This window comes from Vombatus ursinus, unplaced genomic scaffold, assembly GCF_900497805.2.
Source record: "Vombatus ursinus unplaced genomic scaffold, bare-nosed wombat genome assembly UNPS02014932.1, whole genome shotgun sequence".
In the NCBI taxonomy this organism is placed as follows: domain Eukaryota; kingdom Metazoa; phylum Chordata; class Mammalia; order Diprotodontia; family Vombatidae; genus Vombatus; species Vombatus ursinus.
In genome coordinates this window covers 15,292,342-15,357,506 of record NW_020954710.1, presented here as the reverse complement: position 1 = coordinate 15,357,506, position 65,165 = coordinate 15,292,342, and the positions used below count along the sequence as shown (strand labels likewise).

The window sequence follows — 65,165 nt, the reverse complement described above, 5'->3', positions numbered from 1 at the left end:
CTGCTCTCTCCAGAAGGCCTCTTCTCTCACTGGGAAATTCTCCCAGAACTTCCATTTTGGGGAAAGGCCCAAACCAGCCATCCCCTAACTTCCAGACTTAGTCACTGGGATCCTCACATCTCCTCTTCCCTTTCCCCAACCTTTCTTCTCAGTTCCTTTTTATGGGTTTTCTTCCTCCTTGAAGGCAGGGGACTATCTTTCTTTTTGCTTTCTTTTTAAATTTTCATCTCCAGAGCTTAGCAAGGGGCCTGGCACACAGTCAGCACTTAATAAATGTTTGCTGACTACCTACGTTTGACTGCCTACTATGTGCCAAGCACCATGCTAAGTGCTGGAGATAGGAAAAAAAAAAAAAAGGCAAGAGACAGTCACTTCTCTTGAGGAGCTCACAATCTAATAATGTTTAATAAGGGACAGAATCAAAATTCGAACCCAGACCCTCTGACTTCAAAGCCACTGCATCACCCTGCCATCCTCAACTGGTCTAGCCTCTTCATTTTGACAGATGGGGAAACTGAGGCCCAGAAAACAGAAATGACTTGCCCCAAATCACACTTAATCAAGTTGCAGAGTGGATAGAGCACCAGCCCTGGATTCAGGAGGACCTGAGTTCAAATCTGAGCCCTCAAACACATAACACTTACTAGCTCTGTGACCTTGGGCAAGTCACTTAACCCCATTGCCTACCAAAAATAAAATAAAATTTTAAAAAATTAAGTAGCAGACTCAGAATTAGAACTCAGGTCCTCTGGCTTCAAATACAATGTGGACTCCACTGCACCACATTGCTTTAGTTAATCCAAATGCTGTGCTGATACCCAGGGGCCTTAAGGAGAGGGTCTGGTACTTGGACAAGGATTCACAAGAGGAAAAGGCACAGGCAGGATGAGCTTGGAAGAAGTCCCCCCAGTGGGGAGACCGAGGAGCCCCTCAAGTGGGACCACGTTAGAGTTTAAAAGGTAGGAGTAGATTGTGGCCAATAAGTTATGCTTGCTGCCTCAGTTTTACTCAAAACAAGGAAAGGGAAGAATGCTCATTTAAAAAACCAACCAACCAATGCATACTTTCTGTCCATTAGAAGCACACACAGAGCTCAGAGGGGTGGGGAAGAGTTCATGGCGCCTGAACCTTGGGGTGGTGCTGCCCTCTGGCGTAGAGTAAGTGTATTTGAATCCCAAGACTCTTCCTTGCCCATTGATGAGACCACTGAGTGGGGTGCTTCCTTCTTTCAATTTCTTACTGAATTACAGATGGTAGGGAAGGTCATTCCTGCCTTTCCCCTCCTTCCCCGTCCTCACTCTCCCAACCCACAACAAATGAGGAAAGAAAGGACATCTTCTGCACTCCAACTTGACTACCACCATCCCACCACTGGTTTTATCTCAGTGATCTTGGACAAGTCCCTTAACCTCCCTGTGCCTCAGTTTTCTCATCTTACAAAATGAGGGGATTGGCCTAGATGACCCCTAGGGTTCCTTCTAGCTCTAAAGCATCTGATTTTAGACCCTATGATTCTCTACCTCTCTGGGAAGGCTAAGCCCCCCCCACACACACCTTGCCTCACCCCTCACTCCATCTACATAACAGGCCTTGACATCGGCTAGGAGGGAAGGAACTCTGGCTCACACACAGATACAATTTGGCCATCCTAATCCCCAGAATCACAGGATTTACAGGGTAAACAATGAGACCAGAGGATGAGGCAGCTTTGGCAGAGGTGTCCCTGAAGGGGAGGCAAGGCAAAGGGTGATGTCACCCTGTCCTCCTTTCCCCCATCTCAATCTTATACACCTCCTCCTCTGACCTCATTTCTTTATCTTCTCTCTTCCCTCTCTCTGGAAAGTGCGCTGGAATTAGAGTCCCTAGGACCCGGGTTCAAATCCCTCTGAGCCTCAGTTTCCTGAGGATTAGACTAGATGACTCCCTTTCTTGGGGTATGAGTCTATCATCCTAAGTCACTTCCCCTCTCTGGGCCTCAGTTTTCCCATCTGTAAAACAAACGAGCTGGACCAGACAGCCTCTGAGGTCTTTCCCAGTTCTAGGCCTGCCAGAAGCACACATTCACCACACCAGGGACATCCAGGTGGCCAAGGGCAGAGCTCCACCCACACCAGGATTTGCTTTGGTGTCTCTATGGGATGTGTGACAAGGTGGTAGGCTAATACCTATTTTCACATTTGGCAAACAAACACCCTACCTAAATCTGGAAAGGTTTTATTCCCCCCCACACACACTTAAGCCATTAACTTTTCAATGTTTTCATCTCATTCTCTGCTGGAAATAAAGAAAACACCCTCTGGCCTAAGGAAAAATAATGTGGCTAGTCTGTTAGCCCCAAGTCTCCAGCTCCAGCCAGAGCTGATAATTAGGGGGAGCCCATGTCCAAAGCAAACAGCTCCCTTTTTATTCTCCTGGAGAGCTGGCTGCTTAGCCTCTCCTGTTCTGCACACTTACTTAATTGCTACTGAGATTAGGGAAGATAGTCACATACAGTTTGGAGGCATTTTTTAAAAACTTCCTGGCCTAACCTTTTTTTTTTTTTTTAAGTCAAGCCGGGAGAAAGCATTTGGAGGCCTCTCTGAAGTTTTGAAACGTTCCTCATTAACAGGAGAGCAGTTGAGTTAATTACTGCTCACTAGGCACTTTTCAGAGGTTCAGATGAAAGGGGATGGGGTTAGCTGGGATGGGGAGGATAGCGATGCAGATTCTTGCCAGTTCCTTCTACCCCATAGAGAGAGAAGCCTGAGCCCAGCTGAACGTCTGACTATTGATGGAGAGGGAGAAGAGCCTTCTGATAAGGCAAGCATCTCACCCCAGACCTAAAACATCGGACTTATCTGGGCTTGCTTAGGAGAGCTGGAATTCTCTTTCAGTGGGTAAGCTGCTAGGCTCCCTCCTGGAGAGACCCTGAAATGAAGGTGGCAATTTAGGAAACTACTGCCACCCCATCCCTCTTAGAAGACTAGCTTCCTTCAAAGCTTAGTTCAAAGGTTGCCCTCCTTTCTCCCCTAAGTTCAAACCCAGCCTCAGACACTTACTAGTTGTGTGACCTTGGGCAAGTCACTACTGCTGTCTGCCTCAGTTTCCTCAACCATGAAAGAGGGATAATAATAGCACCTACCTTCCAGGTTGTTGTGAAAATCAAATGAAATATTTGTAAAATGCTTGGCTCAGTGCCTGGCACACAGTAGGCACTTAATAAATCCTTGTTTTCTTTCTTTCCTCCCTTCCCCAAATGAATATATATGTATAAATGTATGTATGTATGTGTGTATATATATATTTCTGGAGAGGCCACATGCCTAGTGGATAGAGAGCTAAGTGACGGGGATACAAGGAAAGGCAAAAATCACAAAAACAATCCCTTCCCTCAAGAAGGTTAGATTCGAATGGAAGAGACATGTATATAACTAGGTCCATACAAGAAATGTACAAGTGGGAGGAAGGTAATGGACTAAGCCATCCGGGAAGTCACAAAGATTTAGGCTAAAGTCCAACCTTTGACAGGCCGGCTGTGTGAGTGACCCCTGGGCATGTCACAAGCTCTTAGGGCTCTAAGTAACCCACTAGGATGACAACTGGCAGAGAGGGCTAACCTGCACTGATGGAGGGAGTTTTCTCAGCCAGGAGTTCCCTATGTACATGAGATCACAGACTCAGGTTCTATCTGTGTGTTTCTATATATTGTTCTAGGTACATGTCATTTCCCTACTCCCAATATCGTGTAAACCCCTTGAGGGCAAGCATTGCTCCCCCATTTTTGTTTCTGTATCCCAAGAGCTTAGTACAGTGCCTGGCATATGGCTTGATGTCCTTTGCTGGTGGAAAGAAAGCTTAACTTGGAGCCCCAGGCCCCAGAATCCAATCCTGCCTTCGTTGCTTGCTGCCTGGGTGACCCTGAACAAATCATTCAATTCTCTGGCTCCCGGTTTCCTCACTGGCAAAATGAGGGTGTTGGACCAGAACATGTCTGAGGTCCCCTTCGAGCTCCACTTCCCAAAGATCCTGATTCCCAAGCTCTGCATTTGGAGTCAGAGAACCTGGGTTCTCATCCCATCTCTGTCACTTATTTCTGAGGTAATTTGGAGCAAATCACTCGAACAGCTCCTCCTCCCATCCCCAGGCCTCAGTTTCCTCATTGGTAGAATGAAGGCATTGGACCAGATGACCTCTAAAACTCTTCCCAGCTCTAGTTTTGTAATCTCATGATTGTTATAATATTTTTTTGTTGTTGTTTTTTGCTAGGCAATGGAGTTAAGTGACTTGCCCAGGGTCACACAGCTAGTAAGTGTCAAGTATCTGAGGTCAGATTTGAACTCAGGTCCTCCTGACTCCAGGGTTGGTACACTATCCATTGCTTCACCTAGCTGTCCCTGTAATCCCATGATTTAGGAGTGTGGGGAGGGGGGAGTGTCTTTGCTCACATTCCCAGGCAGCATCCAGTCTAAGTAGAGAGATAACAATAGTGAGAAGGTCCCTCTAGAAAGGAATATCGTGGAAGCATTGACTTTTACGACTGAAAGGACCTCAAAATCACTTCAATGAAACCAGCCCTTTTCATTTTCTAGAAGAGGAAGGGATAATTCAGGATAATGAAGGAAGCGTGGGTGCTTAGCAGAAAGCCTTGCACCCAGCAGGCACTCCAAATATGATTGACTAGGAGGATGGAAGCAGCAGGACCACCGGCCTCACGGCCAGCCTGGCCACCCACCTTGGGGCAACCTTGGGGGAGTGCCGTCCTCTCTTTGATTTCCTCCTTATCCATCACCAAGGGCCGCCTGTCATTTGTCATGCTCCCCAATTGGGATTCCCATCGGCCCATGGAAGGACCAAAGGATACAGGGCTGGAAGAGACCCAGAGGCAGTGCAGGAGAGGGGAAAGAGCTCTCAAAGCAAAAGACGGGGGCAGCTGGGGGATGCAGTGGTTAGAGCACAGGACTTGGAATCAGGAAGTCCTGAGTCCACATCTGGCCTTTGACACTTACAAATTGTGCCACCCTGAGCAAGTTACTCAGCCTCTGTCTGCCTCAGTTTCTTAACTGTAAAATGGTGGTGATAATAACAGCACCCACCTCTCAGTGTTGCTGTGAGGATCAAAAGAGATGATATTTGTAAACAGCTTTGCAAGTCTTCGAGCACTACTTAAATGCTAACTGTTATTAAATCCCACCTAGCTGGCTGGCCTTGGTCGAACCAATTAACCTCCATGGGCCTTAGCTTCTTGGTCTGCAAAATTGGTGGAGGGTGGACCAGCTGGCTTCTAAAGTCCCTTATGGTTTTATAATCCTAGGACTTCCAAGTCCAAGCCTTCATTTTACAGATGAGGAAACTGAGACCCTGGAGGCTAAGTGACTGCCCAAAGTCACAGGTGACTGGGGAGATACTAGGGAGACCTCATGGGAATGGAGTGTGGCCTGTGTCTGCAGAGCCTCTCAGCTACATCAGAAGAGGCAGCCTCCTACAAGGAAGTCTCATCACCAGATCCTAAACCCCTCAGAGGTCCTCAGAGAGCCAGTATGTGGGGGGGGGGGGGGGGAGGTGCGTGTGTGCACGCTCGTGTGCAAGTGCGTGTGGGGGGGTGTGCGTGTGTATGTGTGCACGTGTGCATGTATGTGGATGCCTGTGTGTGTGTGTGTGTGTGTGTGTGTGTGTGTGTGTGTGTCCTTCAAGGTCAGGTTCAAATCCTACTTTCCCCGGGAAGTCTTCCTTGACTATTTCAGACCACACACACCACTCCCTTCTCTAGACTTCTATTATACTTATGGTCTTTGACCCACACAGAATCATGGTAAGGATCAAATTGAAATATAATTGAGAAATATTAACAAAATAAATGAAAATACAGGGGAATATAGATAATGTTAATTTGTGGTTTTCTAAGTCAATAGGATGCCCACAGCGATCAGCTCCTTTTAAACGAAGACCACCCCAAATCTTTTTCAGATGAACTGATGTCTAGCTGTGCCTTCCCTCCCTATCTTGGACTTGGGAAGTTGATTTTCTTTTAACTGAAGTGTGACAGTTTATACTTCATCCCTGCTAAATTTCATCTTGTCAAGATATTTTTGGATCTAAACTCTGTCACGTCGGCTATCACTCTTCAGCTTAAAGTCATCGGAAAATATAAAAAGGATGCCATGTAGGCCTTTATCCAAGTTACTGATTAAAATTCAATAGTGCTATATCCAGTAGCCTGTGGTCTTTAACTCTGCACTAGAAGCTTTCCGTTCCAAGCTGACACAGAACCATTTGTTAGAGGCCTCGATGTAGCTGACCATTCAGCCAATTACAAACTCATCTAACTGTTCTGCTGTCTGATCTCTCCATCTTTTCCACAAGAATAGCACAAAAGACTTGGCCAAATGCTTTATACTAGAATCCAGGCAAACTTTATCTATTATATTTCCCTTTGAACTACCAATTGAGTAACCCCATCAAAAAAGGAAATGAGGCTAGCTTGGCATGACAGTTCTTGATGAAGTCACGCCAAGGGACACATCCTGAAGCATGGAACAAGTTACAGATACAGTCGTGGTGCCAGAAATCTCTACACAAGTTGACTCAGAGACCCAGATTAAAAGTCAGGAGACACAAAGTCTACTCTGGGCTCTGTGGTCAATTTGGGCAAATCCCTTCTTCTCTCTGGGCCTCAGTTTCCTCTTCTATAAACCAAGGAGGTTGGATGTGATTGTCTCCAAGGTCTTTCCCAGCTCTAAAGACCTATGACTCTCTGAGTCTATCAGACACAGAGAAAGAGAGAAAGTCAGGAACACCCTTCCCCCAAGGAGAATAGCCCCCAAAGCTGAGTCACCTTTGAAAAGTCAGTTCTACCCACTGAGTTCTGTGGGAAGAAAATATTCTCCAGTCAAATGGGAAATGATCTTGACAAGCAGGGTGATTCAATTCAGATAAGACAACCAATCGAGCAGTCTCACACAGCAGAGAGAGAGGTTGCAGGATTTTATATTTATTGAGTGTCAACATTGTGCTTGGCGATCAGGGGAAGCCAAGCACCAGGGTTGGCTTGGCTGGCTTCTATTCCCTTTTTCATTCCTTGTCCTTATTTAATACCAGCCTGCCAGGGCTGGTTTGTGGGCCTGGCTCTCCAGCTACCAGCGGCTCCAAGTGACAGATATCAAAATTATGGACACATTAATTCTTGAAAGACTGAATCACGATGCCTGGAAATGAAGATAAGCATCCAAACTTTCCAGCTGGGAATTTCAATATTCTTCCACAGGAAGATAAGAGAAATAATCATTTCACTAGGCAACCCCGGTGAATGAGACAGCAGAGCTCAATTTTAATGCCGAATAAAGACGTTGGACTTAGTTGGCCGAGGATAGGCGGTGATCCTGCCACCTGCTGGTTGGAACCAAAATGACAACATAATAAAATCACGGGCACACCTTTTTGTTTGCAGAAATGAGAGTTAGAAAGTAGGGCCATTGGTTTGAAATTGGGAGCAACCTGGGGAGTTATTTAGACCAGACTGGCCTTTTTAATATATGGGGAAACTGAGGCCCAGAGACTCCAAGGAGTAACAATAATTAATAACCATAGCTAGATTTATATAGCTCTTTAAGTTTGAAGAGTACTTTGCAAAGCACAAATATCTCATTTTATCATCAAAACAATAATAAGCTACCACCCCACAGGGTGCAGCAGCAGACAATGAGGGCAAGAGCCAGTTGAAGCAGACTCTGGCCTTTTTGAAAATTCCAAGACTTCCTGACATGCAACCAATAAAAAAAGGCTCCTCCCAACCAGCATCAGTTATAAACTGTCTACACACACTCCTCATTCCTCCAAGGCACTTCCCATACATACCCTCACGATCGTCTGGTTGTGCGAGGCAGCTTCCTAGCATCCTCCACATGGAGACCCCTCTGAGGCACTCTATGCCTCATGTACCAAACCCCCATAACACTATGATCTTCAGAGCCACCTGACTCTTTTCTCTCCCTCTATCACCCACCTGAGGCAGCTAGAGCACAAGTTCTGGAGCCAGGAAGACCTGAGTTCAAAGCCAGCCTCAGATACTTAGAGACCCTGGGAAAGTCACTTCAGCTGTTTGCCTTAATTTCTTCATCTGTAAAATCGGAATAATAGCACCTACCTCCCAGGATTGTTGTGAGGAGCAAATGAGACCATATGTATAAAAGGCTTGTTAACACGGTGCCAAACACATAGTAAGTACTACATAAATGTTTGCTATCATTATCACCCCTAACATGCAATCAGTACTGTTCATTCAACTTCTTACTGGACCTAAACCCTTTCCTCTAATCACGCACCTTGACTAGTAAAATAGCTTCCTTTTGGTTGTTGTTCATACTCTGCTTTTTTAAAAAATATTTTTGTCTTTCTTTACAATTCTTTTTACTGCTTACACCATTTAAAAATTTTCCTTTTCCCAGCTGGTTTCTCTTCCAGTTAGTTCTTCTCTTTCTAATCTAGCCGCCACGGCTGCCAAGATGATCTTCCTAAGACCTAGATCTGGCCACGTCTCTTTCCTGATCAAAAATTTTCTGGAGTTCATTATCACATATTGAGTAAAATACTGACTCCTAGTCTGGCATTTAAGAATGTTGATAGAAAAAAATTCTCTGGTCTCCAGGATCTTACATTCTAATGGCCAACAACATGAAAAATATAATGAGAAGACTGGCTGATGGGGACTCAATGAAGGATTAACACAGTGGGGTCTGGTATTCCTGTTACAGAAATACTATGTGCATGAAAGGTATTCACACTATATGTGGAAATTAACATCAGTGGTGGGAGACTTGGGAAGAAGACCTGGGAAACCCAGGAAAGGTCTCCTGAAAATGGTGGGATTTGGCGTAAATAAGTGTGTATATGAGACACATAAAGTAGATGGAAAGTTACATTAAAGGGGGAGGTACCAGAAGCTAAGGGGATTGGGAAAGAAAGGTCTCTTGAGTCTTGAGGAAAACCAGGGAATGTGGTGGGCAGCCAGTACAAGGGTATGGAGACAGAGGATGGACCGTCGGGTCTGAGGATCAGTGAGGAAAGGAGGTGGGTACCGGGACATCAAAGAGTGCACAGGTGGGGATAAAATGAAAGAAGATTGGAAAAACAATACCACCTCCTTTGGGTCCTCTCCTCACTGCACCCCTTAATCTCTACATCCAATTATACTTACTTTCTATGACTAGGACCTTTAAAAGATGTTTGTTGAATCTCAATGGCTCACCAAATATGAGAAAAGTCAATTGCTACATATAAAAAAAAAAAGAAAGAAAGCTACTGTTTCCCGCTAGGAAGGTCTCTTATTTTGTTTTAATATGTTTTGTTTAAAAAAAAAAAAAAAGGACAAACTTGAGGCCTGGACTCACTTCTCACCTCATTTTTCCTATGAGAAACACTATCACTTGTCATATTCCCAACCCCTCAGAAGAGAAAGGGAAGGGGGAAAAAGTCTCTAAAAATCTCTGCTCTTATGAGACTCCCAGACTTTGCTGCTACTGCCAGATGAGGTGAGACTGCCACAGGCCTGGCAGGCAGGTCAGATGGGGATTCATATGACATCAGCAATGTTAGTCTTTGTCTAGAGGCGACAGTAACAGCCTGTCTTCATACCCACCCAGGTGCAGTAAATGCCCTTTCTTAATAAGTCAAACATATCCACTTAGAATATTCCAATATTTTCCCACTCATGACAGTGATCTGAATGAGGTGGATTTGAAGGAGACTTGATCAGTTTCCCCCACACATTTCGACTCGTACATTTGGCCACAAAGACTCCTTCAAATGTGGCAGATCGGCATCTGCCCTGGGAAGTAGTGGTGAGAAAGAGGAGAAAGCCCCACACATTAGATCTGTGTCCAAATAAGATGTATTCAAGGATATTCTGTATTGCTGATGGAGCCCTTAGGATGGGCTGGAGACAGAGCTGCTACAAATTTCCAAGTCCGCCCCCATATTAAGGTAGGTAGGGTAGGCAGCTCCTTAAATCACTTCCCCTCTCTAAAACTATGAATTTCACAGTATGTGCCAGTTTGTGTTATTAGAATTGAGTTTCTTCTACCAATTTAATCACAAATCCAGGCCCCCGCACACAAAAAGAGAAAATACATGTGTATTCCAAGAAGCCTGAAGAAACGCAGTAAAAAGATCACAAACAGCATTTATTCCTGATTTAACAATATTTATTATGGCAGCTGGTGGCACAGTGGGTAAAGCTGGGCCTGGAGCTAGGAAGACCCAATTCAAATTTAGCCAAAGACAGCAGAAGCTTAACCTTTGTCTACCTAGGTTTTCTAAACTGTAGAAGAGAGGTAATAAAAGCACCTACCTCCAAGAGTTGTAGTCACGCACAAAGAAGATATTCCACAAGTACTTAGCCCAGTGCCTGGCACATAGTAGGCACTATATAAACGCTAGCTATTGTTATTCTTCACCCACTGTGAGCACAGCATTGTATTAGAGAAGATGCAAAGAAGCACAGTCCCCGCCCTCAGTGAGCTTACAATCTAAGGAGGGTAGTGATGGGGATGCACCGTCATGCTCACATGTTAACTATACCTTCAGAGTGAGGTAATTGCAAAGGAGAGATGCCAGAAGGGTTTCCTACAAGGAGCAGAACTTCGCCTGGCCTGGGGGAAACGGAGGGGCGCACAACAGGGAAACAGAACGACCCCGTTTCCAATCCTTTGGTGCTTTGTAATGCTGGCTGAAACAGTAATGAGTAGTTTCAGAGCGTTGTAGAGTTTGCAAAGAACTATGTGACATGAAGAGGAGCCTTGCTAACCATCCAGTCTGTCAAATGCCGCCCAACCTTGCAATGGGACACTTTGTGAGCCCCTTCTCATGCTTGCAGGGGTTCGAGCATAGGCTGAATGAATGACCGCACGCCAGGGACGTGAGGATGGGATTCCTGCACTTGGGCGAAGGGCAAGCTGGCTCTGAGGAGTGTGCGGTCCTGAGTTTGAGGGCCAGGGCCTGACTCCTGGAGCTGTGCAACCTCGGGCAAATCCACTCCCCTCTCTGGGCCTCAGTTTCCTCCTTTAGAAAAGTAGCCTTGGAGTCAATGATCTCCCTCTAATATCCTAGGATTTCCACGACCAGGCCCTTCAGAAGATGCTGACTGAATTCTAAAAGCTCATCTGGTAAGAGTAAGACCAAAACTGTTCCTCTTTTACGGAGGTCTCCGTCCTTGTAAATAAAAACCAAGCCCTGAGCACTGACCTCAATTCAATTCAACAACTTTATTAAGTGCCAGGCTCTGTATGATAGGCTGAAGACAAAAAGGAAAGTCCCTGCCCTCGGACAGACGAAGTATATGTACTTTGTAACTAAGTACATAAAGCATGTGTACTATGTAAACATGGAAAGAACATGAATAACTGGGAGGAGGTTAAGGAAGGCTTCAGGTAGGAGGTGGCCCTTCAGCTGGGCTTTGAAGGAAGTCCGGGACTCCATGAAGTGAAGCTGAGGAGAGGAGAGAGAACCTTCCAGACATGGGGGAACCACCTGGGCAAAGGAAGGGAGGCAAGAGATAGAACGTGCCATGCACGGAGAGGAGGCATTGTAAGCCTGTTTGTCTGCAATAGAGAGGACACAGAGGGAAGGAATAGGAAATGAGTCTGGTTGGGAGCTAGACTTCGGAGGGCTCTAAATGAGAAGCTGAAACATGAAGAGGTAAACAGGAAAGAGAAAATCATTAAGAGACTTATTATGGTTGAACTGTTTACACTCCTGCATGGAAAGATATTTGTAACTGAGACCTTTGTCAGTATTAGGGTAGTTGGAGGGAAAAAATTATATGTATGTATATATAGATATAGATAGATAGATAGAGGGCACAGGGTGAGTTGAAAATGAAGGGGTCATATCTGGAGAATAAGATTAAGGGGGGAAAGAGGATTATACTAGGAAAAGGAGAAAGGGAGAGGTAGAACGGGGTTAAATTATCTCACAAAAAAATAAACAGAAAAGAAAAGGCTCTTACAGTGGAGGGGAAATGGGGAAGGTGAGAGGGAATGAGTGAATCTTATTCTCATAGAATTTGACTTAAGGAGGGAATAACATACACACTCAATTGGGTATGGAAATCTGTCTTACCCTACAGGAATATGGGGGGGACAGACAAGGGAGTAGAGGGATGATAGAGAGGAGGGCAGATTAGGAAAGGGGATAATCAGAAGGAAGTACTTCTGAGGAGGGTCGGTGTCAAAAGAAAAAATAGAATAAATGGGGGGTGGGATAGGATTAAGGGAAATAGAGTCAGGTTTTCACAGCATGTCTACATGGAAGTGTTTTGCATAACTGCACATATATAACCTATATTGAGTTGCCTGCCTTATCAATGAGGGTGGGTGGGGAGGGAGGAAGGGAGAAAATTTGGAACCCAAAGTTTCACATGCAACTTGGAAATAAGAAACACAGGAAATGGGGTACAGAAATCCATCCTGCCCTACAGGAAAATTGAAGGAGAAGGGGATAAGAGAAGGGCGGGAGAGATAGAAGGGAAGGCAGACTAGGCGAAGGGGTATTCAGAATGCATGCCATCTTGGGGTGGGGGGAGGGGCAAGATGGGGTGAAAATTTGGAACTCAAAATCTTGTGGAAGTAAACGTTGAAAACAAAAAAATTTAAAAAAAGATAAATGAGAAGCTGAGGATGTTGTACCTCCTAACAGAGACAAGAGTCTGACATTCAATGTCAGCGTGGGGGTCAAGTGGGGGCACTATTCCATGGTCACATCTGGATTTTAAGAATACCATTTTAGGGGCAGCTCAGTGGTACAGTGGATAGAGCTCCGCCTTGGAGTCAGGAGGACTCAAGTTCAAATCCAACCTCAAACAGTTGACACTTACCCTGGGCAAGTCATTTAACCCTGATTGCCTCACCAAAATATAAAATAAATATAAATATAATAAATTTCTCAATAAATATAAGTTTAAATATATAAATATAGTAAATATAATATAAAAATATATATATAATACATACATAATTTTGGCAACGATGAGAGGTAGAGTGGACGAGACTTATTGACATGGAGGTTGAGGGATAGTGAAGATACAAGGACTGCAGCAGGATTGGGAACCCAGTGCATTCTGAGATTACCTTCCATTTAATCTGTACACATCTAGAAAGTAAAACTTTTTACATTTTGTCTCCCTTTTAATGATCATGAGCTCCTTTAAGGCAAGGACTATTTTCCACTTTTCTTTGTATTCCCAGTGCTTAGCACAGTGCCTGGCACATAGTAGGTGCTTAATAAATGCTTGTTGACTGCCTGATTGGCTCAAAGAATGGTGGAACTATCAAAATAAATGAGAAAATTTGGAAGAATGTGTTTTGGAACAAAAATTTACCAAGTTCTGTTTTGAAAACGATGAGTTTGAGGTGCTTATGGGATATCCAGGTAGGGATACACAGGACAGAGTTGGTAATGCGGGACTAGAATTCAGAAGAAAAATCAGGGCTGGATATCATTGATTTCAGAGTTAACTGTGGTGAGAGAATCATTGAATCCATCTTTTCCAGGTCCCAGTCCTATGATCTCTCTTGGGGAAGATCCTCCAGCTCTAAGATTCTGAGACATTTAAATGCCAAAGTGGTAAATACGATAGCAAATATGGTGCGTGTGTATGTATATAGGTGTGTATATACACCCATGTGCATATATGTATCTGTGCATATATACATGTTACATGCACAAACACATATATGTACATGTGCGTATGTATGCAGCACTACCGTATGTGTGTATATATAGACAGATAGACAGATAATGTACTTGTCTCCATTTGAATGCTTCCCAGAGGCAGCCAGGTGGCAAAGTGGATAAAGCCTTGAGCCAGGGAGCAGGACTTGATTTCGAATCCTGCCTCTGACACTTATTAACTGCGTCACCTTGGGTAAGTCACTGACCTGCTCTGTACCTCGCTTTCCCCATCTGTAAAATGGGGATGATAATACCTACTCCTAAGATCTGTAAATCTATTTGAAAAACGTTAAAAAGCTATTTAAATGCTATTATTATTAAATCTGACCTTTGACACAAGCTGTGTGACTTTCGGCAGTCACTTTACTTCCGCTTGCCTCAGTTTACTTATCTGTAAAATAGAGGTGATAATAACAGCCCCTACCCTGCCAAGGCTGCTGTGAAGATGAAATGAGAAAATATTTGGAAAGCGCGTTGAAAACCTTAAATCGCTATATAAATACTACTTTAAAAATCAGAATGTAAGCTCTAGGCACCTGACACACAGTAGGTGCTTAGTAAGTGCTGGCTGACCGATATATCTTTGAGTCAGAGGGGCAAATGAGGGGAAGGGTCTTCTGGCCGCCAAATCGCAACTCTGACCTGCGGTGGTTGGGATCAGAGGCGGGGGACAGGTGGCGGAGGCCTTGGAAGGCCGGGTTAGGAGTCAGGCCTCTTATCTATCCTAAGGCCGCGGTGAACCACGACGGGTGTTTGGGCGGAGGAGGGAGGAGGACCGTCGCTCCTGCTGTTTTCTTTTTCTTTTCCCTGCCTGATGGAGCACAACCCCGCCTATGCCCCCGCTTAAGCTCCGCAAGCTCCCTTCTCACCCTCGAGGACTCCAGGACGGTAAACAGGAAGTACTTTGAGACTAACGCCGTCATTTCCGCCGCAAAGGGATTGGAAGCGATTGTGACCACGGCGGGCTGAGCCAATCACAGCGCGGGGCGGGCGCCGAGGAGAATGGCCGCCGTGAGGACGGCGGACCTGAGCCAATCATGATGAACGAAGAGGCCAGTAGACCCAATCACGACGAAGCGAGGAGCCTGAGCCAATAGAGGGGACGGGCCCAGATGAACCAATCATGGGGGCCAGTGAGGCGAAGCCAGGTTGGGGGCCCGGCAGGAGGGCGGAGTTTTATCTCGAGGAGCAGCTGGAGAAGCCAATAGTGGGGGCGGAGGGGCGGGGAGGAGCCAATCACAGGCAACGATGGGGCGGGACGGGGCTCATCTCGGCCTGCCCCGGGAGCGGGCCGGCGGTCCTTGACGCTCGGGCGTTCCCGGCGGCGGCGGCGGCGGCGGCGGCGGCGGCGAGGGCGGCGAGGGCGGTGAAGGCGGCCATGCTGCAGCTGCGGGATTCGGTGGACTCGGCGGGCACGAGCCCCACGACGCTGATTCCGACCCACGGCGGCGTGGGCGTGACCGCGCCGGGCGCGGGGCTCGGGCCGGGCGGCGGGGCCGGGGGCAGGACCCCGATGCGCCAAACGCTGTGGCCGTTCAGTGTGCACGACCCCACGCGCCGCGCCCGCGTCAAGGAGTACTTCGTGTTCCGGGTGGGTGAGCTGGCCGCGGGATGGGGCGGGGGCAGCTGGAGAACGGGGCGCCGCGGCTGGGGTCGTGAACTTGACCCTTCGACCTGGGGTCAGGCTTCTTTCGGCTTCTCATACGTTAGTGTTTCCCCCTGGTCAGTTTCCTTTGCATCCGCTGGCCCCCGTCTTCAGTTTCGTGCGTGTAACAGGCTTTGGGCAAGGGTCCAAGAGGCTGCTCTCCAGACTGCCCAAGGGGTCCGTGACCCCAGGATAATAATAAGGTAGCATTAATGTAGGTTTGCCAAGCCATTTAAAAATATTACCTCATTTGACCCTCACCACTCCGGAAGGTAGGTGCTATTATTATCCCTATTTTTTGCATATTTTATTTTTAGAGATGAGGAAACTGAGGCAAAGACAAGTTAGGTGACTTGCCTAGGCAGCTGGATTTGAATTCATGTCTCCTGACTCCCGGTCCAGTACTCTATCCCTGTTTCTGCCCTCTACAAGAGGCCGCAGTCCCTCCCTCCCACTGCCTTTGCTTCTGAGTTTCCCACCTATTCAGTGGGAATCTGGTTTGCATCTCCAGTCCAGACAACAAGCATTTATTAAGCACCCACTGTGTTCCAGGTACTTTTCTAAGCGCTGGGGACAAGTTGTCTCCCTTTTTTAGAGTATGAGCTCCTTCAGGGACTTGCTTTTTGGTGGGTTTTTTTTTTTTTTTGGCCTTCATATTCCTAGAGTCTGTGACATAAACATTTAAGAAATGCTTACTGATTGACTTATCAGCGATCGAATGAAGTAATGTATGGAAATAATTTTGCAAACCTTAAAGAGCTATGTAAATAAATGCTTTAGCTATTAGAAGTGTCCCCTCTCCAGTTGTTTGTGCAATCTTTCCCCTAAATTCCCTTCCTATTTGCTTCTCTTTGCCCGGAGTTGTAATCATTCCCAGTGGATACACCTGGAGTGCCAGCCTACCCGGCACCGTGCCATTACAAATAAATGCTTGGACTTAAGTCCTGGCTTGGCCGCTTACTATCTGTGTTTGATGTCAGGCTAAGTGCCTTCTCTCTGGGCCTCCATTTCCTCATCTGTAAAATGAGGAGGGGGTGGATGATGAGGTCACTTTGGTTCCATTTTGCAGGTAGTGGCCCATATGCTTTAAAGTTTTAAAAGAGCCTTCCATATTCCCACCCTGTGAAGCAGGTAGTACAAGGATTCTGACTGTTTTACTGAGGAGGAAGCTGGGGCCCAAGAATGCAGAGACTTGGCCTTGAGTAACGATAGTTGCCAAAATGTGAATGTAGGTCACCCGCTTCCCATGGCCAGCCCTCTTTTCACTGTACCAGTGATACAGTCTTGATGTTCCTTCCTTCCAGGATGGCACATATCTGGAGGGCAGCCTGGCAGGGTGTTAAGACCCTTATGAATTCTCTGGTGCAAATCTATTACTCTACCAATGTTGGCTCCCAGACAAATAAGGTGTAAAGAAAGCACCCATCTGCAGTAGTAGCGAGAGTTCCTTGAATTGGCTTCCTAAATTGTATGTCTGAAATAAATCACGTGCGAGTCTATGGCAAAAAAAAAAATCCCATTTTGGGTTTGAGTATCTGAAGTCACAGTAGTAGACAAACAGGTCTGTGGCTTCCCAGGCGGCGATCTGGTTATTTTCACCTAAAGGTGAAGGAGTGGGCAGAGATCACAGGTTTTTCAGTATAGGGCCCTAATTCTTGAATGACATGCATATTTTTTTGCCCCTCTGTGATACCGTCATGTTTTTCACTGGACTTGGATTGTAGTTTGGGCTGGGGAGGCGAGGGGGAAGGTGTGGATTGTGACAGGGCTTAAGGTATTATATTACCTTGTGAGAAGGATGGGGATAGAGATGATAGTACACCAAGCCTCCTGACTGTTGATTTTGGGAATCGTTATTCTGAACAGTTTATGAAGCATCACTGAAATGCACAAACACACACACGCACACACTCACATATTCTCTGGATGTTCAAGAAAATTTCGTCACGTCTGAGGAAGGTGTAATGTCTGCTTTCCTTTGTTTTGTTCAAGCCTGGGACCATCGAACAAGCTGTAGAAGAAATCCGTTTAGTGGTCCTGCCCACGGAGGATGGAGAGGTGCAGGGAGTGTGGCTGCTGACAGAGTAAGTGTGCCATCTTGGGGTTAGGTGATTGATCGAATCTTCCTAACTTGGTGCTTTCAAATGCTTCTGGTGAAACCATCTCCACAGAAGACAAGTGTCGGGTGCCAGTGGTGAAAACGGGTCAACACCAGAGGACGATTCTGGGGTTCTTTCCCATCTAAAGCACCACTTTTTATCATGTTATGAGGAGTGTCTGTCTCTGCTAGCTTAGAAACTGTAAAGGTATGGAGAGGCTGGTGTACATAGCATTTCCTCAGAGAAGATAGCAGCTTGTGTTGAAGACGCTATCCTGAATGTCCCCTGGAGCTGTTACCCAGTAGTCCCTGTGAGGGATGAACCATTGTTACTTTGCTCTTACTAACACACACACCCACCCACCCACACACCCTTCTACCCCCACTGCCCACTGAAGGCGATTCTACGGCCTTGTTGAACAGCTAACCTAACACCATTTCTTCATTTATTGAGGGGAGGAGTTACAAAAGATGATTCATTTTCTCTGCCTTACCAGGGTTGACCATTGGAACAATGAAAAGGAGCGGCTGGTTCTCATCACAGACCAATCCCTGCTGATCTGTAAATATGACTTCATTAATCTACAGTGCCAGCAGGTGGTTAAAATATCATTAAATGCAATTGATACCATTTCTTATGGAGAGTTTGAGTTTCCTCCTAAGTCACTGAACAAGTAAGTTCAATTCATGGCTTCAGTAGCACAGAATTAGAATTTAAAGCAGGAGGGCACTTTAGAGCAGAGGTTCTTATTCCAGGCTTTACATACTTGGGGGTTTTTTTGTTTGTTTTCCTTAATATTTAGATAACTATATTTCAGTATAATTGTAATCCTGTGTATTTTGTTTTATGCATGTAAGACTGTAATTTTTGGGAGGGAGTCCATAGGCTTCACCACCCTGCCCGAGGGGTCCAGGACACAAAAAGAGGTTAGCTTTTGATCGAAGAAGTTGGAGCCTCTGCCTTAGAGATAAATTAGCCCAACCTCTGTTTTACAGCACCAGCAGATGATGTATCTCAATGTAACTGCAGTAAAGGAGTTGGACTTAGAAGGAATTCAGGAAGTAGAATTATCACTTGGTCAAAAGTGGCTTGAATTTTTTATCCGTATCTTTCTAAAGAAAGGTTTTCATAACTACAGATATTTAAATTTATGTCATAGCATTTGTACTTAGAATTTTTGAATCCTATTCAAAGAGGCAAATTTAATTACCCAGAATGCAAATGGCTCTTTCTTAATGGTGTTCTTCCTTATTGTTTGCTTTCTGACTGCCTAAGAACGTTTGGTATTGTTTGGGGAAGAAAACTAATTAGGTAATCTGACCTCAGATGGTAAGCCAGATAAATATTTACATGTAAGGATGAGACACAGTAGCTTTAGAGAAACTTCCTCTGTTAAAAGAAACTGTTGGCCTGAAATTAAAGGGACTTTTGGCTTTAGAGGGGTCTGCCTCACCAATAGTCACTTGAAAGATTATTTGGAATAAAAACAAGTCAGTTTTAGACCACCAAGTACATTAAAAAGGACTATGAAATAAATTGTAGTTTAGGGCTCTGGTAAATTGATTTGAACGTATTAAAAGGTTGCACGTTGTCAGCCACTCCGATATTTAACTCCTGCAATGTATCTTTTCTCTGGCTTTAGAAAAGGGCAGCATTGATCATCCTAGTTCTTGGGGCAGTTAAGTTTGAAAAAGAGACAGATGCTTTTTGCTTTAATATCCTTTACAAAGAATAGATTCTTGTAATAAAATGTTTAGTGGCATTCAACTTCCTTGGTCTAATGCTATTGCCTTAGGGGTATTTTTTACATTATAAAACACACGGAAGTTGTGGCTATTTAAATATTAATATGTTTCATAGGGTTAAGTAAAGATTTGGCCAGAAAACTCTTGAAAAGCTAAGACCAGCAAATATTTGTAACTAAGTACCAATAGGACAACCAGAAAAGGAAGTTGAAGTTATGAAAATGTCCATCAGAACTTGTCAATACTGTACTGCACTGACTCAAGTAAATGAGCCTAAGAAGTGTCAGGAATTTAAGCTTAACCTAAGGCATTTTAATTAAATTGAGCAGAATTAAAAGTGTTTAAAGCAGCTGTCGATAAAGGCCACTAATCATTATTATTATTATTAGGAACAAGAATGAATTCTAGATTATAAAAAAACAAGGAGGGAGGGGGAATTCGCTTAAAATATGGGACTTTTTTTTCTATCATATGTTTGTGATTAACCAGGATGCTTTGAATCCTGCTGTGTGACTGATCTCTTCCAATTTCAGGCGAGAAGGTTTTGGGATTCGAATTCAGTGGGATAAGCAAAGCCGCCCCTCCTTCATAAACAGATGGAATCCCTGGTCCACAAATCTGCCTTATGCCACTTTTATAGAGCATCCGATGGCAGATGCTGATGAGAAGATTGCATCTCTTTGCCAAGTAAGGGTAGAAAAAATCCTACTGTGTACCATCACTTCTTGCCAAACCTCATGGGAAGAGGCCTTTAGAAATGAAAATAATTTGCTTCTAGGTTAATATTAGAAAGTGCTGTGAGTATTAACCCATACCACTCAGCAACACCAACCATCCTCGTGCAGTTACACAGCTAAATTTAAGTTAAGACATGGTGATCATGAGCATAACTAGAATTTGCAGTTGATCACACTCCCTGATGGAAGGGCTTGGGGAAGGATGCTTCTTGAAGGACTCAGAACTGACTGGGATCCATCCATTAGGCCTTTCTCTCATCAGATTCATCTCCAAATTATTTCCTTCCAACTCTTGGGAGGTAGGGTTTGCTTTGATTTTGCCTGGACACTAACCTGCTTTCTTCTTTTCTTTAAAGTTGGAAAGCTTCAAGGCTCTATTAATTCAAGCTGTCAAGAAGGCCCAGAAGGAATTCCCTTTACCAGGTCGAGCCAGTGGAGTGCTGGTCTTGGAGCGTCCTCTTCTCATTGAGACCTATGTGGGGCTCATGTCCTTTATCAACAATGAGGCCAAGCTAGGCTACTCTATGTCAAGAGGCAAAATCGGCTTCTAAACTACGTTTCACAATCCACGTGCTATAGAAGTTGTCTTTTGGGTGTTGTGACTTTAAAGGAGATCACCTGAAAGGTAGATGGAGGACCCAGGGTGTGCTTGTAGTTAAGAAGATATGTAATAGTTACTTACCTCTAAGGTTATGAATAGTAAAATGAATTACAGACTTCAGATATCAGATACTCGGCAACAATACAAGCTATACACAAAGGGCAAATTGAATCCAGTTGTCAGTTGTATTAGCTGGTATTTTATTTTCTAATTACTTCTAGTGCTTTTTCTTGAGTGTGTGGATTTTGCTTCTTTTGACATTTCCCAATGCAGCCACTCTAGCATGATCACAAAAAGATCAGAATGACCTCACTTAGAATGTAATGTAACGTTAATCATATACAAGAAGAGCTACCTGATGTCTAGTGCCTGTAGCTACAAACGTTTACACTTAGTGTCAATTTTAATTTTTTTTTTTTTTTTTTTAAGAAAAAAAAGCTTCTTTTTTTTTTTCCTTTTAAGAAGCCAAATGCAAAAGTAGCCAACAGACCAGTCTATCTTAGCTGGACTGAGTCTTGCCTTTGTTAGCTACTGTTGTGGATGACAGTAGTTGTTTTGTAAATATAATTTTGGTCTGAAGTCAAACTTTTTCTAGAATGAATCTAAATTGTGTTAATATTTATGCTACCATATACGGGCCCAAAGAGGTTTATGGGGGGGAAATCACTTTAAGACAACCGGTTTTATTAGACAGTCACCTTGATAATTCTTTGCACATGATTTTATTAACATATATGCTAAGTTTTTTATTGCCATATGAGTATTTAAAAGGGAATTGATTCGCTTTGCTCTTCGAGTACTGCACTTTTTAAAGGCCTCCTGTTAGACTAGCACTAAGCAACTAATGTCTAATATGGTTATCCGTGTGTAGGTAGGTCAGAACATTGCACTCACTTTATCCAAGCTTTTATGTCCTGGTGTGAATAATATAGTTGAAGATGATAGCCTTTTACAAATCGAATTGTTGCTAGACTTCTTAGAAGAATAAGGATCCTGTCTGCCACAAAATATAGTCTAATTGTTTATAAACTTTCCATGCTGTCTGACCAGCTTCTTGGTTGGTGTGTGTATGTGTGTGTGTTCGAACCCTTCGTTTTTAAGCCTCAGACTTAATTGTTAGCTTGTCAGATGACTGGCATGTGTGTGTCTGGAATGCAATACAATGCATGTCCAAAATAGAAAGACTGTTTGAGAAAACACCTGTGTCTCTAGCTTCTGTTTCTAATCTTGTAGTAAAGATGAACCCACCTTTACCAATGTTGTACCTTCTCTGACTTTGGGAAAGTACTGAAGTACTTTAAATAGATACAAACAAAAAGTCATATTCCCCACTTGACCAAAAAAGGTAAATATATGAGTGCCCAGTAATAATTTAAGGGTTATAATTTAACAGAATGTCTGTGTACTTAAACCCAACCCTTTAACCACCTGATGTTTTCCTTTGCAGAGAGGGAAAACATACCAGCTCTGGTAAAGGAAGATGCCAGCACTTTAGAATATAGTCATCGGGCCTTTGGAGGTATAACACCAAGGTTACCAAATAGTTTGCAATAGGGTTTTTTAGGTACAGCTCCTATAGCAATGAATCAGTAACTTCTTCACTTCTTCAACAAGATAAAATGTTGGTTGACAGGCTTTCCCTGGTGCCTAAGGGCTGATTCTAGGATATATTTTCTGTTGGACTTTTCTGAAACAGGCTTAGATTGGCAGCACCTCAAAAGAGTAGTGACATCTCTAAGAGAATAGTCAGTGGTTATAAAAAGAGAAGACGAGGGGAAAGAGGTTCTAGGAGCCAGTGTGTAATACTGTCAGCTTGTTTTCTTGATAGTGGTATCCCAGAAACAATGTAATATATGCCCTAAGTCTATCTTAATGGAAAAAAAGGTACATCACATTGCTTTGTGAACTTTTTGAGTCTTTATTATAATAAAAAAAATTTAGTTTTTCTATGTGACATATGTACAAAGATACTTTACCATAGAAAAATATTTAAAATCAGGGTGTTACTTTAGTCACCCAAAGATTTGATTCCCACCTTCGTCAAAACAAACGTGTATTGGATTTCTGACACAGCAACATTTATTCACTCAAACCCTCAGTCGTGATTTTTTTCAGTACAAAACAAATGTATATTGGATTTCTCACACAGCAGCATTTATTCACTCAAACTAGATATCGAGGAAATCCTTAAGATTTTTGGCTGTAATTATTTAACTCCTTCATTTTCCAAGTAACATAAACACAGCTGATCTTTGCTCAGGAGGGCCATGGAGTCCCCACTTTGGTGCCAACACAGAGAAAGGATTTGAAAGTCACCTGGAGAAAGTAAAAAAAATATTCCAAAAGATTCACAGCAATAAGTCAACTTTATACCAGCTCTTGGTTACCAGAAGGAATTACCAGTTTGCAACACAAAAGAACTGTTTACAATTTATCCCCACTCACCTTCTGCTGGTACCTGCACTGACACGCAGCCTGCTGGGGACCACAGGTACACCTGGCTTCTCCCAGTGCACACAGCTAGCCGGGCTTGCTGGGGATCCCATTGAAATGAACGAACAGCTGACAGATGTTCTAACACCACAAATAATTTCAACTTTTGTATGTCCCAGATCCAAACGGCATTGGGAATGTTATCTAGTGGAAAGAGGAAACTTCATACACGTACACCTTATGATAAGACCATGTTTGTTCCATAGTTAAATATAATTTCTGCTTAGTCCAACTCTTTAAATGTCCCTGTAGAACTGAAAGCTTAAGAGTCAATTGTTGTGTGGCCACTAAATAATTTTTTCTTAGCTGTAAAATCAGCCACAAAGGCTATATTTTGCCTCAAGATAATAAGCAATACTAAAATTGATCTATGTCTGTTACCATGTTTACTGGAACAATTCCTCCCTTTCCCCCATCATGTTTTACCCCCAAATGGGTAGTTTAAAAATGATGTGAACACCTAAGGTCTTGTTAGAGCCTGCTATATGAATTTGTTTTTAAGATAGTCACTATTCTCAGGTGAGTCACAGAATTAACCCTTTGCCTTGGCGGACAGCAATGGCTGTTCTTTCCCTGCAGGAGTAATGGATGGGTAAAAAACCCCAGAAGAGAACACTGTCCTTGGTTTTGTTCTGACAAAGTTCATATGTGGCAAAAGCTAATACGGTTCACAGGGTACTGACCGTTTCTCGTTGCCAGGAAGCAGTTGTCTGGACTAAATGCTAAGGCTCCTATGCCAATTTTAGGATTTGGTCGATCGGTGAGGGGTTTCAATGTCTGTAAAGAAACTGGAGATGAGGCCACCTCATCTAAAAGAGCAAAAAAAAAAAATTAAGTGGAAATAATTTAACTGAGTCATGCAAACATCTAAACAATGTTGGTTTTTGTGTAAAACCTTCACAACAGTGAGGAAAAGAGTCAAAAGAGTTTTTAAGTACTCTGATAATCTCTTAAAAAGAAATGTATCTCTGGCCCCCATCAGAAAGCAGTACAGAAGAGCAACTGAAGATAGACAAGAAAAAGGATCTAGATTGGATTAGGACATTTCCTTTGAACCACTACATTTTCATGTGTAGCCCAGGTAACATCTTTACAAAAGTGCATGTTTGTTTCTCCTCAAACAACAGGTTCTAGGGAACCTCAGCTCACCGAGTCAGCAGTTACTAATTAGCAGACAATGCTTGCTGCACTAATTATAGCAGTTAACCTGATAAATCTATAAGGGAAAGCTAGTTACACACTTGAATGGAAACATCTTATTGCAAACAAATCAAATGGTAGAATAGTCATCTATAGCTCAAATAGCCTCTCTTTTTAGTTTCTAGTTTTTCTGCCCCACCCTAATGTGTCTTAGTTTCCACAGCGGATTCCTCAATTAGCCCCTATTTCATCTCAAAGTCATAGAATCTTCAAGCTAAAAAAAGAGACCTGATCTTTGATCAATCATGTCACAAAACAGAAGATAAAGGTCAGTGAAATGAAATGACTTGCTCTACAAACACAGCATGGTCCCTACATCTTCATGAACCCACACTTCTTCCTTCACCTCCCACTGTTTCACATCTTCTGTCATGCAGATTCTTCACTGAGCAAGACAGACTGCTTTTGGCTGATCTGAGAAAATTTTTTGTTCATTGACATGATGGAACTAGACAATTCAGAAGGTCTTTCTTTAGCTAGAAGTATGAGCAAACAAAAAAATAATCCTGCCATAAAGAGCTATTATAATGATATAGAAATTCAAGACACAAAGGCAGAAGAGAATAACTCCAAAACATCTATAAGCAAAGCCTCAAAGAAAGCATAGCTTGGGCACAAACTCAACTACAATTCCTGGAAGCATGAAATCAAAAAAAACTTCCCAGATCTCTTAGAACCAAAGGACAAAGTAAAAACACCAAGAAAACACTGGCTAACCTCCTGAAAGAAACCTCAAGTTCCCAGCCAAAATCCAGAGCTTCTGGGTCAAAAGAAAAAAATACTGGAAGCAGCCAAAGTACTGAAGAGCCACAGTCAAGATCACAGAAGATTTAGTTGCCACCACCATAAAGGAGCAGAGAGTTAGGAATGGTATTTCAAAAAGCAAAAGCTAAAAGCTTATGACCAAAAAGAATTTACCCAGCAAACAGTATAATTCTACAGGGTTGGGAAATGGACCATTAATGAACAAGAGAACTTCCAAGCACTGCTGCTGAAAACCAGAGCTTTGTAGAATGAAATAATTTGAATATGCAAGTAGAAGACTATACAAAGGAGAAGGGATAGGGGGAAGAGCTGACACTTGAACCTCACTTTCATCTGAACTGGTCAAAGGAGGGGAGTGTACACATACATACACCCCACATACACACAGTTGGGTGGAAAGATACATTTTATTCTATAAGACAACATAAGGGAAAGGGGAGATTGGGGCTAAGGGGAAGTAAGAGGAAAAGACAAATTACAGAAGTATTAGTCTTAACCAAAATAAACTCTAGGTTAGAGAAGGAGAAAGGGGTGGAGCAAACTGCATCAAAACTAGAACAATGGTGCTGAGCACACTCATCTCTGACCACCCTTTTCTTCATAAAGAAGAGGTGTGAATAATACTGATCAATGCAGTGGAGCAACCACGATTCCAGAGGATCCATGATCAATCACATTACTCACCCCCTGACACAAAGGTGATGCAATCAGGGTGCAGACTGAGATGTATGTGTCTATATGCTTATACGTATGTATGTGTGTATATATGTGTTATGTGTAAATGTATATATACATATATATAATGTTTGGACATGGCAAAAACATTTTGGATATGTTGGACTTCATTTTACTTTATTATGAATACTGGTTACAAGGGTTTTGTTTTTCTTTTTCAATGGAGGGATAGAAGTGTTGGAGGGAGAAAAAGTGGATTTTCATTAATTGAAAAAAAACATTTAAAAGTGTAGGTTGAATGCAGCTATGATTAGAAAGGGGAAAATTAACTGGAAAAAAATCTTTGCAGCAGGTTTATCTGATAAAGGTTTCATTTTCAAGATACAGAAAGAACTGATTCAAATTTATAAGACTAAGAGCCATTTCCCAATTGATTAAGAGTCAAAGGATATGAACAGGCAGTTTTCAAAGGAAGAAATCCAACCCACCGTTAGCCATATGAAAAAGTATTCTAAATCACTATTAGAGAAATTCAAAATACAACTCTGAGTTTCTACCTCATAACCATCAGATTGGCAAAGCTGACAAAAAAGAAAAATGACAAATGGAGGGAATGCCAGAAAAAAAAAGGGGGCACATAAATGCACTTTTGGTAGAGCTATGAAGTGATCCAGCCCTTCTGGAAAGCAATTTGGAATGATGCCTCCAAACTTTCTAAACTCTAAATGTCTTTTTACAGAGGTTTCGCTATTAAGTCTAGATCCCAAAGAGATCAAAGAAGGAAGAAATGGACCCATATGTACAAAAATATTTATAGCAACTCTTTTCTGGTAACAAAGAACTGGAAACTAAGAAGGTGCTTCTCATCTGGGGAAAAGCTTAATAAATTATGTTATATGATTATGACAATGTCACTGTGCCATGAAAAATGAGGAAAGGAATAGTGTCAGAGATATGAAGACGACCTATACAAGTGATGCGGGGTAAAAGGAGCAGAACCAGGAGAATGACTTACAGAACAACACTGTAAAGTATTAACTATGAAATACTGCAGATTTCTGATCAATGCAATGACAAACTGTGACTCCAGAGGCCCGATGACAAAGCAGGCTCCCTAACCTGGCAGAGAGGAGACAGACTCATGGTGCAGACAGAGACACGCATTTTTTACACAGCCAGTATGGGAATTTGTTTTGCTTAACTCTGCATATTTCTTACAAGGCTTTTTTTTGGGTCATTTTTCCAATTGGGTGGGAGGAAGAGATAAAGAGAAAAAATAAATGCTTGTTAATTAATTGGAAAAAAAAAAAAAGAACATTCCTCCCTTTGCTTCTTACATTTAGTCTCCGTGTTGAAAAGAGAACTGGCTGCAGCTTTGGTTGGTGGGAAGGGAAGATTCTCCATTTCTAAATTTTGAGACTTCTCTGTTTCCTTATATACAACCTGAAAGAACAAACACCAGAATTTATGACAAAGGCAATGAGACTTGTGAGATAATTATGTGAAGTCTTGTAAAGTGTGAGGCATGCAGTTGTTAGGGATAATGACTACTGTTGATGACAGAAAACTGAAGAAGTGAGTCTTAATAATATCAAAACATCTCAAATAATGCAAGAATTCCCTCTTATAGAAGAAGCCTTTTAGATTCTTCTACTTGGATAGTTCAAGAGTGTCAGGAATGGGGCAAATCATCATAGTAACTACAATAATGTGTTCTTTCCTAGGTTTTAATCCTTTAAAAACTGGGTACTATATAGGTGGCAAGTCTTAAAATAGCCTCAAAAAAAAAAAAAAGGTCAAGGATAAAAGAAAAACCAATTCTATGTCAAGAGGTCTTAGAAGAAACCAAAGGTTCTGAGGATTAGGAGAAGAGGGTTAGGGAGCCAAACACTAGGCTAAGTCTGTCTAGACATTTCTTCTCCTAACCTGTCCCTAAGCTAATCCAAGGGGTTTGTCTCAGATGTTGCCAAGAACCTAATCCCTAAATCAAGAGACCTGCTTTAAGGATAATTGATAAAGTGTATTTATTCTGCCCTATTATCATCTTTTGAGGAAATGAACTTCACCCGTCGCCAAGGACAGAGAAGGGGCTCATTAATCAAAACCCCAAAGCTGTACAAATTCAGGGTTCTATTAAAACTAAAATTTTATGGGCAGGTAGGTGGCATAGCGGATACAGCACTGGGCCTGGAGTCAGGAGGATCTAAGTTCAAATTCGGCCTCAGACACTTACTAGCTGTGTGACCCTGGGCAAGTCACTTCACCCTGATTACCTCCAAAAGAAAAAAACCTAAAATTTTACATGAACCATTTACACAGAACATCATTCAGAGGTCAGTGTTGTTGCTGGCATACTAGTGGTCAGAGAGTAACTGCAGCTTCCTCTTTTCCAGTATGCCGTCACCAGGGAGAAGTGGTCTTGGGTCAAGATCTTGAGGGGAGAAACCCCTACAACCGGAAGTCTGAAACTTGCAATTTGACAAATAAAACCAACTCACATACCCTTATGTGAGTCAGCTCCCCCCCCCTTTTTTTTTACCAAAATATATGGTAAACCAACACACGCTATTCAAAAATAACTGATACATCATGCAGCAGTAATAGTGTGACCTTCTACAGTCTTGTGTGTAATAGGGAATGGATCCCATGTTTTTAAAGGGGATGCCAGTAAAGCACAAGCTCTGGTAGATTTTACCGAGAGAGAAATGGGTCTGTACACTTAAAGGACTCTGTGTCTATTACTTGAGGCCCAGCCTAGTTAAGTGCAGCAAGGCTCATCACTTTTTAAAGGGGTATCCACTAGGTGCTAAGTTTCTCCAATCACAGCTACTTATATTAAAAAAAAAAAAATGGCAGGATTTCTATCTAGTTGGTGGAGACTGAATTCAATAAAATCAAAGACCACTGCAGTTTTCACTAGCAGCATAAACCCCAAACCTACTATCTTGGGGTTATTAATGGTTGCAGGATGTCCAAACTCCGTAATCATCTTCCAAGTCACATGGTTAAGAATCCGCACCTGTTTAAAGACACAAAGTCAGAGGTGCTATCATGCTTTAAACAAATGCACATGACCAGTTCTAGAAGTCTCACGTGCACATACTCCCTACCTTTTCATCATAGCTTCCGATGGCCAAAAACTGGCTGCTAGGGCTCCAGGCTATGGCCTTGATACCTAGTGACCACTCATATGCACTGTATGTTGACAACAACCGGCCATCCAAGGAATACAGCAGAATTTTATACTGTAAACGAGACAATTTGATTCTTAAATTAAGCTTGCAGAACTTGAGAAGCTTTCAGACGAGCCATTTCAGACTACTCCACATAAGGTCATAAAGCTGTAATACTAAGAGCTGAGATTTCTATGGCACTTTACAAAGACTTCCATCAGGTCTCACACAGCTCTGAGAGCGAGGCCCTCCTGTTATTAAAATCCTTATTTTACAGATGAGGAACCTGAGGCTCCCAACCTCAGTGACTCATCCACAGTCACAGTTAATGAATGTCAGGGGCAGAGATGCGAGCCAAGTCCAAAAGTCACATTCAGTACCTATGTCAGTAATTAACAAGTGTAGGATGTCAGACATTTATTTCCATAAAAGCAGTAAGTAAAACAGCTACCAGTAAGAGCGCCTAAAAACAAGTATTTTCTTCATACCTCCAAACAACTGTCCCAAGCTGCCAACACACATCCATTCGGAGCCCACTCAATCCCAGCAAGATCTTGGGTATCCGTCTCAAAATGCTTCAAAGAAGAAGAACGTGAGGGAGGGTGAGATAGGGGAGGAACCAGAAGAAAGTTTTGAAAAGATTTTAGATCCCAAATTGTATACAGTATGTTCATTCAAACGTACACAGGATAACAGCTCCTAGATTTAGAGCTGTAAGGGAGTTGGGACGTCACTGAGTTCAAGCCAGTCATTTTAAAGAAGAGAAGCCTGGGCCTAAAGGTCAAATGACTTGCCCAGGGTCACAGCGACAGGAAGTGTCTGAGGCAGGATTGAAGCCAGGTCTTCCTGACTTGGAGCCCAGAGTGGCAGCCACTTGACAGGCCGCTTCTAAGTTTTTCCTACTATCCTGAATATAGTTTCCAGGATTAAATAACTCTTCCCTACATTTTAAAAATTATTTTATTGATTCCTACTGCTTTCACATCATATTAATTTCTTAATATGCATTCCACCTCCAGAACTGAACCCTCTCCTGACTGATACTGTTACTGCCCCGCTTCTCTGCCAAGAGAGCCGGGTTTCATCACGTTTTCCAAAACAGCACAAGAGTTCTTTCTAGCTCCATTACTGAGGTCATTTGTCTGTCTTGTGTCCTATTGGTTCATATAAATCTCGTCACATCTCTGCCCGTTTCTCACATGCATCTCCTCTCCGCTCAAAGTTCCCACCCCATTCTTACAGAGGCAGGCAGTGTGGAGTGGGCAGAGCTGGCCGGGAGCCACATCTTGCTCTCAGGCCCCCTCCTGACACACAAAGGCTCTGGGCAACTCATTATGCAGGAGCTATGTCAACGGAATTACAGGCCCAGGCCCTAACCTGACATTTACATACCTCCCACTTTGTTTCCAGGTCTCTGAGAAAAGTCCTGCGAGGAATATTGTGGAACCCACTTATTTCTGCTGCTGGCCTTCTTGAGACATATGGCCAGTGGTGGTATAGCGGCGTCAAAGTACATCTAAAAATGAAGTCCCTTTTCTTCCATAATTCCAAATTGTTTTACAGAGCTTTTGGAAAACAAATAGCTCCAGAAATGCAAATTAAAACAACTTCAAAGTACTATCTCACACCTATCAGACTAGCTAAAATGATAGAATGAGAAAATCACATGTTGGAGGGGATATAGAAAAATTGGGATATTGATACACTGTTGGCAGGGGCAGCTAGGTGGCGCAGTGGATACAGCATGGGCCCTGGAGTCAGGAGGACCTGAGTTCAAATCCGATCTCAGACACTTGACACTTACTAGCTACGTGACCCTGATCACTTAACCTCGATTACTTCACCCCGCCCCCCCAAAAGAAAATACTGTTAGTGGAATTGCAAACTGATCCAATCATTTTTGAGAGCAATTTGGAATTATGCCCAAAGAGTTCTAAAACTGTGTATACCCTCTGACCCAGCAATACCACTGTTGGATGTTTCCTAAGGCAATCAGGGAAAAAGGAAAAGATCGTACATGTTCTAAAATATTAAAGCAGCTCTTTTTGTGGTGTCAAAGAATTGGAAATTGAAGGGGATGCCAGTCCATTAGGGAATGGCTGAATAAGGTGGTATATAATCGTGATGGAATTCTGCTGTGCTGTAATGACAAGCAGGTTGATTTTAGGAAAACATGGAAAAACTTGCCTGAAATGATACAGAATGAAACGAGCAGAACCAAGAGAACATTGTATGCAGTAAAAACAACATTGTCTGAAGTGTTACTGTGAATGACTAAGCTATTCTGAGTGACATGAATATTCAAAACAACTACAAAGGATGAGAGAAGGTATCATCCACCTCCAGAGAAAGAATCGATATATGGAAGTGTGTATTGTATGGTTTCACACATGTTGGCCTTCTCTATTGCTGGGCTGGGAGGGAGAGAAGGAAACTCAAAACGTACCAACAAAAACTCAAAACGAGAACAGATAGCTCCACCAACACTGTCTTCCCCATGGCCTCTCCAACACAGCGTTTCCAGTTTTTTGCCATCTTTGACAGTCATCTTTGTCAATTTTGTGAAGTAAAACCTCAGAGTTGTTTTAATTCTCTTATAACTATCAATTTGAATCGAGTATTGACAAGGTCATATACAGTTTGCAATTCTTTATTTGACCTCTTCTAAAGGGGAATGGCTCATGGTCTTATACATGTATATCAATACTCCATGCATCTTGGATAACAGATTTTTCTCAGTGATACTGGACACGTTTTTTTCATTTGCTTGTTTCCTAATTCTATGCTATGAAAAGACTTTAATTTTATGTAATCCAAATTATTTCTCATATCTTTTATTCTTCTAGGCTTGCTTGGTTAAGAATTCTCTGGCACACTAGTCATGAAAGGTACTTCCTTCTGAAGGCCTCCATTTTTTAATGACGTGGCCTTTTACACAAGGCTGCATATACATTAGGTCATTATTTCAGTGACTGTGTGAGATGTTAGTCTAAACTTTATTTCTATCAAACAGCATGCCAGAAGCTCTCGTCAAACAAGTTCTTCCCCCATAATTTATACTCTTGATTTAACACTTTATCAAACACTGAGCAACAGTTGCTTCTGGTTATTGCTTATCTAGTCTATTTCACTGATCTATGTTGCCTATTTAATTACTGATTTAAATCAATGATTATTGTTTTATAATACAATTTGAAGTCTGGTATTCAATGCTCTCTTCATTTTTTTCATTATTTACTCCAAATGATTTTATCATTTTGTCTACTCCTATAAAATATCGTTTGTGATAATCTGTTATAGCACTAGCGCTGTAAATTAATTCAGGTAGTAACATCATTTTTACTATGTTAGCATAATCTAACCATGAATTGAATCTCTAATTAAGGCTTCTTTTATTTCAGGAAGAGAGTTTGTAGTTATCTTATGTAAGTGCTATGTATGACTTAAAAGCCTAACTCATATTTTTTATACATTTTAAAAGCTATTTGGAACAGAATTTCTTGTTTTCTCCCGGTTCTTTTTTATATTGTATAGAAAAGCTGATTTTTAAGGATTTCTTTTGTATGAAGTTATTAAATCATCTCAATCAGTTTCTTGGCTGATTCTCTGAAATTTTCTAGGTAAACTATGGTGCCATCTACAAATAAAGACAATTTTGTTTTCCTTATTTGATATTAAAACCTTTAATTTCATTCTCTTGTCTTATCAATATAGCTTAAACATTTAGATAAAGCTAAAATAATAATGAGGGAGGGCAGCTAGGTGGCACAGTGCATAGAGCACCAGCCCTGAAGTCAGGAGGACCTGAGTTCAAATCCAGCCTCAGAACAAGCCCTTAACACTTACTAGCTGTGTGACCCTGGGCAAGTCACTTAACCTTAATTGCCTAAAAATAAATTAAATTAAATTAAATTAAAAATACATAAATAAAGAAATAAATACCTAAATAAATAAATAAATAAATAAATAAAGGGGAAAAAGAAATATCCTTGCTTGACTATCCTTGCTATTGTACTGGAAAGGCTTCCAGGGTTTCTTTATAGCAAAGAAGCTTTAGGCTTCAGATACATTCTTTTGGTCATATTGAAAAAAGGATCTTTCCATGCTTTTGATTTTTAGGGTTTTAATATAAATGAGAACTATATTTTTTCTTTTTTCATTTTAAATAACATTTTATTTTTTCCCAATTACATGTAAAAACAATTTTTAGCATTCATTTTTAAAATTTTGAGATCCAAATTCTCTTTCTCTTCCTTCCCCTCTTCTCTCCCTGAAATGGTAATTTTTTTCTTCTCCTTTTCTTTTTTTATTATTTTTTTCCACTTAATAGTATTTTATTTTTTCAATTACACATAAAGATAGTTTTCAACATTCATTTTTATAAGATTTTGAGTTCCAAATTTTTCTCCCTCCCCTCTTCCCTCTCCAAGACAGCCAGCAATCTGACATAGGTTATACACGTACAATGACATTAAACATATTTCCACATTAGTCATGCTGTGAAAGAAGAATCAGAACAAAAGGGAAAAACCATGAGAAAGAAAAAAACAAAAAGCAAAAAGTGAAAATAGTATCCTTTGATCTGCATTCAAACTCCATAATTCTTTCTCTGGGTGTGGATAGCATTTTCCATCATGAGTCTTTTGGAATCGTCCTGGGTCCTTGAAGTGCTGATAAGAGTAAAGTCTATCATAGCTAATCATGGCACAATGTTGCTGTTACCATGTACAATGTTCTCTTGGTTCTGCTCACTTCACTCTGCATCAAGAACTGTATTTTTTCAAAGGCTTTTTCCTCATATAGATAAATAATCATGTGGATTTTACTGTTTATATAATTACCAATGCTAGTCATTTTCCTAATGTTAAATCATCTTTGAAGTCATGTTATAAATTCAATTTGGTCACAGTGAATTACACTATTCTAGTCTCCTTGACGTGATTTTATTTAATGTTTTTAACACCAATATTCATTAGCGAAATTTGTCTTCAGTTTTCCTTTTCTGATTTGTTTCTGCTTGGTTTGGGTATCAGTACTCTATTTGTCTCAAAATTAATGCTTAACTGTTGAAGATCACGAAGTTAGCAAAAGAATTAATATTTAGTCTGATACTATACTTAATTTGCTGCAGTAAACTAATAATCTACAGACCTAAACATAAACTATAAAATACCAGCTATGTTATAAATAACTTAAATGCTAATAAGAAAAAGTAAAATCATTCTATTTTGAAAATTCCTACCTCTTCTACATCACTAATGTACACTTTATAATCAAGCAGAATTTACCAATATGTGGCAGTGCAAAAATCTGAGTTAAAAAATAGTCCCTAACTCCTAGGAATGTAATATAACCATATCTACTATAAATCCATCCTAGTAGCTTAAGAAACATACCTCTAAAAAATATTTTTAGTAGTAACCAGAAATGTCTCACCCTCAAGAGCTGCCAGTCACTACACACAAAGAGGCTAATATAATCTTTGCAGTCACGCCTTTCTGCCAATGCCATGTAGCGGCCATCCTTTGTAAAGCTTATTCCTAGCAGAAAAATTAAAATTTTGTGAATTTATGAAGAAGAGACACAAAATCAGAGGACTAATTTTCTGCAAAGAACGAAAGGAAGAAAATAGGCAAAGGAGGAGAAAGTAACAAATAAAAATCTCAGACAGTAGGTTAACACACAGTACTTTTAACCAGACCTGTGATTTCATTTGCACAGGCTGCTCCTGGAGAGGAGTTCCCTCTACCAATCTAGATGAGCACCTGCTCTGAAGTGAAGTGTCCCACAGTCACTGAGAGGCATGGTGACCCGCTCAGGATGGCATAGCCACAGAACACTGGGCTCAGTCTGGAAGCCAGGTCGTCCCGACTCAGAGGCTCACTCTCCATCTACTACAACATGCTGTCCTTCTTACCATACATGGATTTCCAAATGTCAAAGAACTGTAGTAATAGAGATTAAATTATACACCATACAATTTCAGTATTAAGTGTAATCTTGCTAAGATAACTCAGAAAATACTTCAATATTTTCTTGTACTTCATCAATTATTACTATACTACTGATGTTCAGAAAAAGTAAAAAATATTGATAGGATGTCACATAAAATAAACTTACTGTGTGTCCTTTCCACTTTTGAATCAGTTTATTTGGCTGAAGGAAATTTAAGTTAGTAAGTTGGACAAAATTATGACATTATACTACCTTGTTCTCTCTCAACTTAAAAAGCCTAAAGCCTCTTGTGTCAGAAGTTATTAAAATAAAGTCATTTCCATTTTTTAATATTTATTTCAATTAAGAAAACATCTATTAAGTACCTACTTAATAATGTGCCAGGTATTGTGCTGAGGATACAAAAATAAAAGCAAAAATAAAAACAAAATCACCCCTGCCCTCAAGGAACTTATGTTCTACTGGAAAGAAACAGCATGCACACAGATATAGAAGACATAAAATCAAAATAATTTCCAAGAGGTAGGATCTTAGCAACTGGAATGGGTCAGGATAGAGCTTCTGTAGGGGTTAACATAGGAGCTGAGCTTTGAAGGAAACCAAGGATTCTACAAGATGGGAATGAGGACAAAGAGCATTCTAAGGACAGCAAACAGCCTGTGGCAGAGGCAGAGGGCTGAGAGGTGGGATGCTGCATGTAACACCAAACACTAAATAGAAGAATAATTGAACTAGAATATAGAATGTGTGAAGGCTGGAATCCTCTAACTCAGTGACACTACCTCTAGGCATATTCTCCAAAAAGGTCAAAGACCCAGAGAAAAGATTCCTATGGACAAAACATATTTAAGGCAGGACTTTCTGTGACAGTAAAGAACTGTGAATAAATGAATAAGTGCATTCCCATTTGAGACAAATGGGAATGCACAAACAACTCCAGTACATTAATTTAGTGGAATATTACTGACCATAACAAATGCTGAACAAGACGGACTCAAAAAACCTGGGAAGACGTGTATGAACTGATATAAAGTGAAATGAACAGAACTAGGAGAACAATGTACATGGTGGCTACACCACCATAAAGGAAAATAATTTTGAGAGACTTGAGCGCTTTGATTAATGCAGTGATCAATCATGACTGCAGAGGATCGATAATGAAATCTGCTCTCCATTTCTTGATAGAGAGAGTACAAAATGGCCTAGAGGTACAAAATGACATATATTTTCAGACACAGCCTCTATCTTGATTTGTTTGCTCTACTCTACTTATTAAATACAAGTTCAGGGGAAGCAGTGATAACATTAGTGAGTAATGAGAATGATATCCAAGAAAAGAAATAAAAAAGAATCAATAAAACATTCTTAAGGATACACCAAAGACAGCATAAAAGGTTTGGACAAGGTGAACAAGCAGGGCAATTCTGTTACTTTCATGTTAAATTTAGTATCTACTATAAAAACTGCAATGTAAGAAAAGTTCAGTTTCATATAAAATACTCCTCTTTTGTTGTTTATTAAAATGCCAATTTTTTAAAATTAACTTAATAGTCATTAAACAAATGTAAACATTTAAGTGCATAATAAAAAAAAAAGAACATCAAAAAATTTTTAAAAGGAAGGAAAGTAGGAATCAAATCATGGAAGGCTTTAAAAACCAAATAGGAGAATCTGTATTTTGTCCTCCAGGGAGGAAGGAGCTTTAAAAAAAAAAAACCAAAGACCACATTTAATAAGCATGAATATTTCCATATAGAAGGAATGGAAAACTAACACTGTATGTGAAACTGTGAATCTATCACATATAGTTTTTTTAAAGTATATAATACACAATGATCCAAGATAATCCCGAAGAACTAATGATGAAGTATACCTTCTACCTCCAGAGAACGAACTGATATTGATTGAATACAGACTGAAGCATGCTAGTTTTCACTTTCTTTTTTTTCCTTTTATTCAACTCTTCTTGACTAATATGGAATGTTTTAAATAATTTTTAAAAGTATATATTAAGTTTAACAGAACAGTACAAACACTACCTTGCTTATGTGTTCCCTTCTGAACCTCTTACTGCTCTCTGCTGTATATCTGTAAGAATATTTCATTTCTTCTTTCTTTTATTTTTGCATCACTATCACTAATCCCCCTTACTGCCTTCCATAATACTCCCTTCCCAAAAAATCCACTGCCTCTTGTAACCAACAAGTATAGTGAATCAAAACAAAGCCATATAATGACTGTATCTGAAAATTGACGTCTTCTTCTGCATCTCTAGTGGGAAACATGATCCACCCTCGGTCTTCTGGAGTCATGACTGGGCACTACATTGATCACATGCGTTTTTCTTTCCTATGCTGCAGTTGTCGAACTCCTGGTTCTCATCACCTCTCTCTCTCTCAGTTCCTCCAAGTCCTCCCAGGCTTTGTTGAGTTGGTCTCTCCCCTCCCTTACCATAGCTTGGCCTGCTCTGTGCTCTGTCCTCAGCCTCTCTGCTCTCTCTATAATGTCTCACGTAAAGATTTCACAAATTCCCATGGGTTCAACCATCATCTCCATGCAAATGACTCTCAGTCTTTGTATTCAGCCCTAGTCTTTTCCTTGAGCTCCAGTGTGGCACTGTCAACTGCCTATGGGAATTTCAAAAGCAGACATCCCATTGGCAGCATCCTAAACAGAACTCACTATCTTTGCCCCCAAATTATTCCAAACTACTGTCTTACTGTTGACGGCACCACCATCCTCCCAGTTACCAGTTTTTCACTCATTGTCATCGATTCCTCTCTCTCTCACTTCACTCGTTCACTCAGTCGCCAAATCTTGCCATTTCTATGGCCTCTTCTCTCCACTCACTCAGCCACCACGGAGTTCAGGCTTTCATCACCTCTCACTCGGACTACTCCATTGGTCGCCCTGCCTCCAGTCCTCTCCCCCATTCCAAAACATCTGTCACAAGCCACCAATGTGATGTCACAAAGTGTAGGATTGATCATGTCACCCAATTATGCAATGATCTCCAGTGGCTCCCTATTACCTCCTAAGATCAAATATAAACTTTTTACAATGTGGACTCTTCCCACCTTTCCATTCTTACCATAAATTCCATGGTACAGCTATGCTGGACTACTTAACTGTTCTTGAACTAGATACATCATCCTCTGTCTCCATGCCTTTGTGCCATCTCTCCCTGAAGCTTGGGGTGCTTTCCTTCCACACCTCCCCCTCCTAGATTCCCTGGCTTCCTTAAGGAATTGGCTCAAATACCACCTAGCTGCAAATGCCCTTCCCTATAAGGTTACTTTACACCTAGTCGGTATGTATGTTGTATACACCTACTTATGTATATGCTATCTCCATTAGAATGTAAGCTCCTTGAGGGCAAGGACTGTTTTTGTTCTCTCTTTGTAACTCCAATGTTTAGCACAGTACCTGGCACATATTAAGCAATTAATAAACGTATATTCGTTCACTGATTGGATTACATTCATCACTCACCATTTGTTCAGCCATTCCCCAAATGATGGACACCCAATTTATTTCCAGATCTTTGCTACAACAAAAATGCTGCTATAAATATTTTTGAAGGAGTCCTTTCCCCTTTACTATCTTTTGGGAATATGTCAGTAATGGTTAGCACTAGGTCAAAAGGCATGCATAATTTAGTGATTTTTAAGGTTATAGTTCCAAACTGCTTTCCAGGACAGTTGGATCAATTCATAATTTCACCACCAGGGCATTAATGTGTGTTTTCTCCCACAACCCATCTAACAACAGCCATTCTCTATTTCTGTCGTCTGATGGATATGGTGGGAGTCATTTTACTTTGCAATTCTCTTATTATCAGTGATTTATAGCAGTTTTTCATATGCTTGTTTCCACTGGGACATGGTCAGATGTGTGCTTTAGGAATATCCATTTGGAAGCTAAGTGCAAGATGCAGGGAGACTTATTAGGAGATTACTGTAATAGTTCAGGTAGGAGGTGATGAAGGCTTGAACTAGGGTGGTGGCTACAGGAGTGAAGAAAAGAAGACAAGAGAGCAAAAGATATGGTGTCGACAGAATTGAAAAGATTTGGTAAATAGTTAGTTGTGAGGGGTAAATGAGAGGGAAGAGTAAAGATAACTCGCAGGTTGTAAACCTGGATTTCTAGAAGGATAGTGCTGCCCTCAACAGAAGCAAAGGAAGGTTGGGGGGAAAGGGGATGAAAATGAATTCTGTTTTGGATATGCTGAATTTAAGATGTTTATGGGACATCCAAGTGGATGGAAATATCCAATATGCAGTTTGGTGATAGGGGTTAAAATTCCAGAGAAAGAGTGGGACTGGATATATAGATCAGGAAGTTCTCTGAATGGACAACTTGCTTTTAAGAAAAGACATTATGCCTCAGATAATATGCCTAACTGTGTAATGATGATAAAGGATACTAATAATAGCCATTTTATTCAAACACACACAATTTTCCAATCTCTTGTGGAAACATAAAAGTATTTATTTTTGACTACTAAAAGAAAAACAATGAATAACTTAGATAATCTATTCTAACACATCATTCTGCTCAGTTCCTCAGAAAACTATTACTGCATTGTGCTGATTCGAGTGGTACACCTAGCTCATTTTTGGTGTGTAGACCAAATGAAGCTGGTGGTGTATTATACATTTACACAAGTAAACTAGTAAGATTAATAACAAATTCCCATAGCCCTTTCCTCCTAAGGGCTCAGAGGACTTATGTAAAGTACAGTGGCCAGCTCAATTATCCTCACAAATATCTGTTGTCAGCCCCTGAGCTCCTGGGCCTCAGTCTCATCTAATGACTGAGGGCTAGCCCCCAACCATGCTGTGCCATGCCATCTAGTCACCCAACCAGGCTTTCCACCTCCTGCTCTGTGCACAATAACCAAATCAATTGCTTACAGGAAAAGCATGACCCTCACCTGCCCTATGGATCAACTCATCATCCCTGTGACTTCCCAGACCCAAACTTCCTTCGCTGGCAACCACTCCCTATGTGTGTTGTGTTCTTTTCCTCTGTTAGAATACGACCTTCAGGGCATGGACTGAATCACTTTTTGTACCTGTATCTCTAGTGCTTGGCACAGTCCCTGGAACACAGAAAGCTTTCATTTATTTCATTCATAGGGGTATAATAATACAATTTCCCTTTTACAAACAGACCAACAGAAACAAAGGCTAACTATTTCCCCAAGATTAGAGAAGGCGTCAATAGAAGGATCAGAACTAGGCTCTGCTGAAGTCCTATTGATGTTCTAACTAAGTGTCCCTTGACTGATGAACAGCCATCAGGTCGAAAGGGATGTAGATACACCCAATTCAGCATCACGGGCTTGATCGGTGTGTGCGATCGCCCTATTAAAAATACTCTCCTGACAAGAGTTCTGATACACTCACCCTGCTGACAGGCTTTAGGATACTTGATATAAGATACAGATTTTGTACACAGGGACCAGACCGTTATCCGTAGCTGTGAGAGAGAAGAGGGGAAGGGAAGAAAAAGAGGCAATGTGTGTTAACTTTGCAAATTCTAAAACAATGTCCAATTCACATATCCAAATGAGACCTTCCAAACTGACAAGTTTAGGAAATTTAAATATTTCTTTACTACTGGAGATGAAAACAGAAAAAGTGTTAGTTACCTCAAAATTTTCCTCCCTTAATAATGTTTAGTAGGATATTTACTCTTAATATAATCATACTTATATAAGGAGTCCAATTTTTCAAAATTTGTATAAATATTTATGTGTGTGTATATATATATATATATTTGTGTACATATATTCACATGTATATTCCAAGTACCCACTTATACAGTCCCTGCTGTTAAAAGTAAAAGAACATTCAGACTAATCTTTGTTTTAATTTTACAATACAATTTTGTTGAGTGCTACAAAGTATTATAAAATAGCTATCTATTTTTACATAAGTTCGTTGTTTTAAACTATCTAATCCATTAATTGCTGTGTCATTAAACAGTGTACAGATTTTTTCCCCAAAAATCAAGTTACAGAAAAATCATTCTCACTTCACCAAGCATATCAATTCACTATTACGTGCAAACCATTTATCTGATTCACAGGACTGTCTTCCTTCACAACATCAAGAAAGATTTTGAACTACTGACTACAGTAATGACCAACGGAAAACTGATGGCCAAAGAAAGAAGGGAATAATTGCTTATGTGTACAGTTTCTCTTACTGAATCCAAAACAATTTTTGGATTATGCATTTTATCACCTTCTTGACACCTCTATTTCCCTTAGTATATATAACTCTGAACTGACTACATAGGATAAAATGAGATCCTATCACTCAACAGCTTATTAAGTAGCTCTGACATACAGAACCTGGACCAAGTACTTTAGGAAGATGCTAAAGAAACAAACATGACCTTTATATACAATATTGTTGTCCTGTACAAAGGACAATAGACAGTCAGGCCCTGACAGACAGATGCTTTGTCTAGTGTCTAAGCAGTACAAAACAGGCACTAACTAAACCTGGAAGATTAATCTGGAGACAGGAAAAAGCCCATCCAAAAGCTGCTTTTGAGGTGGCCAGTACCGGCCCACTAACACAATAGTGGATAAGCAGATTTTCCCATTGCACCCTACAATCTCATAAAAGTTTATTGTCATACCTAGCATTCTAAAACTCAAGCACAACCTAGACAGAGTATCTTAATCTTCACTCTGATTTTGTTTTTATCCTTGACAGGAATTCATCCTTGATAAGAATTTTCAAGATTCTCACAAGTATTTGGAAATGTTTCTAACACCACATTTCCAGTACCTTTTTTTGTTTGTTTGTTTTAGTTTCTAGCAAATACTGTGCCAGGTACATAACATAAAAAAGCCATCTCAGGGACAGCTGAGTGGTGCAGTGGATAAAGCACCAGCTTGGAGTCAGGAGTACCTGAGTTCAAATGTGGCCACAGATACTTGACACTTACTAGCTGTGTGACCTTGGGCAAGTCACTTAATCCCACTGCCTATGAAAAAAAAAAAAGCCATCTCAAAGAGCAATCTCAGATTGGAAGAGCATCCAGCAAAGTTTCAAAAGACAAGGCAGAAGTATCATTTAAAATAGTAAATCTGAATACATCTTCACTGTAACTAAACAAAGTCCCAGGAAGAAGAATATATTCTGAATGATCACTTCCCATCAGCTCAAAGTGACTTCTAGAAATGTTGCAAGAATCTGGAAGAATGTGTAAAATGTCAGTGGGATGGAAAGAGGTGAGAAATCATCACTGCATATCTGAGTCTAGCAAATACCACATCAAGAATTGGGACTAGAGGACCACTGAGGTATTGAAAACCAAATACCATCTCAAAGAGCTTGGAACCACTAGATGCTCTTGCCATTTTCTGAGTCTGGGGTTTAAAAAGAAACAAGTGAATTAACTTTCTCCACTTCTTCCCTATCTTCTGCCTAAGAAATAGTACACCTGACTTACAATTTACAGAGTGTTTGGAATATTTCTGGAAACACTTATCCATAGGCACAGAATGCAGAAATCGTGAAGGAGGCCAAGTCAGCTGCAAACAGGCATCTCCACAGTGCTCCAAGGTCACAGACAGAACTATGTGAGCAGGACATGAACATCTGCCCTATTATTCAATCAAAAACAAATACTTGATGCTCCATAGCAACAGCAGCAACAAAAGACGTGTGTGCGCATGCGTCAAGGTCTCCTGTGAACTTTAGTACTCCTATGTGAAGCAAATAGAGACTTTTACTGTGACACTTTGCACATTTTAGACAATGGCTGGCAACAAAATAAAAAATTATGATCCATATGATAGCAGAGAAAGTGACAAGTAAATAATGGGGTATGATGAGTGAGCCTTAGAATAAAACTTGGGAAAAAGCACTAGAAAACTCATACTATCCTGAACAGTGATTTTACTCCTTACCCTAGAGAAGAAAAATGTACAAACCACAAAAAAGTAGTCAGTAGACTCCACAATAGAAAGAGTATTTCAAGACCACACACATACACCCTCTCTTTCTCTCTCTCTCTCATTCCTTTTGGTGTGCCCCCATCAATCCTTTTTATCTTATATTAAAAAAAAAACCTGAAGAGCTGTCCATGACATATCTATGGTGATAGCATCTATATTTGAAGAAACAAAACACTCTTACCTAGCCACTGCCTGAAATGTTCATTTTATGGTCACTCTTCAATTACATCTTCTGGGACGTAATGATTTCAAGGACTCAATTTAACTGACAAACTAAGTACTCCCTCACCATCTTTGGCTCCAGGGAAAACTATATGAAATGTCAGAGAATTCTATTGCCAGAAAACAAAAGCATGGAATTCAGGGAAAGTAAATTTGAAGTTCTAGGATATGAAAGTGCTTTCGAGTTCTATGCTTTTACAAAGCTGCCTATCCAGTTCACCTACAGAAACTAAATGGGACCAAATACAGGCTATACCAAATGAGATCTCCTTAAAAGGAAATATGTACACATAGACACGTTGAAAAAACAATTCCACAAAATCAACATACAAAAATAGATACAGAGATTTGCCCTTCCCCAGAAGGTTCGAGCTGAGATTGCCAACAAAGAGATGATGGAGAAACCTCAGAAAGAAACAAAGCTGAAGATCCTGAGAATAAAACTGAATTTAAGATGCATTTGGGCCACAGCATTTACCATATGGTCTTCAAGAACAAAGCTTATGAACGAAATGAGCTGCTTCTGCCAGGCTGCATGACCTACATGGAAGATCTGGAGGGATGAGTATGCAGACACACATGTCCCCACTACACTTATCTGGAGCAAAGCTGACTGTCCTGCCATGGAGGCCCAGACCACACTGACCACAAATGACATCATCATCAGCAAGCTGACACAGATCCTTTTCTACTTGGCAGGACACCCAGAATAAGAAGCTGAAGAAAAAAAGCAAAGGAAAGCTGGATGAGAAGAAACCTCTGGAAGCTGACAAGAACATTTTTGAAGACATTGGAGATTATGTACCATCAATAACTAAGGTTCCAAGGGGAAAAGAATGGCAGTAATATCATGAACCAGAGGGAAATCACGAACGAGACTGAGAATGGAAAAGAGAGAACAGGACAGAGAGCAGGACTGAGAAAGAGAGTGGGATGGGGAAAGAGAAGAGAAGAAGCAACATGGCTATTTTGAGAAGCCCAAAGTGAATGATGAGCCCATTGACATTGATAAAGGTCCTGGATCTGCCAACAAGTTGAGAAAGTCCATCAAGGAAAAGTCTGCTGATTCCGCTGGTTGGGAAGGTGGCAACTCCCTGAAGAAACCAGAAGATAAGAAGCAGATGGGAGATTTCTTTGGCCTGTCCACCAGTTATGCAGAGTGTTATCCAGCCACAATGCATGACATGGCTGTGGACAGTGATAAGGAGGTGGATCATAGCAAAATGGACCAGGGTAACAAGAAGGGACCATTGGGTCGATGGGACTTTGACACCCAGGAAGAGTATAGCAAGTGTATGAACAGCAAAGAGGCTTTGCCTAACACTACATTCCAGTATGGCATCAAGATGTCAGAAGGTCAGAAAATCAGATGCTTCAAAGAAACAAATGACAAGGCAGAGCTTGACCAACAATGGGAAAAGATCAGTGCAATTATTGAGAAAAGAAAGAAAATGGAGACTGATGGGGCTGAGGTCAAAAATATCAGTCCAGCACTCCAATTCCTGGAAGATTACTTATCTAGTTATTTTTCAACTTTCTTTCTCTCTCCTTGCACTTCCCTTAGAGAGGCTACAATGTTCATGTGTATGTATGATGAAATTATATTGTTCTGACTATTAAAATCCATGATAACAAAAAAATGGATTGACATTGCAAGTTTCTTTTAAATTTTATTTCCATTCAAATAAAGATATTTTATTTACTTCTTATCATCAGAGCTTTCATTACTTCTGCTTAAGATCAAAATCTGAGAGCTCTGAAGGAGCTCAGAGCTCATTTCATATTATTACCACGTGTGGCCTGAGCAGGGCAGAGTTCAGAGGGACCAGCACTTCCTTATCCCGTAAGAACTGTTCTCTTCTTGCACCAGCCTTTGGGGCTACCTCTTTACACTGCCCACTTGAGTTTGCAGTCCACTAAAACCCCCAAATCTTTTTTTGGATAAACTGCTATTTAGCCATACATTTCTCACTGTTGAATTTCGTTTCATTAAATTAATTCTCATTTTTATGCCTCCCCTATTGTTGCTATCTCAGTTTCTCCCACTATCCCATATATATGCTATGCTCAAACCAACCCGGACAAGACATTGGTCAATCAATCAGCAATCCAGGTACACTCTGGAGTGCCGCAGACTGCACCATCTCTAGAGCTTTAGTGGTCCATTCACTGATAGCATATTTAAGTATTTTAAGTATTTTATGAGCTGTAATGGACCTATAGTCAGGAAGACCTGAGTTCAAATCCGGCCTCAGACACTTACTAGCTGTGTGATCCTGGACAAATCACTTAACCCTGTTTGCCTCTGTTTCCTTATCCACAAAATGAACTGGAGAAAGAAAAGGCAAACTGCTCCAGTGTCTTTGCCAAGAAAACCCCAAATGGGGTAACAAAGAGTCGGACGCAACCAAAACATCTGAACAACAAAATTTTAGGTATCAGAATAAGTATAAAAGATAAACAAGAATTACAAAGGGTGGAAATTGCATAGAGATAGATGTAGGTTTAATTTAAGTAAAAACTGTCTAACCATTAGAGTTAAGCAGAAGGAGAATGGGTTGCATTGAGAAGTAGTAGGTTCTATTCACTGGAGGTCTTTAGAGGTTTCTAAATAATGCTGATATAATAACATAATGTAATTATTATATTATAATAATAGCCGACATTTATATAATGCTTTAAGGTTTACAAAACACTTTACATATACCATCCTTTGAGGCAGGTACTATTATTATCCTGATTTTATCAATGAAAAACAGATCCTGCAAAGGAAAGTCACCACCATAATACACCACAGACGTTTTGGTCTAGATGGGACAAAATGACCTGTGAGATCCCGTGATTCTACATGGTGAGCTGGCTAAACACAGCGTGTGTGGCATGTGAACTATCTACAGCCATTAGTTGTCCTCCAGGTCATGTTTCTGACCCACAACCAAGAAGAGTTAATAGAACGCAAGATTGAAAGGTCACCCACTCTAAGAAACCAGGATGATCGTGACAAGTTCTCAGGACAAGTTGCTTCAAAATCTCAATGACCCAAGAGTATGAGCAGCACATCTTCACAAAGTAAACATGTTGTCTATCTCCATGTTGTATCATCTGGACCTGCCATTCTAGAATTTGAAACCACCTTGTAGAAATTTAGGGCGTGCGTGACATCGGGGGCAGCATACTAATGTGCTTCCAGATCGTAACGTGTAACGTCCTCAAAGTAACTGCCTTTGGCCTTTGCCTGCTCCACTGGACCAGTGTGCAGCCACTGACATGTCATATTAGGGACCCATAAATAGCTGATTCAAAACGTGTAATAATGGTGGTCTTGTCCTGTTCTAATGTAGTTTTATCTCCAAGTGTCTATAAAGCTTAATGTGCTATGCTATGTAAATATTTTATTGATTTAACCCTGGTTTAACTGTCATTACCTCAATGCCAACACACCTTTAGGGATCAAATGATAACAAAGGCACCTAACCAACCTAAAGTGATTTATAACTCTGAAAGAATTGTGATATGTGGAGATACCCTAAGTTCTGTGTGTGAGGAGGAAGATAAATAAAAGTGAATTTAAAAAGTAGGAAAAAAAAAAAAAGAGTGTGTACATCAGTTACCTAAATAGCATCTTCAATGCCTAGTACAGGGCCTTTCACAAAATAAACTCAATTAACACCTGTAATACTGAATAGGCAGAACCTGAATTCCAGGTTAAGGTTCCAAGAAGCTTATTTAGTTCAAATATTTATGATTTTATCAATCTTAGTATTTCTGACAGAGACTGCAGTCTTCTTACAATTGAGGGTGTCTATGGACAAAAAACTTCACTGTCTTGTGGCCATCCGGGTAAGGAGCCTCTGCACACTTTGCCGGGCTGGTCCTTGGACAACAGTTGTACAATTAATGATCACAGAAAACACAAAACCTTTCTGACTTGGCAGGACCTATGATTCCATGACCTGTCAAAGACTATACTCCACAAGTTTATCTAATGCGTTTACCTAAAGCAAATCCTTCTTCCAAGTGCTTACGGATAGTTTCATTTGCTCTTTCCTACAGGATGACGAACCTTATTTAATTAGTCTATCAAAGGAGAAAGGAATAACGAACAGTTTGGAACACAGAGTGGGCCTGGCGCATACAGCACTGGACTTAAGAGTCAGGGAAACTTGAGTTCAAATATGGTGTATGCACTTACTAGCTGTGTAACCCTAAGCAAGTCACTTCACCTCTATCTGCCTCATGTCGTCATCTGTAAAACGGGGATAATCATAGTACTTACCTCCTAGAGTTGTTGTGAGGATAAAATGAGATAATATTTGCAAAGCACTTTGCAAAACTTAAAGTAATATGTAAATACTCTCTATCATGGTTGTTGTTTTCTGTTCTCACTAAGTCAAATTAAAAATTTTCATAACAAAGTAAATTCATTTCAACAAATATTTATTAAGATAAATTCAATTAGTTATCTTTAAAAAATTAAGTAAAATACAACTGATTTTTAGATCATCTGCTCTTTTAGATTTCTCCAGAGAACTGTTTATCAGAAAAAATTGAATTGATCACTATTTATGAATCTGCCTTAAGCTTCATCTATCACTTGCCATGAGAAAAATGTTTAAATAACTTTTTTTTTCCTTAGGGAGAGAGTAGTTGGGGTAGGAGAAAGGGGAGAGATGGCAGAGTATAATGTTTCAAGAATTTTAGATGTGAATGCTTTCTCTTTGAAAAAATACCATATCTTTTTTCCCCCAAAATTTTCAGAGCTAAGATTAATTGCATTATTGCTAAGATACCAATACTAATTTAATAATATATACTACTATCGCAACTATTTAGAAATCCTTTATTACATGTGCCATTTAATTAAGTAGATTTGTCAAAGGCAAATCACAAAGAAAACAGGTTCAGAAAAGTTTTCAGCTGTTGTTTTGGAGTGGAAAAACAAACCAAAAGCAGAAGCATTTTTAAGATAGTCTAAAAAACAGCTGAGAAATAAAAAGTATTTCAATGGTAATGTGATAAAGAGTCTCTACCATCGGGTTAAAGGACATCATCACTAAGTTTGACTGCTAAGAGCAGGTGTGAGACTGGTGATTTTCATTAAATAAAACATAAACAACCTTCAGCTCAACCGACTGTCCCAGACTTGACTGGGTCACAAAGCCCTTTCTTTACATAGCTAAGTCCGTCAGCACAGAATTTCAAAAGCTTACTCAAGCACACATTGCTCAAGGAGATATATGTTTCAAACAATAAATTAATGTTAGTTCTCATTCTCAATCGTCACAAATATATATTTTTATTCGTAAGATATAACAGACTAGGGAGAATATGTTTTAGTTTAGTTTTAAATATTCACAGACTAGGGAGAAAAACTAGTTTGCAAATCAATCATGTTTTTCATTTAATGGCATCAAAAAGCAATCAACTTTCTATAAAATGCAGAAGAATAAAGTGTTCATTTTAATACAGGAGGTTACTCTTTTCTCCACATCTTTTCAAAACAACAAGACTCCTCCAATATAATTTGTGAGAAACCATGAAGAGCTATCCTTAAATTGGAAAAAAAAAATCTAACAGTTTCATAATTGATGCTATCCTAATTTCTACATATATTTAGCGATATTAAATTTTCAATTTATAAGACACCTAGTCAAAGTGATACAAAACTATCCCTCTTTTAAAAAAAACAATAATTTTCCAATTATAAAACTTTATTAACTCAGATTGCAAATTCAAAAAGGGAGATCATCAAGGCCTGAGCTAAGCTGAGCCCTCCCTCTCTACTACATCTCAGGCAAATTTGGAATAGTTTTTGAAAGATGCTAGTGAGAAGTTTAACCTACTTCAGTGAATTGTTAGTAGGGACCTTAGCACATTATCTGATGCAAACTATTGCTGTTCAGTTGTTTCAGTCATACCCAAGTCTCCATGACCCCATTTTGGGGTTCTCTACGCAAAGACCCTGTAGCGGGTTTGCCTTTTCCTTCTCCAGCTCATTTTACAGATGAGGAAACTGAGGCAAACAGGGTGAAATGACTCATCCAGGGTCAGACAGCTTGTTGTTCATCCTTTCTTCTGGAAGAGGACCAGTGACAAGTGTCTGAGACTGGATGTGAACTCCCTGAAGATGAGTCTTCCTGATTCCTAGGCCAGTGCTCTGTCCATTGTACCACCTAACTGCCCCATCTGATACAAAAGGATGCTACTAATTATAAGTTGCACTTATTCAACTATGCGGGCCTTTTGAAATTCCTATTTTGAAGCAACTTGCTAGCTATTAGTTCCACTTGCTATGTATATTGGTAATAATAAAAATTCACTTTGAAAACATGCCATAACTGAATTTTTTAGTAATAAGTGACAAAAATTTCTTTAAGTGAGGAGATTTTTATATAGTTTCAACTAAAACATATCAAGTGAGGAAATCTTGTAGCAATAAATATTACATGTAAGTGAAAAAAGATGCCACTCTTCTATCTAGGTTATTATTACAACTAAGAAGAAAAGTAACTTTTAGAGATGTTAAGAGAGGGTCTGAGTGAATTCTTCTCAGGATATAGGCCTTCCATAATCTGGGCCCAGGCTTGGCTTTCCAGGTTCTTCTCTATTCCCCAAAATGACAAGAAGACATGATAATTGGCATTTCTACAGCTCACTATGTTTGCAAAGTGCTTTAGAAGTATTATCTCACAACAACAACTCTGTTAAGGTAGGTGCTGTTATATCTCCATTTTAGAGATCAGGAAACTGAGTTAAGTCACTTGCTTAGGGTCACACAGCTAATAAGTGTCTGAAGCTAAATCTGAACTCAGGTCATCTTGGCTCCCAGACCATCTTTCACTCCCACTGCATCAGGGAGCTGCCCAGTTCCCTCTGCTCCCCTCCCCACTTCTGCTGGTCTACTGATGGTCCACAACTAAGTCTTGCAGCCGCAATGCTTTTGTTCATGCTCTTCCCCCTCCCTAGACGGATCTGTCAGGCCCTTTCTTTTCTCCTTATCTACATCCCACTCACCCTTCAAGGTTCAGCTCAACTTCCACTTTTTGAGCAAACCCACAAAAAATTGGAGGGAGTGAACCTTTCCCTTGTGCCCCCCAAACCAGAAATCTCTCCCCCCTCTGAACACCATGACCTTTCTCCTACTGACGCTGCCCCTTATCATTTATTATTCTGTATTTTGGATAAACTTTCCCCAAATCCGAAGCTTCTCTCTTCAGCCAGACTCCAAACTCCTCAAAGGCAGCCTACTCTCAGCCTTTCCTTTGTATCTTCCAACACACCTAAGACAACAGACATACCTGACGCTCGCTAGATGGGGCTGATTGATCGAATTCTAGTTACCAGTTCTCACTAGCTACCAAGGTCCAATCTAGTTGCTAGATTGGCTGTTGTTAGCTTGCAACAGCACCCCAGTTCTCCCTTTCACCAGGTGTTGGTTGGATAGGGCTCATGCATGCTCCAAGCTCCTATTTTGTTTCAAGATTCCTACAATTCTTACTGAGCCGCGAGGTGGCGCCACAGCGCACAGAGCTCCTGGCCTGGAGTCAAGAAGACTCCTCATCCTGCCTTCAAGTTTGGCCTCACTTATGTGACCCTGGGCAAGTCATTTCACCCTGTTTGCCTCAGTTTCCTCCTCTGTAAAATGAGCTGGAGAAGGAAATGGCAAACCACTCCAGTATCTGCCAAGAAAACCCTAAGTGGGGTCACAAGGAGGTGGACACAACTGAAAGGACGAAACAACAACAAAACAATCCTTACGGGCAATAAACCAAGTTGACATTAAAACCCAGAGAGAGAGTTCATCATCCCACAAAACACATGTGCCTAATGCTATATATTGGCTAGTCTGCTGCTCAGATGTACTCGTTCAGTCGTGTCTGACTCTTTGTGACCCCACTTGGGGTTTTCTTGGCAGAGATACTGGAGCGGTTTGCCATTTTCCTTCTCCAGCTCATTTTACAGATGAGGAAACGGAGGCAAACAGGGTAGAGTGACTTGCCCAGGGTCACACAGCTAGGAAGTATCTGATACTAGATTTGAACTCAGGTCTTCCTGACTCTCTCCACTGACCCAGTGCTCTCTCCACTAAGCCATCAACTGCCTCACTGTATATGCCATTCATTGTTTAAAACCACTAATAAAGGTGAGGTTGAAATAAACTAATGCTCTAAGCACAAATCAGCTTCTCTTGTACTTACGGTACTTTAATTGCTATGGGTACAACACGTGGAATACTCAAGATAAACAACGTGTTAGCATTTGGTTTCCTTAGAGTTTAAACTGTTTAACATGAAGATGAATCACATTCTCTGGATTTTGTTTATTCTGGTCTTGGAAATAAGAATACCCAGGCTAAACCAAAAGCAGGTACCTATCTGGGCATAAAAAATGACAAGCATGAACACTGCCAGCTGGGGTTACAGGAAAAACACAAACAACAGATCTGTGAAGTGTGGGCAGAAAGGATGTTTAACCCCTCCCTCCACATGATCCCCGGTCTTGACAAGCATCCCCCTTCAATCCCACCTCCAACATTCTCCAATACTCTGGTCTAGTTGGCTTTGGCTTTGCAGCCCTATAGCAAGTAAAAGAGAGACACTTGTAGGACCCTGGCAGCTGTCTGAAACAAGTTAATTTAGCAACCTGTTTACAGCTGGAGAGAAAACCTATCCCAACACAGATGCCAACTTGGCAAAAGCTTAATGAAATCCTGCAGGGTCATCCTGAGTTCCAATGGTTAGCAATAAATACTCACCACCCCCATGTGCACGTGCTGCTACAATCCCAAGCAGCGTGTGCAGCCGTTCACAGTTTGGGTTACTTAGGCTCAGACATCGATCTATCTTCAGGGAATTTAAGCTCAACAACTGGGCTGTACCCCCACCCCATGGAGAGCAGACCTTACTGAAAGGGTTTATGCACTCCCCACCTCATAAAGAAAAGGAAGTGCTGATGGGAAGGAAGAAAACTAAGAGCTTATTCACCTGATACCCAAATACCTCGCATGAGACAAATTCCACAGTTTGGAACCTTTTGTGGAATGTGTTTATGCCACATAAAACTGCTTCCACGAGACTCAAACTATTAGCAATGGCCTACACAACTCCCTGCTGTACACATACAAGCTTCAAGGCTTATTGCAATGTATTTTTGCAGATAGGGTTATTTGATCTGGTCAAATTAAAACTCCAGAGGTGCAATTCCAAAGCACCAATCACTAAGGCACATCTGAAATGAGGACTGTGAGGGTAACAATCGCTGAAGATTACCCTCAGATAGACATCAAGAGGGACTGGACTCAGAGCAAGCCCTCGAAGGACGTTCAATCAACTGTACTGGAAAAACTTCCTTGATTTGCCTGAATGTGTTTCGGTCACTTGACTGGTGTTGATTACAAGACCGGTGTTGATTACAATTAATCACTTTACAATGAGAAGCTTATGTAAAAATATTCAGATGGCAATATTCCAATCATCTTTTCCTGGAATATAAGGCTGAGCTAATGGAATTCACAGTGCCAATATATTTAAAAACTCATCAACCCTTACCAAAGAAATAGGCTAGAATTGAAAAGTGCTCAAGCTGAGAATTTTAGAAAATTGTACACCAAAAAAATCATTAGCTTAAGATGCTTAATACTGGCCAAATTCATTTAACGTAACTACTCAAATGAAGCTGGTGCCTTTATTCTTACTCAGCATTATCAATGCACGGTAAGTCAGATGTTACTGAGGTACTCAGTGATCACCTCAAGGTGTTGAAGGAAATACACGTAACAAATACTGTACTCTGTTCTTGAATTAAGTAGCAATTACTGCTAATCTGTTTCTTTGAAAACAAAAATATCTGGTATCGAAATGTTTCCTGATGCAGCAAAAAGAATCAGGTGTTCAATTCAGATTTAGAGCTACAGAACAATTCAGAAAATATAAATTTCGTTCAGGATAGCATGGCTTTAAAACTCTCAATCTATTTTAGGAGCAAGCGGATAGACAGTAACATTTGATACACGAGGAATATTCATGACTTCATGCTTACATGAAATTCAGTTGTGTTGAGAATGTGACGCCCATCTGGACTCCAACATGAAGCCACCAGTCCAGCCGAGCCTTCGTCTATCTTACAGTGCCATTCAGGCTGTTCTAAGGACCAGACCTCCATTCATTCAAGAGAGACAGAGAAGGAAAAACTGATCAGTCTATCAAAACTCATCTCCTCAAGAAACCAAAAAACAGGAAAAGGAAGAGCTGATCATCAAAAAATCACGCATCACAGAATTCAGGAAAACAGTCAACATCTGGCATCATGAAGGACTGGCGCTGGATTCCACTACAAAAGTAAGCCATAACTCTTGGTGATTACATCTACTTTATTTAACATTTAATGAGTGGAAGGCATCCTTAATGATTCATTCACCAAAAACTTCAAGTTACTAACAAAATGGCTGCATATGACATTTTTGAAAAATATATACCACCCAAATTGCTGACTAATGATTTATAAATATTTCTAATTCTTAACCTGATTTCACCTACATAAGGAATATTTGTTTTATGTTTGTATTTGTTTATTTATATCATATACACACATCTATATGTGCTTGCATATGTACATATACATATGCATGTATATATATACGCAAATATATTTATGTATATAAATTCTGTCCTAGCTTCGGAAAAAATCAAGAGTTGTTACATGAGCTCTAAAATATAGACTTTATTTCCAATCGTTTTGCCAAATTTATTCTGGCATAGACCCGAACAACACAGCTTTTCCAAAATAAATGACTGGGAGTTTTAAAACCCCAGTGGAGCACATGGGTTCAGATAAAATCGCACTTACCTGTACCAGCCCTCGTTTGTACATAGCACACAGTATAAAGAGGGAGTCTGCTGACCACTCCAGGTGATGGATCTGGTCCAGGCATGTGTACAGCTGAAATATTTGGAGAGTGCTCACATCTCGAACCACTAAACGGTACTGGACACATGAAGCCTAAATGTGAAAAAGGTTAAGCTTTATAAACCACATACCAAAGTAATAAATGTCTTAAAAGGTCAAGATTTTTGTAAAGGGCAAATCAGTCTGCTTCTGAACTATTAATAAGTCTTACACATACTATATTTTACGTCTATGAGTTTTTGCTTATTTTGAGCGATACAATCCATTGTAAAGATAAAAATGTTTAAACCAAAGAAAAAGGGGAAAAAAGGGGGAAAAAGGGAGGCAGGGGGAGGGAAATAACTCCTGCAATCCAGATTTGAAAATTCCTTTGCAGGGGCAGCTAGGTAGAACAGTGGATAGAGCTCTGGCCTTGGAGTCATGAGGACCTGAGTTCAAATTCGGCCTCAGACACTTAACACTTACTAGCTGTGTGACCCTGGACAAGTCACTTAACCCCAATCACCTCACCAAAAAGCAAAAAAAAAAAAAAGAAAAAAGAAAATTCCTTTGGAGGATAGCAATCTCCCCCCCATAACATCTTTAACAACTCAAAAACTAAATGTATGACCTTGTACTTCTCTCCCAAGTATATTCTATGGGCTAGACTTGGCAGATAAAAGAAATAGAGTGGTGCATTAGATTAAACAATGAACCAGAAAGGAGGGACCGGGTCCTACCACTGTTTGTCTTTGAGACAATTTAAAAATAACAACAGGAACCTACCTCACAAGGCTGTTAAAAGGAATACCTAATAAAAATGACTAAAACTATTACTAAGTGCCAGGATAGTACTGTAGATGGTATATATTCGATTAATATTTGTATAATTTAAAATTGTGAATATATTATGCAGATATACATTTACCTAAAACAATATCTAATACAAAATTAGCAATTATGCTTAATGATCAGTATTCTTTTATTAAACAAATATCTACTGTTTTTATTTCCATAAATATTTATAAAGGCTATGTCTACAGGCAAAAAATAATTCATTTGTGCCTCAGTTTACACATCTGAAACCAAATGGTTAATACTACCCTTCTACAATGTACCTTACAGACATGTTAAAAGAATAGAAGAGATATCTGTGAATCAGTCTGAGCTCCTCACTCAAAAGAAAGACATTAAGATGTCATATTTGATAAATAATTTAAATTAATCTGGGGGATCCTACTATTAAAAAGTGGTATGTGATAAGTTCACAATAACACAAAAATATAGTTTTAGTTGTCTCATATACATAACACTGACAGTCTTTTAACATACCTAGAAATGTGTAATGAAATGCCCCTTGGAGTAGTTGGTAAGAGTGCTGGATTTCAAAGTAGACTTGAATTCTAGTCCCATGTCTAATACTAGCTGTGTGCCCAGGAACAAGTTACAGGTTCCTGTCTTCGCTTGAGGCAACTCTCAAATTATAAGTTATAGTGGAATTGCAATATGCCTGGGGTGGAGGGAGTTTCCATACCTGAAGTCCCCAAACCAATAAAATTACAGTCCTTTAAGTAAGAATGTGAAAATTTTTTATTCATGTTCTCAACAGAATCTAGTACATTAGAACCCCATTATTCAAGTTCTATGAAAACGGAAACTGTTCATTCCATATTTATTGAACACCTATATCTGTGCCATATTGACTCACTTATAATAGATTTAGATATTTTACGCAAAAGAGTCAGTCTAAGTCAACATACTGATTTGGCCTGTCTTCAGTTATACACTGGGAAGAAATTATAATGTATTTTTGTTATTTTTCATACATCAAAGTAAAATGTATATTTTGTTCATAGTACAAATAAAAACATGAGAAATTATAATAAAGAGGTAATAAATACAGGTGGATTTATGCTATATTTATTCATAATAGAAGACTCCACTGTGGTTAAGAATGGAAATTAAAACACACAATTTTAACTTTAGGATAAATATACTTCAACTCAAACTATTTTTCATAAAATTGAATTTCAAAGTTACCTAAGTTTATACTACATAGCCTGAATTAAATGTCCAAAAAACTAGGTAACTATTAATGGTTTAGTTAAAAAACTGGAATTTATTTGAGAGCAGTTGCATTATTGACTTACTCTAAATAAACTTGCAATTTTAAGAGCATTTGTTGTGCATAATAATGCCCACTAAAGATTTTTTTTCAACGCTTATCATACGTAAGGTCAGTAACAATTTAGAGCGGGAAAGGGTCGAGGTTGTTATTTTGTTTACTTATACTAGACTGTCTCTGTAGCCCAGGAGAAAAGCCAGCTAATTACATGTGCACTACCAATACATTTTGTGTATGTATCTGCAAGACTCAGATTACTCAGAAAAATCTATTCTAAAACATTTATGTTATATGAACCCAAGCTTCTAAAAAATGTGAGTGTTCCATTAGCATCAGCTATATTTTAACTAAGCATCTTTTAGAAAACATGGGAAAACTACTGTTACTCATCCTTTCTTTATGATATGAGATCTTTTTATCAACACCTGAAAAAATATACATTAATGATAAATTCAGCTTTCTCTAAGGTATCTCAAACTAGTAATATGCTACCATTTCATTCAAGCACTAAATTGGGGCAGATCCTTCAAGAGTATCAAAGTATTAGATTAATCTGAAAGACAAGTCTTCCATCTAATGTTTTAACTAAGCATCAAAAACAGTAATGACAAGAGTGCCAAAATTAGGCAAGCATCTGTTATCTCTCTTTACACACACTACATACAAATGTCACAGTCGGCACCAAATTGTAATCACTTGTTTATACTAACTGAATGGACACACCAATCTCATTCCCCAAACACAAGCAAACAAAGAAAACCTTAAGGGACAGTTCCTGAGGTGCTGTTTGACTAACACCTGAATGTTAAATTTTCTGCAATTTCAGATCAAACAAAAAAAAGATAAAAATATAAATTCATTAAGTTGCAGTTGTCAGAATCTAGGCTAGACAAAATGTGTACAGTGAGGCCAAAGCTGTTGAGTTAGCACTAATGGCATTGTTACTTATTAGAATGACAGACACCCAATAAATTTCTGTGTGGAATTTATGAGTTAAGACAGGTGATGTCTCAAATTAGGTTGGTTTTTTTTTCTATTACTCCAAAGATATTATACAATTATAATGGCATATATCCAAAGCTAAATTCTGTATCCAAGACAGAGTTTTGTAGTATAAGCACAAGATTTGCAATCCCTGGAATGAAAAGTTCAAATCCCAGTCATCCTAAAAACTCTTTTCCCTCGCCAGGACAGAATGTAAGCCACTTAAATCATTTACTTCGAATGTTCTAGAGTATAGAAAGAAGGGATAAGGGAAAGTAAAGTGATCAAACGTTTACATTTAGCAAAAGTGAACAAAAAACACTAGTTCTTGGCACTTCTTCGTAGCAGAAGAACTAGATTCCAGGGGCTTTGGTCACAGGCACAGCAAATTTGAATTCCATGACAACTGCTGGCCAACATCACTCAACCACATGGATGGATGACTTTTTAAAATTTTATTTTAATACCAATAGCTTATGTGTATTAGAAGAAATGTTGAGTCAAGAAGTTTTTCCTCCCGTCACAAGTGATACAAGGAATTAGGGGCCATCTGAATGGCAATGACCCAATTCTGTTATCAGACCAAGTGACCTAAAGTTATCCTTGATCTACTCATCTTGAGAATATTGGAGCCAGCACTTTGTAGCATTTTTGTTTTTAACTTTCTAACATTTATCAGATAATATTCTATTAAAATTAGTGTTTTACCCTTATTAGACTGAAGCTCAGTGAAGGAAGACACCGTGTCTAATATAAATTTTGCATCTCCTCCAGCATCTAGCTCAGCGTTCTGTATCAAGTAGGCACTTAATTAACACACAGGTGTTTTGGTGTGAAAGGAAAAAAAAAAGTATGGGGCCTTAGGGATCACCTGACCCAAGAATACAGATTTAAAGTAAGCCCTCAGAAGTAATCTAGTCCAACTACCTCATTTTACACAGAAGGAAACTGAGGCTCAAGCAGGGGAAGTAACTTGTTCGAGGTCCCACAGACAGCAGTGGGCAGAACTAGGTCTGTAACCTGGGTCCTCTGATTCTGATCCAGCACTTTTCCTACTACACCAAGGACCTAACCAAACCCCCTCAGCTTACGGAGGGGGAAAATGAAGCCAAGAGAAGTCAGCTGGCTTACTCAATGTCACACATGAAGTCAGTGGCATTAAAACCCAGCCTTCCTGGCTTCTAGTTCAGGGTTCTGAACTACTCATCTGAAATCGAAGAACAAAGCGTGACCAGCAATGGCCTAAGTGACCACAGACAACTCACCAGGAATTTCCCATTGGGAGAGAATTTGCTGAGCTGATTTGAGAGCTTAAACACTTCAGAGAAATTCATAACTGATGCAAGTGCTGCAGCTGGCCAATAAACTAAGGCTCTAAGGGCCCGAGAGACTCTGGAAGGCAAAGGCAACAATGCTTCTTCAGGCTGTAGCTGAGATAAGAGCTGGCAACCCCTTGGAGGAACAGGATGTGCTCCAGCACCCAATGGCTGAGGGGGCCTCATACCATCTGAAAAGGACAGGGCCAGGACTCAAACACAGGACAGTGCCTCTGCTGACTTGGGGGGAAAGGGGGGAGGAAAAAAAAGCAATCAGGTAGCTGACTGTCCCAGAGAGAAATCCTGAAGGGACCGATGGGCCCACATTGTACAGCCTTGGGGGTCTGTCACACACAGGAAGACCTCTAGCTACAACAAGAGAAACACAGGGACATTCAGACAAAGTAATGAGGGGTTAAGGTGGAGGAGGCTGAAGTAGGGACAGAGAATGGCACAGTGCCACCCACCAAGAGAGGGGGAGAATGAACCTCCTCTCCCTTATTCACAAAGACCTTACTACTTACAAAGAAAGTATAGGATATAGGAAGCTCTGTAAGTCTCACACATTTAACAGCCAGTCAACTACCATTTATTAAGCACCTACTATGTACCAGGCACTGTGCTAATCGCCAGGGAGACAAAAAACAAAAAGGCAAAAGATCATCCCTCAAGAAGCTGACAGTCTAAAGAGGGAGATAATCTGCAAACAATTATATACAAACAGGATACAGACAGTATAAACTGGAGGTGATCTCAGAAGGCAGTAAGATGAAGGAACACTGGATAAGGCATACAGATATTGTCATAAAGGGCAATCCTGGGTGAGGGGAATCCCAGATTGCTTCACTCCCTCAAGCAGACACAGACAGTCCTGGGAGTTAATTTGGGTGAGGGAGATGGGGGAAGACAGTTAAATTATCAGCCATGGAGAGTTTAGGAGGGAAACCCAAACAATCTCTCATAAGTGGAGACACAGCTAATGTGACACAAGAGCCTGGAATGAGTGTAAACTCCTTGTGGGCAGAGACTTTGTCCCTTTGTCTTCAGTGTCCCTATCCCTTAACCCAAAGCTTCACACATAGTTGCACTGCAAGGTATTTAATAGATGCTGAAAAAATGAGGAGGGCCCCAATAGTTTCTCTCCAACAAGAACAAAGATACCTCTATAGACAGGAAAAGTCATTGGAGACAGGAGTGGGCACCAACAACCTCACATGGAAAAGGAACCTGGGAAGAGGGTGCAGGACAGTGTCTTATACAAACACACAGACAGACACAGACAGAAGCAGGGAGCACCCACGTGACATGGCTCAGTCTGCCCCTGCCTCCCTGCCTTGTTTCTCTCCCTATCTCCTTGTCTCTCTCTCTCCCTGTCTTTTTTTTTGGTCTTTTTATCGCTTCTCTCTCCTTTTTTTCTTTCCTATCACTTTATTTCTCTTTTTTCTCTCTTACCTCTTCTTTTTCTGTCTCCCTCTCTTCTGTCTCTCTCTCCATCTCTGTTTTATCTCTTCTTTGTCTCTTTTTCTCTCCCACCTTTTCCTTTTCCCGTCTCTCCCTCTCTTTTTTTCTGTCTCTCCTCTTTTCTCTCTCCCCATCTCTTTATCTTTTCTGTCTTTTTCTCTCTCCCATTTTTTCTTTTTCCTCCACCTCTCTCCCTGTCCCTTTGTGTCCTTATCTCTTCTTTCTCTCTCCCAATTTTCTTCTCTCTCTCCCTTCCTCTTTTCTGTCTCCTTATCTCTTCCTTCTTTCTTTGTCTCTCCCTTTTTCTCTCCCTCTTTCTCTCTTCTGTCTCCCCCAGTCTCTGGCCCCCTCCTCTCTCTCTGTCTCTGTCTGTCTGTCCCTCTCTCCCTTCTCTGTCTGTCTCTCTCTCTCCCTATCCCTGTCTCTCTCTGTCTCTGTCTCTCTGTCTTTGTCCCTGTCTCTCTCTGTCTCTGTCTCTGTCCCTGTCTCTCTCTGTCCCTCTACCCTTCTCTGTCTCTCCCTCTCCCCCTGTCTCTCTCTCCCTCTGTCTCTGTGTATCTGTCTCTGTCTCTCTTTCTCTCTCTGTTTCTCTCTGTCTGTCCCTCCCTCCCTCCCTCCCTCCGTCGGTCCGTCTGCCCCGGGTCCCGGGAGGGCGGACGAACGGCCGCGGCCTGCGGGGAGCGGCCCAGGCCGGGCCTCGGGGAGGACGGGAGCCCTCACCGGTCCCCGCGGCGCCGCCGCCTGCTCGTCCCCCTCCTCCTCGTCCCCCTCCTCCTCGTCCTCCTTCTCCGCCGCTGCCGCCTCCTCCGCAACCCCCGGGCCGCTGCGCCAGCAGCCGAACCAACCGACAACTGGCCGGCAGCGGGCCGGAAATGGAGGAAGGCGGGAAATCGTCGTCAGCCTATCAGGGGGCCATGGCGCCGAACGGCATTGTGGGGGTTGTAGTTTTCTGCCGCCGGCTCGCCCAGCCCTTCGGCTTAGCGAGGAAGGAAGGAGGGGGGAGGGGAGGGGCAGGGAGGGGCCAGGCTGGCTCGGTTGTCGCGAGGGGGAGGGAGGGGGAGGGAGGGGGCGGGAGCGAGGCGAGAGGGAGGAAGAGGAGGAGGGGAGAAGGGAAAGAAGGTGCGAGCCCACTGGCCGTCGGTCTGAGAGCCGCCTCACTCGCGTTCTCAGCCACGCGCCCCACCCCTCTCTGGGCTGAATGAATGAATGAAGGACTGAATGGTTACACATTTACGCACAGCGGAATACAAACACAAAAATGAAACCAGTCCCCGCCCTCGAGGAGCCTCCATTCTAGCAGCAGGGTCACAGATTTAGAGCTGGAAGGGATCTTAGAGGCCGTGGAATCCGACTTCCGCCCCCACCCCTGTTTTGCAGATGAAGAAACTGAGGCCCAGAGGTGAAGTGCCTTAAATGCAGAGGAAGGCAGTCCCTGCCCTCAGGAGGCTTACATTCTAATAGGTGGACCATGGATTTAGACGTGGAAGGGACCTTAGAGGCCATGAAAAAATCCCTGCCCGGTAGGGGTTCCGGGTTCCGACAGAATTTTGAGAGATGATGAGTAAGACGCTAGCAGAGTAGACCGACTCATTTTTTCCATCAGTACCTTCGATTACCGTTAGGGAACTGGAAAGGGGGGGAAGGGAGAAGGGGCGGGGGAGAAAGTGTGGCTGGGGAAGTGAAACAAGGGTGACTGGAACCCAGGCCTGGATGTAGCAATCCCCAGTCCGGGAATCGGGGCTCGGGGGCTCAGGGGCTCGGGGGCTCAGGGGCTCAGGGCAGGAGTTAGAGGTAGGAAAGTTAGGTCATAGTGTGAGTAGGTGGGACTGCGCCCCTGATGAAGGGGAAACGGCCACATTTCTTTCAAGAGATATTTTGAAACATAGATTTAGAGCTCAAAAAGTCCTCCCTCCAACTCCTCACTTTACATGACTCTGAAGCAGTCAGTCGATCAAGTGGCATTTACTAAGCTCCTACTATGTGCTCCATATTCACACAGTCAGTGATGGAATCTTGAAACTGAGTCTGCTTTTTTTTCCCTCTTTGGATCCTATTCCCAGAGCCTAGCACACCCAGCTAGCCTATAGGCAATTTAGTAAATATTGTTGATTGGTTGCCAGATTGATTTAGCGAACGGATTCAATTGCTACTGCGGGTCATGGGATTTAGAGCTGGAATCCATTAATCAATCAACAAACATTCATGGAATAACTACTATGCACCCGGCTCTAGCTAGGCTACTGGAAACTAGGTAACAACTATGAAAATTCTCTGTCCTCATGCACCTTCCCTTCTTTCAGATAAACAACATATGGGCACGTGTATAGACACAAAGTAATTTCAGAGAGCACACGTCTTAGGAAATCATTTATTCTAATTGTCCCTTCAAAGTTCAGTCCAAGAGAAGCCTTTCCTGATCTGCCCATGTGGCTGCTGCCTCCTCTCTGAGACTGCTTCCTACATATTTTTTAAATACTTACATGTGTAAATATTGTTTCCCCAGAAAGGATTTAAGTTTCTAGAGGGCAGGAATTGTTTATTTTTGATTTTGCTACCCCAGGACCTATCCTATAGGACAAAGGAATGGTCCTGGGATGCAATCAGCACTAGGGAATTGCCTGAATTATTGATATTAGATGACTTGCTCAGAGTAACAGTATCATCAGAGACAGAACTTTACCCATGTCTTCTGGTCTCCTAGACCAGCTCTAGCCACCATTCCAAGCTGCATCTTATTCCTAGCACCTAGTAAAGTATCTGGCATATAGTAAGTCCATAATAAAAGCCTATCAGTTGATTGCCAGCATGATGCATGGGATAGAGGGATGGGCCTGGAGTCAAGAAGACTGGAGTTCAAATCTAGCCTCAGATACTTACTAGCTGTATGACCATGAACAAGTTTCTTGAATTCAGTCTGCCTCAGTTCCAGCTTCCTTAAATGAAACATGAGAATAATAATAGCACTTAATAAATGCTTATTCCCTTTCCTTTAAAATGTTAGTTTAATAAACTGACTAATTTATTCTATATGCTTTTTAAAAATAACCCATTCTCAATCTGACCTTAGGGAATCGATCAACAAGCATTTTTTTAAATGCCTCTTATTTGTAGGCACTGTATTAAGCACTAGAAATAAAAAGGAAAAACAGCTAAAAAAATGAGGGGAGAGAATATGAATTTTAGGAAGATGAGAATCTTTGCTCACAGTCTAGTAGAGGGATAAAACACGAAGTCTTCTTCAAGCCTTCAGTGGATTCTTGATCGAGTTCATCCGAGTATCTATTCATTCAACAAACACATATTAATTGATTGCTCTATGCAAGGCACTGTACTAGCCACCCAGAATGGAAAAACCCAAGAAAAAGTAGCCTCTGTCCTGAAAGAATTTACATTACATTGGTATGATGTTGGGATTCCTTTCAAAGGCATAATCACAACTAGTCCCAGCCTTCTGATCTAGGGGTAGGGGGCTGGGAGCTCTTGTCTGTATCCTCCCACTCTGGGCTTCTCCAATGTTGTTTGGACATTCCTTCAGAGCTCTTGACATTCTGTGGGTACCAATGTAGCATCTCCAGCCCTTGCTACATGTGCTGCCCACTATTTTTCTGGGCATACATCTCCCAAAGCTTTTTTTTTTCTGTCATGTCCTGGGGAGAAATCATCATTTGTAATTTATTGACGCCTACTTAAGAGCCTTCATGCATTCCTCCTGGAGAGATAATAACAGATACCTGTAATATTCCATGAATGAGTAATATGGTATAATGGATAGAGTCTGAGAAAATGGGGTTCAACCCCAGTTTTTCCATTTTTACTTCTTCTGGACCTGGAATAAGGCAGACCTGAATTCAAATTTGACCTCAGATACTTCCTAGTTGTGTGACCCTGAACAAGTCACTTTACCTCTGCCTGCCTTCATTTCTTTGACTGTAAAATTGAGATGATAATAGCACCTACCTCCCAAGGTTGTTGTAAGGACCAAATAAGATAATATTTGTAAAGCACTTTGCAAACTTTAAAGAGCTATATAAATGCTAGCTATTAATAATATCGTTATTTCTTATATAATCTTGGGCAAGTCTTTCCCAAGGTCAATGCAATCCAACATACATTTATTTATTAAGCACCTACTATGTATTTTGGTGCCTTAGTTTCCTCAATTCAATCTAGCATGCCTTTATTATTAAGCACCTACTATATGATTTTGGTGCCTTAGTGTCCTCATATGTCAAATGAAGTGGTTCAACTTGATGGGCCTCTGAGATTGCTTCTAAATTGTGATCCTATGATTGAATGGGACTTGGGATGCAGAACAGAAGATATCCTTTGTCATGGCCAGTGACAAGTTCCTCTTCTTATCTGGTGAATTCTCATCCCCCACTCCACCCCCACTCCCAATTTTATTTACTTAGAATGAAAGCATCTCTTAGATCCTCATTGGTGTGACTGAAGATGTGGATTTGAGAGCATTTTCAGGATAGATTTAAGTTGTCCTCTGTTAGTACCCCTATTCCTTGACACCTGCTTTATGAGGTAGTAACCTCAAACTCTCCAAGGGGTGGGGAAGGGGAAACTGGAAAGGGTTGAGGGCCCTAAAGCCTCCATTCTAAATTGGGCATTGCTTCATTCAAACCTTAATGGACTTCTCCAGTTTTTTCACAAGCCCTGGGGACCAAATCCATGGGGCTTAGTTAAGCCAGAGCACTTTAGACAAGACAGAGATCTTAACAGACCACTGCTCACCCCGCGCCCCCAGCCAATAGATCAAAGTTTCTGTTTCTTTTTTTTTTTTTAAGTTAAATCAAGACAACAACCACTTATTAAGTCTTACTACGTGCCAGAAATTGTGCTAAGAATAGGGGATGTACAGAATGGTAAGAACAGTCTTGTTGCCTTCAAGGAGCTCTTAATCAAGAAGAGGGTAATGTTGCTTTTTGGGTCCTACTGGATTAAGTGATCCAGTTCAACTCAACAAGCCTTTAGTGTATAAATGCCTCTTATGTATATTGAGCCTGATGAGGTTTCCATAGGATCATAGATTTGGAGCTGGAAGGGACCCCTAAGGCCATCTAGATCAACCCCTTCATTTTATAGAAGGGGAAACTGAGACCCAGAATTGCTGAAATCACACACAGCTTACTTAAGTCAGGATTTAAATGCAGTCCTAGGACTCCAAATCCTTAACTCTTTGTTGTTGCTGTTAAGTTGTGTTCCACTCTGGGTGACCCCATTTGGGGTTTTCTTGGCAGAGATGCTGGAGTGGTTTGCCATTTCCTTCTTCAGCTCATTTTACAGATGAGGAAACTAAGGAAACAGGGTGAAGTGATTTGCCCCGGGTCATACAGCTACTAAGAGTCTGAGACCCGATTTGAACTCATGAAGATGAGTTCCTGATTCCAA

General features: G+C 41.0%; 2 protein-coding genes across 4 annotated transcripts; one reads left to right on the top strand and one right to left on the bottom strand.

The window, feature by feature from the left end:
• The first annotated feature begins 15,077 nt into the window (after positions 1 to 15,077).
• LOC114029465 (tumor protein p63-regulated gene 1-like protein) lies at positions 15,078 to 21,781 on the top strand. Its single transcript, XM_027843910.1, has 5 exons — positions 15,078 to 15,292; positions 17,339 to 17,430; positions 17,942 to 18,118; positions 19,724 to 19,877; positions 20,284 to 21,781. The coding sequence occupies exons 1-5, from the start codon at positions 15,080 to 15,082 to the stop codon at positions 20,476 to 20,478; spliced, it is 831 nt and encodes a 276-aa protein (XP_027699711.1). The 5' UTR covers positions 15,078 to 15,079; the 3' UTR covers positions 20,479 to 21,781.
• Positions 21,782 to 22,430: 649 nt separating this feature from the next.
• Positions 22,431 to 60,544, bottom strand: LOC114029464 (WD repeat-containing protein WRAP73). Of its 3 annotated transcripts, XM_027843908.1 has the most exons (13): positions 60,486 to 60,544; positions 58,254 to 58,380; positions 53,841 to 53,993; positions 53,034 to 53,150; positions 40,201 to 40,273; positions 34,271 to 34,374; positions 29,323 to 29,409; positions 28,772 to 28,906; positions 28,603 to 28,680; positions 26,999 to 27,104; positions 23,705 to 23,830; positions 22,974 to 23,165; positions 22,431 to 22,844 (listed from the first exon to the last, which is right to left on the bottom strand). In XM_027843908.1, exons 2-13 carry the CDS (start codon positions 58,320 to 58,322, stop codon positions 22,735 to 22,737), a joined length of 1,350 nt encoding a protein of 449 aa, XP_027699709.1. In that variant the 5' UTR covers positions 58,323 to 58,380; positions 60,486 to 60,544; the 3' UTR covers positions 22,431 to 22,734. The 3 variants fall into 3 exon arrangements, with proteins under 3 accessions (XP_027699709.1, XP_027699708.1, XP_027699710.1); XM_027843907.1 differs by lacking the exon at positions 60,486 to 60,544 and having other exon boundaries at positions 58,254 to 58,794; XM_027843909.1 differs by lacking the exons at positions 34,271 to 34,374; positions 40,201 to 40,273; positions 60,486 to 60,544 and having other exon boundaries at positions 58,254 to 58,795.
• Positions 60,545 to 65,165: the final 4,621 nt, after the last annotated feature.

What these genes read in the sequence shown, in the direction of transcription:
- LOC114029465 (XM_027843910.1), top strand. Translation starts at nt 15,080, where the DNA reads ATGCTGCAGCTGCGGGATTCGGTGGACTCGGCGGGCACGAGCCCCACG. An exon ending in CCTCCTAAGTCACTGAACAA is followed by an intron (nt 18,119 to 19,723) that starts GTAAGTTCAATT and finishes TTCCAATTTCAG; the next exon opens with GCGAGAAGGTTTTGGGATTC. An exon ending in AGATTGCATCTCTTTGCCAA is followed by an intron (nt 19,878 to 20,283) that starts GTAAGGGTAGAA and finishes TTTTCTTTAAAG; the next exon opens with TTGGAAAGCTTCAAGGCTCT.
- LOC114029464 (XM_027843907.1), bottom strand. Translation starts at nt 58,490, where the DNA reads ATGAGGCCCCCTCAGCCATTGGGTGCTGGAGCACATCCTGTTCCTCCA. An exon ending in CTCCCAATGGGAAATTCCTG is followed by an intron (nt 53,994 to 58,253) that starts GTGAGTTGTCTG and finishes TTTCACATTTAG; the next exon opens with GCTTCATGTGTCCAGTACCG. An exon ending in CTTCCTGGCAACGAGAAACG is followed by an intron (nt 23,166 to 23,704) that starts GTCAGTACCCTG and finishes TCTTTCCACTAG; the next exon opens with ATAACATTCCCAATGCCGTT.